Source organism: Sciurus carolinensis, chromosome X (assembly GCF_902686445.1).
Source record: "Sciurus carolinensis chromosome X, mSciCar1.2, whole genome shotgun sequence".
NCBI lineage: Eukaryota > Metazoa > Chordata > Mammalia > Rodentia > Sciuridae > Sciurus > Sciurus carolinensis.
This window is the reverse complement of record NC_062232.1, coordinates 46,207,130-46,279,218: the sequence shown is the minus strand read 5'-3', so window position 1 is coordinate 46,279,218 and position 72,089 is coordinate 46,207,130.

Below are 72,089 nucleotides of genomic sequence, written 5' to 3'. Positions count from 1 at the left end.
TCTTGCCCTTCTTACTTTCATTTCCTCCTTGCTTACAGTATGTTAATGATCTTCTTCTATGTAGTCCCTCTCTCAAAGACTCCCAAGAAGAAACTTACTGGCTGACAGAGAGGATAGGTTCACTCAAGGAAAGGTACAACTTTCCCAACCTCGGATTATTTACTTAGGAATTAGCCTCTCACCTGGATTTAAGGCCATCATTGTAGAGAGAAAAGCATTGTTGCAGAACATGCCCACTCCATCTACCAAGGAAGAAATCCTTTCCTTTCTAGGACTATCAGGATATTTACTATCACAGATCCCAAATTTTTCCATCCTTGCAGTCGCCTGTTACGAGACTTCAAAGGGTACTACCAGTGAACCTCTCCTCAACTTGGTGGAAATTCCTTTCCAGACCCTAAGGAAAGCCTTTCTTCAAGACCCAGCCCTATACCTCCCTGATGTCACCAGACCATTCTGTTTTTCTCTGAGGAATGTGGGTTCATCCTGGGGGTCTTTGGGCACATGTTTGGTCCCACCTTTGGCCCAGTATCATACCTATCAAAAAGGCTAGAGCTCACCATACGAGACTGGGCACTATGTCTTAGGGTATTGACTGAAGCATTTGTCTTAACCCAGTAATCAAAAATAACTTTCCTTGGAGCTTTCACTGAAGTGCTCTCACCTCATTATCTGTTCAAGCTTCTTACTTATAAGGGTCTTCAATCTCTACTCTCATCTCAGTTGCTCTTATTGAGGACTCTTCCATTTCCTTTAAGACATTCCCTCCTTTATATCCAGCCACCCTCTTACCCCTGCCTTCCAACATACATTCTTCAGCAATATATAGCTGCCTTAACACTCCAGAAGAGTTATTTCCTGCCCCTAAAATATTCAGGAGGGAACTTTATACAACCCTACTTTCATATAGTTAAAAGATGGGAGCTCTTTTCTCCAAGAAGAGAGCCAATTGACTGGATATGCCATTGTCTTCCTGGAAAGGTTGTAAGCTCAGGACCACTACCTAACAACACCACCAACCAACAGGCAAAACTAATCACCCTCACCCTTGCATTTATCCTCGCAAAGGGGGGAATCCCTGAAAATCTACACTGACTTCAAACATGTTTTTTCATGTTATCTTTTCCTGTTCTGCTATTTTTAGAGGAACCTTCTTACCACAAAAGGGAACTCCATCACCAAATCCAGCTATATCCTAAACCTCTTTGTGACTCTTCACTTCCCAGCAACCATAGGCCTTGTACATTACGGAGCTCATCAGAAAAACCAATCATTCATCTTTTCAGACAACAAGGCAGATGGGGAGGCTAGAAGAGTGGCCCTATCATCCACACCAGTCCCCCATTACTCTCCATGATTCCTTACTCCCCCACCCAACAGGAAGATACGTTCCTATCTCCACATCTATTCCACCCCATCTTTTCTTCAGTCTCACAATTCACTGAGGCTCATTTGCAACTATCCTCCTCTGACTTCTCATTTCTAAAAGAACTCTGCTCCACATTTGAAACTTGCCTATGAAGCCATCCTACAGTCATCTGACCCCCTAATTTTCTGACTCACCAGGCCCATGGTGCCATTCCAGAGATAGACTGGCAATATGATTTCACTCATATGCCCAAGGTAAGATAATCTAAATACATCTTGGTCATGGTAGACACCTTCTCAGAATGGTTTGAAGTCATCACCACTTCCAAAAATAGGGCAATAACCATCTATACCTTCATCCTTCATGAAATCATTCCTCACTTTGGAGTGCTTACCTGTTTGCAATCAGATAATGGGCCTGAATTTATCTCCTGAATTTCCCAACAACTTGCCAAGGCTCTTGCAGTCCCTTGGCAATTCCACATTCCCTTTCACCCAAGGTCATTGGCTAAAGTAAAACAAACAAACTGAACAGTGAAAAATGTCTTAAAAAAACTTTCTTTAGAACTTCACCTTGACTGAGTTAAACTCCTGCATCTTGCACTTCTGCATCTTTGTTCCCTCCCAATGAAACCTGCCAATATCTTCCCCATTGAGCTTATATACAGTCGTCCCATTCTTCCCCCTGAGATAATGTCCCTTCCTTCCTCTCTTTCTTCTCATATATTCATTCCTCTCCTAAACCACATTCAGACATTCCTATGGGGTTATGCTGACTCCTCCCTGCCTAGACCAATGTCTGGTCCCCTGACTCTACCTTTTCAAATTGGAGAACAAGTTCTTATCTCTCCTCCTCAGGAGGCTACAGCCCCTTTACCTCCCAAATGTCAGGGACCCTATATGGTGATCTTGGCTATGCCAATGGTTGTCAAGATGTGAAATTAACCAGGATGACTACACATTTCTTGGGTTAAGCTCTAATCTCAATCCACAAACTTCTCTCCAACTTCTAACCCTCATGGTCTCCTGACCAATACTTGTCCACCCCAGTGGGACCTTTCTGCCTCAGGTTGAAGGTCACCAAGCCCTCTACCCTTCTTTCTGTTCTGGAGTCTGTGGACCAGAACCCTGAAACACCAGACAACCATACCCAGCCATGAGGATTGGACTGCTACATAATTGTCTCCTCTGCCATTCACCTTTTCTGCCATTTTCCTAACTATTTGATTTTTCCCCAATAGATCTGTCCAGGTGTCAGTCATTTCCTCCCTCCTCGATTGCCCAAGGGACTGCTGGAAAACCAACTCCTACTGCCCCAGGGATGTTTTACCTATTTTACACATGTTCACAGCCAATGCTCAGAAGATCCCCTCTTAACACTGATAGTCACCACCACAAACCACACACTCAATTTAACTAACCCTCTCATGGCTCATGGATGTTGGATTTGCATGAGACCAGGGTTCTCTCATCTCTTGGCTAGCATCCTAGACTTTAACAGCTCTTTGACTCTCAACAGGACTCCCCTGGAGCAGGAGTTTTTCAACCCAAAATTATCAGGAGGGTTTCTCTTCTAATTTACTTCCAGGTGCATATCTTTCAAAGGAAGCCACCCTGTGGGTTCACTAGAACAAGAACGTTTTCTCAGGAAGAGTGTTGCTTCTATGTCGATCAATCAGGTATTGTTAATGACAAGATCAAAGAGCTGCAGTAGGGGTTGGAGAGGAGAGGAAATGATTCTTCCATTTATGTCCCCAACTCCTCATAATTTCCATCACATTGACCTTTGTCACCTATGCATTGAAATGTGAAAACAGATTTAAAATATTTTTTTCTAACCAGACTATCAATCAACTTGTATTACAGCACTTTCAAGACCTCATGAAGGAAGAATAAGAGCCTGGCTACAATTATACATTCCAGGGAAACTATCCAGTCCCCAGTCCTCAGCTACTGCAATGACATCTCCCTCCCCTGAATCATCTCAATGACAATGCCCAGCAGGAAGTAGTTACTGAAGATGGATCTTCACCCATATACCCCCTTCCAAGAAAGGGGATCTTCTTCTGAAAACAAAACAAAAAAGGGAATGAAATGACAATGGGTAACGAGGCTGCAGTCATTTCTCCCCTGCTATTTTGCTGCCAACTTTATTCTGACTCATCAGCATCATTTTCAACCTAGATTGCTAGTTCGTGAACTTCCTAGTTACTCATTGGTCCAGATTTTTAGTATCCCATGAAAATTCCACTTTCTGCTCAACTCAGATCACCCTCAATATATACCTTAATGGGCTGGGGAGATAGCTCAGCTGGTAGAGTGTTTGCCTCACACTCATAAAGCCCTGAGTTCGATCCCCAGTACCGCAAAAAAAAAAAAAAAAAAAATTTCTCAGAATATATACCTTAATGAACACTCACTACTCACTTCAGGTGACCCTCCCTGACATATTAAGGAGCATTCTGACACACCTCAGAGCCCAACTACCTACTCATAGAGTCCTCCCTACACAGCTCAGAGGCCCCTTGCTACAAACCATAGAGAGAGAGCCCTTTCTTCATACTTTGGAGTGCTCTCCATAGAGATCTCAGAATGCCTTCACTACTCGACTTCAAACCTATATAGAAAGACATACCTATACACTTCAATGTGTTCTTAGTATACTGATTTGCAAGCCTCACTAAACACCACAGAGAGCACTTCTACTCACTTCACAGATCTCTCCATATACACCTCAGACAATCCTTTCTACAAAACTAAAATACACCTCCCTACGCACCTCAACAAATCCTCCAAGTCAGGTGAAGTGGTGCAAACCTGTAATTCCACCAGCTCAGGAGGCTGAAGCAGGATGATTGTTCAGAGCCAGTCACAGCAAAAGCAAGGCACTAAGAAATTCAGTGAGATCCTGTCTAAATAAAATACAAAGTAGGACTGGGGATGTGGTTTAGTGGTTGAGTGTCCCTGTGTTCAATTTTCTGTACCAAAACAATAACATAAAATCCCTCCACACTCACATCAATCACTCTTCCTACACATTTCATGAGTCCTCACTATATTCCTTTGCAAGTCCTCACAAAACACCTCCGAGAGCCCTCAACACAGCTCATAAAGCCAACACTACACACTTGAGAGTCCTTTCTATTCACCACAAAAGTCATCCCTATATACTCAAGTAGCCCTCCTCACTTTCTACATGTTCAATTTCTTTCCACAGCACAAGCTCAAGCCCCGTGACCTGACAGTTGGTCTCTTGGCCCAAATGCACCTAGGGATGCTGATATTATGGAGTTCATACTTACAGATATTTTTATATCTCAAAATTTTGGGGGAACCTGCAATGAGGTTTATGCATGAGGCATTTATACTATACCCTGAGTAAGGAAATGGCACCACTTTTTACTATGGTCTGAAAGTTTGTCCTTCCAAAACCTTTATTTTGAAATCCTTACCCACTATCATGATAACAGGAAATGTGGCCTGGAGGTTATTAAGTAATGAGGGTGAAGCAACACAAATGAAATTATTGTCCTTTAAAAAAAGGACCTCTAGGAACGGAACTGGCCCGCTAGTGAGAGCCTGTCTGAACAGAGCAGGCTCCGAGTCCCGGAGCCCCTGCAGTGCAGTGTACTCCTGCAAAGAACCAGCGGAGAGCCTCAATCTGCAGTCAGCCTCAGGGATAAGGGCAGGGCAGCCGGAGACCTCTTCAGGCGGCTCTGCCCACTCCAGCTGCGGGCTCTCTTCACGGGGCGATCCAAGATGGCGGCCTAGAGGGAGACTGCACCTCCGGTCGCTCCACAACCCAGGAGTTAAGAAGGGGAGGCATTGAGAGACTCGGACTGAAGTGGAGCCACGGGTGAGTCTGCCCACTGGGTAAAGCTCGGCCCGGGTGGCAGGCCCAGATAGAGGTGGCTTAGCAGAGCCGGGCAGGGCAGCTTGAGTCTTCCCAAGGTAGTCTTCCACACTCCGGCAGTGGGCTCTTCCCACACGGCCAGCTGCACGGTGCAGGCCCACAGTGAGAGCATTCCGCACAGAGCCAGTTCCAAAACGTGGAACCAGTAGGGGGCTAGGGGCAGTATTCTTCGAATGAGCTGCTTTATCAGATTCCTCCAAGACATCAGGCTACTGAAGGCTGGGAGGTGATACACTGGAAATCTACTGGGACACTATAAGCCAATAGTGGAAAACTGCAATATCTCAGGGTCCCACTGACAACTGACCATTATGAGAAAACAAGGGAAGAAAATGTCCCAAACAAACCTAGATACTACATCAATAAAACCCAATGACAGCACAGCAGAAGAAATGTCAGAAAGGGAGTTCAGAATGTACGTAATTAAAACGATCAGGGAAGCTAATGAGGAGATGAAAGAGCAAATGCAGGCATTGAAGGAGGAGATGAAAGAGCAAATGCAGGCATTAAATGATCGCACCAATCAACAGTTAAAAGACCAAATACGGGAAGCAAGAGATCATTTCAATAAAGAGTTAGAGATACTGAAAAAAAACCAAACTGAAATCCTTGAAATGAAGGAAACAATAAACCAAGTTAAAAACTCCATAGAAAGCATAACCAATAGGATAGAACACCTGGAAGACAGAACCTCAGACATTGAAGACAAAATATTTAACCTTGAAAACAAAGTGGAACAAACAGAGAAGATGGTAAGAAATCATGAACAGAATCTCCAAGAACTATGGGATATCATGAAAAGGCCAAATTTGAGAATTATTGGGATTGAGGAAGGCTTAGAGAAACAAACCAAAGGAATGAACAATCTATTCAATGAAATAATAACAGAAAATTTCCCAAATCTGAAGAACGAAATGGAAAACCAAGTACAAGAGGCTTATAGAACTCCAAACATACAAAATTACAACAGACCCACACCAAGGCACATTATTATGAAAATAACTAACATACAAAATAAAGACAGAATTTTAAAGGCCGCGAGAGAAAAGAATCAAATTACATTCAGAGGGAAACCAATAAGAATATCAGCAGATTTTTCAATCCAGACCCTAAAAGCTAGAAGGGCCTGGAACAACATATACCAAGCCCTGAAAGAAAATGGATGCCAACCAAGAATCTTATACCCAGCAAAACTTACCTTCAAATTTGACGATGAAATAAGATCCTTCCATGATAAACAAAAGCTAAAGGAATTTACAAAAAGAAAGCCAGCATTACAGAACATTCTCAGCAAAATATTCCATGAGGAAGAGATGAAAAACAACGATGCAAATCAGCAACAGGAGGCGCTAGCCTAAAGGAATAGCCAAATAAAGGAGAAACCAAATCATGTCAAAAACAAATATGAGTCAATTGACTGGGAATACAAATCATATCACAATAATAACCCTGAATGTTAATGGCCTGAATTCATCAATCAAAAGACACAGACTGGCAGATTGGATTAAAAAGAAAAATCCAACAATATGCTGCCTGCAAGAGACTCATCTCATAGAAAGAGACACCCATAGACTAAAGGTGAAAGGATGGGGAAAAACATACCATGCACACGGACACAGCAAAAAAGCTGGAGTATCCATCCTCATCTCAGATAATGTGGACTTCAAACCAAAACTAGTCAGAAGGGATAAAGAAGGACATTACATGCTGCTTAAGGGAAGCATAAATCAGCAAGACATAACAATCATAAATATCTATGCCCCGAACATTGGCTCATCCACGTACGTCAAACAAATCCTTCTCAATTCCAGAAACCAAATAGACCACAACACAATAATACTAGGCGATTTTAACACACCTCTCTCACCACTGGATAGATCGTCCAAACAAAAATTGAATAAAGAAACTATAGATCTCAACAACACAATCAGCAATTTAGACTTAACGGACATATATAGAATATACCATCCAACACAGAATGAATACACTTTCTTCTCAGCAGCACATGGATCCTTCTCTAAAATAGACCATATTTTATGCCACAAAGCTACTGTTAGTAAATACAAGAAGATAGAGATACTACCTTGTACTCTATCAGATCATAATGGATTGAAATTAGAAATAAATGACAGAATAAAAAACAGAAACTTCTCCAATACCTGGAGACTAAATAATACACTATTATATGATGAATGGATAACAGAAGACATCAGGAGGGAAATAAAAAAATTCTTAGAAGTAAACGAGAACAAAGATACATCATATCAAAATCTCTGGGACACTATGAAAGCAGTACTTAGAGGAAGATTTATTTCATGGGGTGCATTCAAAAAAAGAAGTAGAAATCAACAAATAAACGAGTTAACACTACAGCTCAAAGCACTAGAAAAAGAAGAGCAGACCAATACCAAAAGTAGTAGAAGACAGGAAATAGTTAAAATCAGAGCCGAAATCAACGAAATCGAAACAAAAGAAACAATCGGAAAAATTAATAAAATAAATAGTTGGTTCTTTGAAAAAATAAATAAAATTGATAAACCCTTAGCCACACTAACAAAGAGAAAGAGGGAGAAAACTCAAATTACTAAAATTCGGAATGAACAAGGAAACATCACAACAGACACGAGTGAAATACAAAACATAATTAGAAGCTATTTTGAAAATCTATACTCCAACAAAACAGAAAACCTTGAAGACATCAACAAATTTCTAGAGACATATGAACTACCTAAACTGAACGAGGAGGACATACACAACTTAAATAAACCAATTTCAAGCAATGAAATAGAAGAGGTCATCAAAAGCCTACCAACAAAGAAAAGTCCAGGACCAGATGGGTTCTCAGCCGAGTTCTACAAAACCTTTAAAGAAGAGCTCATTCCAATACTCCTCAAACTATTCCATGAAATAGAAGAGGAGGGAACCCTACCAAACTCGTTCTATGAAGCCAATATCACCCTGATACCTAAACCAGACAGAGACACATCAAGGAAAGAAAATTTCAGACCAATATCCTTAATGAACATCGATGCAAAAATTCTCAACAAAATTTTAGCAAATCGCATACAAATATATATTAAAAAGATAGTGCACCACGATCAAGTGGGTTTTATCCCAGGGATGCAAGGTTGGTTCAACATTCGGAAATCAATAAATGTCATTCACCATATCAACAGACTTAAAGTTAAGAATCACATGATTATTTCAATAGATGCAGAAAAAGCATTTGATAAAATACAGCATCCCTTCATGCTCAAAACACTAGAAAAAATTGGGGTAATGGGAACATTCCTAAACATTATAAAGGCCATCTACACTAAGCCCATGGCTAATATCATTCTAAATGGTGAAAAACTGAAAGCGTTCCCCCTAAAAACTGGAACAAGGCAGGGATGCCCTCTTTCACCGCTTCTATTCAACATCGTCCTTGAGACTCTAGCCAGAGCAATCAGACAAACCAAAGAAATTAAAGGGATACGAATAGGAAAAGAAGAACTCAAACTATCCCTGTTCGCTGATGACATGATTATATATTTAGAGGAACCTGGAAATTCCACCAGAAAACTTTTAGAACTCATAAGTGAATTCAGTAAAGTAGCAGGTTACAAGATCAATGCTCATAAATCCAATGCATTTTTATACATAAGTGATGAATCTTCAGAAAGAGAAATTAGGAAAACTACCCCATTCACAATAGCATCGAAGAAAATAAAATACTTGGGAATCAATCTCACAAAAGAGGTGAAAGACCTCTACAATGAGAACTACAGAACACTAAAGAAAGAAATTCAAGAAAACCTTAGAAGATGGAAAGATCTCCCATGTTCCTGGATAGGCAGAATTAATATCGTCAAAATGGCTATACTACCTAAAGTTCTATACAGATTCAATGCAATTCCAATTAAAATCCCAATGATGTACCTCGCAGAAATAGAGCAAGCAATTATGAAATTCATCTGGAAGAATAAAAAACCTAGAATAGCTAAAGCAATCCTCAGTAGCAAGAGCGAAGCAGGGGGTATTGCAATACCAGATCTTCAACTCTACTACAAAGCAATAGTAACAAAAATGGCATGGTATTGGTACCAAAATAGACAGGTAGATCAATGGTACAGAATAGAGGACATGGACACAAACCCAAATAAATACAATTTTCTCATACTAGACAAAGGTTCCAACAATATGCAATGGAGAAAAGATAGCCTCTTCAACAAATGGTGCTGGGAAAACTGGAAAACTATATGCAATAGAATGAAACTAAACCCCTATCTCTCACCCTACACAAAACTCAACTCAAAATGGATCAAGGACCTCGGAATCAGACCAGAGACCCTGCATCTTATAGAAGAAAAAGTAGGTCCAAATCTTCAACTTGTTGGCTCAGGATCAGATTTCCTTAACAGGACTCCCATAGCACAAGAAATAAAAGCAAGAATAAACAACTGGGATAGATTCAAACTAAAAAGCTTTCTGTCAGCAAAGGAAACTATCAGAAATGTGAAGAGAGAGCCTACAGAGTGGGAGAATATCTTTGCCAACCATACCTCAGATAGAGCGCTAATTTCCAGAATCTATAAAGAACTCAAAAAACTCTACATGAAGAATACAAATAATCCAATCAACAAATGGGCTAAGGAAATGAACAGACACTTCACAGAAGAAGATGTACAAGTAATCACCAGATATATGAAAAAATGTTCAACATCCCTAGTAATAAGGGAAATGCAAATCAAAACTACCCTAAGATTTCATCTCACCCCAATTAGAATGGCGATTATCAAGAATACAAGCAACAATAGGTGTTGGCGAGGATGTGGTGAAAAAGGAACACTCATACATTGCTGGTGGGGTTGCAAATTAGTGCAACCACTCTGGAAAGCAGTGTGGAGATTCCTCAGAAAGCTTGGAATGGAAACACCATTTGACCCAGCTATCCCACTCCTTGGCCTATACCCAAAGGACTTAAAAGCAGCATACTACAGAGATACAGCCACATCAATGTTCATTGCTGCTCAATTCACCATAGCCAGATTGTGGAACCAACCTAGATGTCCTTCGGTTGATGAATGGATAAAGAAACTGTGGCATATTTATACAATGGAATATTACTCCGCAATGAAGAATGATAAAATTATGGCATTTGTAGGCAAATGGTCGAAATTGGAGAATATCATGCTAAGTGAGATAAGCCAATCTCAAAAAACTAAAGGACGAATGATCTCGCTGATAAGCGGATGAGGACATATAATGGGGGGTGGGACGGGCTAGCATTGGGTTTAGGGTTAGGTTTAGAGTTAGGCTAAGGAGAGCAGTAAGAATGAAGGAAAGAAGGACTGTGTAGAGGGAAAAGAGGGGTGGGAGGGGTGGGAGGGGTGGGAGGGGTGGGGGGGAGGGGGAAAATATAATAAACATCATTACCCTATGTAAATGTAAAAAAAATAAATAAATAAATAAAAAAAAATAAAAAAAATAAAAAATAAAAAAAAAGGACCTCTAATTTTAAACTGTGATAACCCAGTGAGACAGTGCACTGTTTTAATCTTATTAAGGTGCTGTAATTAATTATAGGGGACTGGTTGTTTATAAGTCACTCACACTTATTTTTCACAGTGTGAAGATCAAGGCACCAGGAGATTCAATGTCTGTTGAGGACATAGGACGTACACACTACTTCACAGCTGTACAAATTCTTCTCAACCATAAAAAAGAATTTATGTCATTTTTCAGAAATGAAAGAACCTTGGGAACATCATGCTAAGTGAAACCTGGAGAAAATCAAGGATCGAGTGTTTTTTCCTACATGTGAAAAGTAGAAAGTAAAATGAATGAGGAAATATTATTTCACACAAGAAGAAAAAAAGAAGAGCAGAGTAGAGACTCATGAGGAGAGATGAGGAAAGTGAGGCACTGAGAAAAGAGGCTATTAAAATTTTGTTAACTACATACATAAATATGTCAGAATGAACATACTATTAACAGTTATAATGTACATATATATATATATATATATATATATATATATATATATATATATGAGGGATTTACCCCAGGGGCAATTAACCACTAAACCACATCCCCAGTTCCTTGTTATATTTTATTTTTAGACAGAGTCTCACTAACTTGCTCAGAACTTGGATCATTGCTGACGCTGGCTTTGAACCTGCGATCCTCATTCCTCAGACTCCTGAGCAACTGGGAATTCAAACATGCACTCTTCCCAGTGAAAGACAGTTTTTGAAAAGCCATCTAAATGAGAAAAGCCCTGAATCAAATGTAACCTTAACTGAATATAACCACACACTTTAAAAACAATTAATGAGGACCGATGTTGTAACTCTGTTGTAGAGCACTTGCTTAGCACAAGTGAGGCACTGGGTTCAGTCCTCAGCACCAGAAAAAAAATAAAGAAAGAAAGAAAGAAGTAAAAATATTGTGTCTATCTACAACTTAAAAATATTAAAAAAATATTCAGCTTCTTCTCAAATTACTCCATGAAACAAAAGGGGAAAAGAAATGCTTCAAAATTTATTTAATGAAACTTGTATTGCATCAGTACCCAAAACAGGTAATAACACATCAACCAAAGAAAACTACAGAGCAACAACCCTCAGAATATAGTTGCGGAAATACTTGATAAATATTAGCAAATCATAATGAAAAGCTGATTTCATTCCTGAGTGCAAGGTTGGTTCAACATGTGCAAATAAATATATAAAATTCAACATATAAGTAGAATTAAAAAATTACTTGCTTATCTCAATAGATGCAGAACAAGTCTTTGAAACAATGTAGTGACATTTCTTAATAAAAACACTGAATACATTAGGCTCAATAAGAACTAATCTCAACATCATGAAGACTACATATGACAATCCCAAAGTCAAATCATAACAAGAAGGACAATGCTGAAATCACTTCCTCTAAATTAGTTACAAGAGAAGGATATCTATTCTTTCCACTCCTATTTGAAATTGCTTTTGAAACAGTTATGGAGGGAAAGAAAACTAGCTCACTGAGGAAGGAGGCCTCTTCAAAAATGTCTTGCCTATTTTCACAAATCTCATTAGAAATAAATTCCTTCCAGATTTGTGATCTTTTCATGCATGTTTCTTTTATCCTACTATTATTTACTCCCTGTCTTACATTCACCAGAGCAAATATTGTGCCTGAATTCACAGACCCTATGAGTCATCACCCTTTCCTTTACCTATTTATATTTACAGACAGGGTCTGGCTAAGTTGCTTAGGCATTCCTTAATTTAGCAAAAATGGTTTGCCCTTGATAAACAATGTCCTCAGCCTCCCCCATACCTGAGATAACAGGCAGAATTCAGCACCTCCACTCAGCTGTGTATTTTGCCCGGCTATCTGCTGGTTATAAAGTTTCAAAGGAAAAGGCCAGAGGGAATAGGAAGAGTGAGAAAGGAATGAGTAGATTGTGCTTGTATGTCTTGGGGTCCAGATGTGAATGATCAAAAAAAATTACATTTATATTATAGACCTAAGTATATAATGTTTCCCACATGGGCCTGCCTCTCTTTATGCCCCAGACCACCATGGATCACTGGCAAAATTGTCTGTTCAGTGTTAAGTTACAACCATTTTCCTTCTTAAATAGGGATAAATATTTCTCTCATATTTGCCCAGGGCTGTGGGTCATGACAGGCAACCAAGGTTTCTTGCAGGATTGTTTTCAAAAGTGAAATTAAAAATTTGTTAGAAATTGTTTGGCTTTGCCTTGGGATGGTTTTCCTGCAAATCATTTCAGAGTCAGACTGGAACAATCTTCAGTGGGTTCCTTGTACTGGATGGAGCTTGATTGATCAAAGGCCCACAGGGCTGTGCCCCCAAAACACCAAGACTCCTGTGCTCCTAGGGAATGATGTTAGGATCACATTTCTTGAAAACAGCAGAACCCTGGAATTCACTCCCTTCATCTTCCCTCTTACCATCACAGCTGAGCTGGTGCTTGTCTTGAAACTTGATCTGAAGTGCTCAGTGTAGGAAGCTTCTCTGGTTGCCATGGGTGACATGAGGTCATCGTGCTGTCATTCCACCTTTCTGTGATATCAGGCCATGACAGCTGTGCAGTCATGACATCAGGGAAGTCACTCATGGAAACCCATGTTGCCCAAAACCCAGAAATACCCCCCATGGGGAGAGAATCAAAGTACCTTCTCCTACCTGGAGCCTGGAACATCTGTACCCTTGAAACCCAAAATACCAGATGCTAATACCTTTCACTTTGTATATTGTGACTCTGGGATCTTTTGCTTTACTGTCAAAGTAGCAATAGTAACCAGGTTAGGTGTTTCCTTGAGAAGAATCACAACCAGGGTAGAAGGATTTGAAATGGAGGTGAATGATTGAGAGTTCAATGGATATGACTTCTGAAAATAATCATGTTGTAATGAATGTTGAGAGAAACTGCTGCAAATATAACTACTGGAAGTTTGAAAAAAAATTGGATGAGTTTTTTTTTTTTTTTTTTTGTCTCCCAAGAAGTAATTTGCCTGGGATAACAGACCCCGTGAGTCATTACCACTTCCATTTACCTATGAATATTTACAGGCAGGGTCTGGCTAAGATGCTAAAGCATTCCATAATTTGAGGAAACTGGCTTTGCCATTGAGAAAAACCTTTATCAGCCTCCACCATGCCTGAGAAAATAGGCAAGATCCGACACCTCCACTGGGCTGTGCATTTTGCTCACATATATCTGCTAGTCAGAATATTTCAAAGGAAAAGGCCATGGGAAATAGGAAGAGTAAGAAAGGAATGAGTAGATTGTGATTGTAATGACTTGGAGTTCAGGTGTTAATGATCTCAAAAATTCCTTTTATGTTAGCAACCTAAGTATATAATGTTTCCCACATGTTCCTGCATCTCCTCATGCCCCAGGCAACCATGATCCTTGGGGTATTTGTCTGATCAGTGTTCAGTTACAACTGTTTAGCTCCTTATTTAGGGTTAAATCTTTTGTTCATGATGCCCCCCGAACTGTGGGTCTTGATATGCAACCAAGGTTTTCTCAAAAGTGCAATTAAAAATTTGATAGAAATTGTTTGACTTTAACAGTAGGTATTGGCGAGGATGTGAGGAAAAAGGTGCACTCATGCATGGTTGGTAGGGATGCAAATTAGTGCAGCCACTCTGGAAAGCAGTGGGGAGATTCCTTAGAAAACTTGGAATGGAACCACCATTTGACCCAGCTATCCCACTCCATGGCCTATTCCCAAAGAACTTAAAATCAGCACATTACAGTGAGGCAGCCACATCAATATTTGTAGCAGCTCAATTCACAATAGCTAGATTGTGGAACCAACCTAGATGCTCTTTATTGTTGAATGGATAAAGAAACTGTGATACATACATATATACATACAATGGAATATTACTCAGTCATGAAGAAAAATAAAATTATGGCATTTGCAGGCAAATGGATGAAGTTGGAGAATATCATGCAAAGTGATTTAAGCCAATCCCCAAAAACCAAAGGCCAAATGATCTCTCTGATAAGCGGATAATAATACATAATGGGAGTGTGGGAGGGTGGCAATAATGGAAGAAGGAGGGATTGTATACAGGAAAAAGAGGGGTGGGAATGGTGGAGGGAAGGGAAAAATAACAGATTGAGACAAACATTATTACCCTATGTACATGTATGATTACAAAAATGGTATGATTCTACTTCATGTACAACCAGAGAAACAAGTTTTACCCCATTTGTTTAAAATGAATCAAAATTAATAAATTTAAAAAAATGAAATTGGCTTTGTCTGTGGATGATTTTTCTGCAAATCATTTCACAGAGTCAGAAAGGAACAGGTTCCAGTCACCTACTTTACAGAGGTTCTGCAGATAAGGCCAACTCTCCATTTTCTCAACGTATTTTCCTCTGTTAAATCAAGTGAATAGAACACGGTTGAAAATGTACTGCTTTGAAGTGGAAGCTCATTCTTAGAAGAGATTTTGGAATGGAGCTGCGGTATCAGTCAGGAGTGTTTCCCCAGTGACCTGGACTTCCTAGGTATTCCTGTAGATGAGACAACTCTCAGGAACTGATAGGTTATATTATTCTCATGAACATGCTGATGAGGTATGTAATGAAGAATTTCTTAAGGAAGAAATTTCTTACCATGTTTTAATGGCATGTAATTCACAATATTAACTGCAGTCTTTTTTTGAGGTAGAACCTACTTTGGCACACACACAATCTCCATGACAAATGAGGGAGACTTCTACAACTGGATGTTTTCCAGGTTGACCTCAATGTCAACTGGAAAATCATGAACTGAAGGCAACATAGAACTGGTCTTGCTCCTCCAATTTCTCAGTCTGTTGTTCTTTGCATTGTGATAGATATTATATTATTAAAGAATTCTAGGACTTGTGACTGAATACAAATCTTAGTTTCTGCTCATATCATTCAGGAGGCACAGGGGGTATATAAAACCTGGTTTCCCCATACCATTTGGGGTGCGTTCTTGACAATAATAAGCATTTTTATAGAAATTGTTAATTTTGATGAATGCCCTTACGATATTCTGTGTAGAACTAGGCAAAAGATATGGTGTTCGCATCTTTACCAAGGTTGTGGGAATTGTAAGCTTGGCGGGCTCGGTGGGCATGGTTAGCGGCCAAATAAAATTGGACAGAAAGTGGCCAGAGCAAGCGTTATTGGAATTTGGCTCTCGGGCGAAATTCCCAGACCCCCGGGATACAGCTCAATTAGGGATGTGGAGAAAATTGCACGTGGCTCTGGCTGCCCAGAGTTTTTATAGGCCAGGATGGGAGGGGCGTCCTACTGAGTGACAGGTGGATGTGAAGGGTCAGTGAAATTTTCTAGCCCACTTGGAGGTCACCTTTGGCTGGCTGGCTTTTGTCTCAGCTGCTCTGCTCTGCCCTCTATAGTCACCTAAATTCCGACCTAATATCCTGACCTTTTTGGTGATATAGGGTGCCAGAGTACATCTGGCTACTTCCTGCATGTTAGGGGGTGTTGTGAGAAGAAAAAGGTTTGGGTTTTAGGTTGGTGGGGAGTTGGCTGTAAGAGTGTAGGAGCATCTGGTTGTATGTCACCCTGGCAACCTCACTCATGGGTTCTGGGCAAACCTGAGAAGACAGGGAGCAATCATTCACAAAGAGGGGAGTAAGGGTAGGGATCAGTCAGGTGACAAGAGTGGAGTTTAGCCATCCTGGCCAGGGGTCATTTGATTCTTCTTGCTTCAGCCTTTTATTTAGATGTCTGAGAGTTTTGACATTGCTTTCATTAGACTGGTTTCATTGATGCAGCAACAGCATTCTTTTCTTATGAAGAGGCATGTTCCCCCTTTGTCTGCTGTCAGATTTAGTGCTCGATGGTTCTGCAAGGAAACTTGAGCAATAAATGTTATTTAACTTTGCAGGGATGTCAGGGAGGCAGCAGATGCCTCTACTGCCTTCTGGAATTGCTGTTCTAGCTTTTGGTTGGCAGTGACTGCATAACCAAGTCCTCTTGTTGGTATAACCTGGGTTTAGTAGAGATCTCTATATTTCTGTGACTCTGGGCTAGATAATCATACTAGGAAGCATAGATTAAGCCCACCTATGTAGTTTAGGGGAATCTGTAGGCCTTAAATTGACTAAAAACTCCTGATTCTGGCAGTTTTTCTTGATAGTTAGCAGGTACATCTGCCTAAGAATTTCTCTCTTATACCTTCCAGTCTTTATTTATTCTAGGGGACTTATACAAGTGTACATCTTAGGTTGCATTTAGCTATTGTTTCTTTTAAGTGCCCAAGAATGGCTATATTTCAGTTTTAACTATTTTATTAGTTGTCTAAGATCAGGCTGGTCAAATTGACCAGTTATTGGCTTTTCTTCACCTCTGTATTTAATCTCAATCTCTAAATTTGATCTTAACCATCCAGCAAGCTAGTCTCACCAGTCATAATGTAAAAGTACTGGGTTTTAACTTCAATGTCTATGACTTTAAAGTTATTCACTCCTTTTATCTAATTGGGGTTTACATTATCTGTCCTATAGGTGATGCCTTACTATTTCCAGTTAACTTACAGTGTTTGCTCTTGAAGCAGTACTTCTGCAAAAATTAATCAGGCAACAACTAGCGTTTACAAGGAAAATACAAAATGGAATCACCAACAGGAAAGCATTCAGTTTGTGCAAAAGGTATCCTGAATTCTGCCTGAGTTATTCATTATATCCCCTGTTTGAGATCACAGTAATCTTTACAACCAACATCAAACTTTTGAACACAACTTTAAATGAATTAAATTCTGGCTTACTTTGGAGCAATTCTAATACAGTCAGGTGAGGCAGAGCCTTATTTCAGGAATGTGGGGCTTTTCATAAAACACAGATTTTGAAGATCAAGCAGAGATCAGATGTAGCTCTGGTCTCTGATGGAAATGCAGTTCTAAAGAGTTACATCAGCAATCCTTATATATGTCTTATTATCAGGTTAAAGATTATGTAAGCATTATTCTTTGTTTTCAGGAAAGTTACAGAGACTAGGACATCTGTGCAACTTTTTCATAGCTTCAAAGTGCAATGTTAGGAGCTCTGTGTAGCTCTCAAGGAAGTCCACTGTCCAAAGTTACTGTAAAGCAGGCAGGAACCAGAGAAGGGAACTGAGGAAGTGCTGGTTATCTGGCAAAGGAATCCCTTCCTGCCCAAGAGCTCTGTGTCTAAGATCAATGTCGGAGCTGATAGGACTCCTGCACAGAGCCTCCTCAGTGAGGGTACTGCCACAGCAGCCAGGAATCTTGTGCTCCTGCACAGGAACACTTCCAGGTACCAGGCCACAGCCATGAGGTCATCAGAGACCAAAATCTCAGTCACTCTTGTCCCAATTTTTTGCTAATGCACATTACATTCTTTCTTAAATGTCATTTTAACATATAGATTATCAGTGCATTGGTATTTGACCTTAGGGAAGACCTTAAATAGCTTCAACTGATTGCCTCACATTCATATAACCAACTTAGTTATATGCAAACTTGTTGAAATTTGCCTTTTATTTACACAGACTTTCTTAGCACTTAGTTTGACCCTCATATATTCCATCACACAAGAACTTTCTGCCCTTTACTTACCAAAGATGTTCTTAGCACTGACTTTGACCCTCATATATTCCATTACACAAGAACTTTCTTACTTAGAAACATTCTTTTCCTTTCTGCTGAATACATTCCCATACTTAGAACCTTCTGTTTTTCTTTCCTATTTGGTGAGCACTTTGTGGTGAAAAATTCACACTCCTTCCATATAGCTCAATGTGAGTGAGCCATCAAGAAGGCATATTTGGAATCTGTATAGATGTTGACTTGTTTACCTATGGATAAAATTAGAGCCCTGCTCAGAGCAAAGAGTTCAGCCTTTTGGGAAGTGGTCCCTTCTGGAAGGCAATTGACTTCCAGAACTGAGGCAGTGGTGACAACTGCATAAAAGTGGCTCTACAGCATCCATTGGGACCCAGCACAGAACTGCCATCTACAAAAGTGGTTAGGTTAGGTGAGGGGAGTGGGTAATTGAAGAGGTCTTCATGAGGTGAATGTAGTGTCTTTAGCACCTGTGGGAGTGGGAGGGATTTATGGCTTAAGAGGTCCTGCAGTTGATGGGTGGAAAACACAGTTAGTGGTTGAAGTAGTGTGCGTCTTAGAGCTTCCTTAGTTAATTCAGTTGCTGTTGCCAGTGCTCGGAAACATGGTAGCCACCCATAAACCATGGAATCAAGCTGCTTGGAGAGATATGCCACCGGTCTGTGAAAAGATCTAGTTGGTTGCATGAGGAGGCCAGTGGTAACAACCTGTTCTTCATCCGTGAAGAGGTGGAAAGGATGGTTAGGTTTGGGGAGAGAGAACAGGGGAGGATGTAAGAGCATCCTTGAGTTTGTGAAAGGAATTAGCTATCACATTGGGGGAGGTAAGGGGCCCATGTGGAGTCTCCTTTGTTGCCTGATATAGGGGTTTGGCAAGAAGTGCAAAATTAGGGACCCAGTGTCTGAAAAAAATAGCCAAACCCAGGAAAGAGAGAATGTAATCTGCCATTTCTGGCAGCTGTAAGTCATGCAAGGCTTGGATTCTGTCTGTTGTGAGACTCTTAGAGGCAGGAGTGAGGAGTATGCCCAAATATGTGACTGAAGGGGTGGTGAGCTGGGCTTTGGCTGGAGATACTCGATAGTCTTGAGACCCCAGGAAGTTAAGGAGCTGGACAGTGTGAGTCTGGAGGCCTTGAGGGATGGGCTGCATAGGAGGAGGTCATTCACATATTGTAGGAGTGTACTACCTCCCAAGTCACACAAGTAGTCAAATCCTGAGATAAGCCTTGCCCCAAAAGGTGAGGACTGTCCAGGAAGCCTTGAGGTAAAACTGTCCATGTCAGCTGTTGAGATCAAAAAGATGTAGGATCCTCCCGTGTGAAGGCAAAGAGGTAATAGGAGTCAGGGTGGAAGGGAATTGTAAAGAGCACATCTTTGAGATACAGGACTGTGAAGTGGATGGTAGAAGGGGGGATGTGGGAACGAAGGGTGTAAGGGTTAGGAACAACAAGGTGGATGGGAATAACTGCCTCATTAATTAGACGGAGATCCTGGACCAAGCGATAGGTTCCTGAGGGTTTATGTACTGGCAGTATGGGGGTGTTACAAGGGGAATCAGTAGGGATAAGGAGTCCCTGAGTAAGCAACCAGTCTATGATGGGTTTAAGTCCTTCCCTGTGAGTACATGAAATTGGAAACTGGGGACGTGAAGGAAACTTAGCTTGAGGTCTCAGTTGGATAAGGACTGGCTTGTGGTGGGAGGCTATGACTGGCTTAGAAGTGTCCCAGACTTGAGGGTTGACCAGGTCTGGGAGCAATGGTAGGGTAGGTGGTGTGGGAGCATTAGGGAAAGTATGAAAGAGAGGTAGAAGAAGGTGAGCACTAGAAGTGTGCCTGGAAAGAAGTTGTAGCATGGATCCTAGGGGTTGGAGAGCATCTTTTCCTAGGAGGGGGGCTGGATATGAGGGAGTAATCAGGAGCAAGTGCGTACAAGGATGTCCCTCCAGGGCACAGGCTAATCTAGCTACTATTTTTGGGAAGGAGGGTTTTACCTCAATTCCCATAACTGAAATCTGGGAAGGAAATAAAGGCCCAGAGTGGGTCCTCGAGTCTGGGCTCCTTCAGTCTTCTGCAAATCCCAAAAGCTCATGGGAAGGAATTGCCTGGCTGGCCACACCTCTGCATAGAGATGCTGGGGAGGGATCGGCCAAAGAGGACACAGCCGTGGGTTTGGATATTGACAAGCCCAGTGACCTTTGTGTCCACACTTGAAGCAGGCCACTGGTGGAGAGGATTGTTGGCTCCCCTTTGGAGCTCTTGCTGGAGCCGCAGGCTGCAGGGCAGCTACCAAGTTTTGGGATTGGAGTGTCACTTTTTTTTGTAAATAAACTTACCTGGTCAATTCGACTAATTCCTCTCAGGCATTATAGACATTAAAAGCAATTTTCACCAGATCTCTGATAGGGGTTTGAGGGCCCTCCTTAGCTTGTTTGAGCTTTTTTCTTATATCAGGAGCTGATTGAGAAATGAAGTGGGTTGCTAGTACTGTAGCCCCAGAGGGAGATTCAGGGTCCAGTTTAGTATATCTAGTAAGGGCCTCTGTAAGGCAGTTTAGGAAACAGAACTGGATTCTCATCTGAATTCTGGGTAATTTCCCTCAGTTTATGCAAGAAAGAATAACATGAACATTATGCCAGGTGAAACTTGAAGTTTGGGAGAGATATTTAACTTCCTTAATATAAGTAGAAGAATCTGCAGAGAAAGACCCTAAACATTTCTCAATCTGGGAAAGGTTCTGGAGAGACAATGGAACATGAATTTGCACAATGGCTTTAGCACCAGTTACCTCCTGAAGAAGGCAAAGAAACTTTGGGTCAGACAGGGAAAGATTTTGATGAGATTGCAAGTGTGCGCTAACAGGGGAGGAGGGAACTAACTGGGCGGAGGGAGGTTCTGAAGGAGGGGAAGTGGGAGTGCTCTTAGGAGGAAGGGGGAGAGTTTCATCCATGGGAGGAGGGAGTGAGTTTTCGGCCAGAGGAGGATAGGAAGAGGAGGCGGAATTCCGGCAAGGGCATGGAGTGGGGGCAGGGTTTGGGATCACCCTAGGGAGGAGAACTTGGGTGGTAGAACAGGTAGAATAAGGAGTGGGGTGAGCGCCAAATTCCAAAAAAAAAGTTTGCGAATGACTGTGAGTGCCTTTGGTGGCCATCTTGAGATCTAAAACATACTGAGACTTGGCCAGTGTTGAATAAATAATTAGCTGCTTTTCTGCTTTAGGACAATGGTCACTCAAGTCAGTGAGAATTTGAAAATCAAGAGTGCCCTCTGATGGTCATCTTGAGCCATTATCTAGAATATACTCAGTCCAGGCCACGGTTGAATAAAAAACTAGCCGCTTATGGCTTGAGTCTTGGGGAAGTCCCAGTTTAGTAAAATTATGGCGGAGACAGTCCAAAGGAATTTTGGGGTCCAATGAACTTTCAGTATTTCCCATTAGCATCCAATTTCACCCGGACAGGTATGCCAAAATCAGAAGAGGCATCCCAGTTATAATTTCTGCACACCAGAAAACGGCAGATGGGCCAAAAGCCAAGACATCTCTCGAATTTCAGGGGTTCAAAAATGGAATAAATGGGGGGGCTAACTGGAGGCTGGAACATCTTCACAAAAACTAGAGCCCAAGCAGAACAGTGGCGGAGTCTGTGGGGTGCCCACAGACAGACCTCCTGTGGAATAGAGGGTATAAAATGGAACAGCGAATGGGGAAAAACCCTAGGGAACTTACTTCACTTTGATGCCAGGTAAAGAGAAGCAGGATGGAGCAGAATGGAGCAGAGCTGAGTGGGGTAGAACGGAATCTCCTGGTTCTTCTGAGAAGAGGGTGGGTCTCAACCCCAAGGTGGAGGAGTCTGAAAAAAAAAAACCCTCCTGGGTTTTGGCACCAAATGCAAACTCAGTGGACTTGGTGGTCACGGTTAGCAGCCAAATAAAATCAGACAGAAAGTGGTCAGAGCAAGCTTTATTGGAATTTGGCTCTCGGGCGAAATTCCCAGACCCCCGGGGTACAGCTCAATTAGGGACGTGGAGAAAATCCCACGTGTTCCTGGATCCCTAGGTTTTTTATGGGCTGGGATGGGAGGGGGATCCTGCTGAGTGACAGGTGGATGTGAAGGGTCAGTGGAATTTTCTAACCCACTTGATGGTCACCTTTGGCAGGCTGGCTTTTGTCTGCCCTCTACAGTCGCCTAAATTCTGACCTAACAGGAATAATTTGATTGTGCTTTGTAGGGTAACGAATGACACAAGAACCCCTATTTGGAAGAACTGACATTGAAAGAATGAAATCTGTCACTTTAGGTATGTGGCATGTTTGTGGTGGATATAAGCAATTACAAGAAAAAAAAGGTTTTGTGTTTTGGAAAAAACTTCTGCTTTTCCTGCTCAGTATGTCCTATCACAACTTTAGGTATTCTTTAAAATTTTCTGTCAATGAAATTCAGGTTATACTTATTTTGTGTCTTCATTTTTGGATTTTAGCTGACATGCTTTTGTTTAAATTTCTGATGATGTGGTGCACTCTATTTCGAGAGCCATAGCTCAGCTAGTGCTGCATTACCACATTTCTACTTGTTCAAATTCCTCATAGGTCATATGCCAGAAAAGCAAAATCTGCATATGTGTAATCAGTTGTCCCTTGCAAGTCACAGGAACAGACAGAAATTTTCAAGGGCATTGTTGTTCTTTGCAGGTTGAACTATTGTCACTAATTATTGTTGCTTACAAATGATCTCACCATCACTTCTTACTGTATTTGTAGGTAGGATGAAGCTGAAGAAGTGTCCTGAAATTTTTTGGGACATTTAACAATTTAACAAGACCAATTTCTCTTCACTGATGATGATTTTCATCTCCAACACCTTGATGCATTGAGTGACCCAAAAATGTCCTCAAGGGAAGCCTCTTTGAATTCTCAGCTTGGAACTTGTGTCCCATTTCTCTCTTCCAGTATGATGCACGTTCAAAAATGGAACTATGTCATTGTAAACTGTATTCTTCCCACCATCAGGCACTTTTTTCATCCATTAATTCCACTTATTTGGAGCATTGTTGTGCAAGGGATGGGAAAAGGAACCTTGGTATTGTGACAGAGGGCCTATAGCCAGACAGGCATTAATCAGATCAAAAGGATGAGCCCTTATGTGAAGACGGATTGGCCAGATATTTCTTCATCTAAAAGTGAGCTGAAGTGCCCCTGGGAAACTCATATTGTCACTACCATTTACTGGTGACAAGTTCTTCTCCCGCTAATGTTGAAGTCTGAGCACTAGAGAAGCATGCCAAGGCAAGCAATTAAGCAGGTTTTATTTAAAGGTAATAATACAGAATTCTCCTGGGAGGGAGAAGGGGGCCATGGCTGATGCTCTAGAATTCCAAGAAGTGAGTGCACCCTACAGCTTTTATCTGTTAAGTTCTCTTGTTCTCCAGTTCTCTCCCCCCTTATCTCTCCTTCCTCCCTATGTGACTAGACCTGGTTTTGCAGGTGAAATGCATAAAGTAAGAATCCAATGGTAAGGGGGAGTAACAAAGTGATTCAGTCAGGTAAAGGGCCTGAGGGCATCAATTAGCAACTCCTTGTCTGCAGTCCTTGATAAGAGCAGGTAAATTTGGTAATCAATGGATTCCTGAGATCCTTGACATTCCATTCTCCCAGGGCAGTCTCCAACTTCCAGAGGCAGATGGCTTTCATGGCCTTTGTTTCCTCCATTTGACCGGATCCCCTATTTCTACGCTAACTTCCTGTCCCCAATTCTGGCTACAATATCAAGAGAATTTCTGAGTTCACTCTAGTGGTAAGGCAGCAGCAAATGAGGTTGGGCTTGGCAAGTGGAGTGACCACATAACATCTCTCCTAGCTTGCTACCTCTTTCCTGGCCTCCATCCCACATATGAAGTGATTGACTCTTCCTCTCCTCATTAGAAATCACAGCATCCACCCACTTCCACTTAGAAATCAAATTCCCAGTTTCCAGCTCTCTTCTGTTTGGGGATACCAGGAAAGGTGGTGAACTCCACCAGAGTTGATGTGATGTTTCCCAGTTCAATTATTACCAAACCCACGGAGCTGTGCTGTCTGCTCTTGTGACCTGAACAGTCAAGAGCCAACATCCTGTTTGGCTGGTAGAGCCATAGGCTAGATTCCTGACTTTGCAAAATCTCAGATGAGGCTAGACCTGCAGGAGTGAGTTTGGAGGGCAATGTCACTGGGAAATGTGGCAAGCTGGGTCAACCATGTGCCCTCCCACACCCCTCTGTCCCTCCAAGGTTCACTAGAACTGTTGAGGAATAATTGCTTGCAGCAGGATCAGGGTGGCCAGGTGTCCAGGATGACTGGGTTTGGTCAAACAAAGACATTGTCAACTAGCGGTCCTGGAGAATACTGTGGGCTGTTGGTCTTCGGGGGGCGTCTCTTCTCTTCGATGGAGCTGGTTAATCAAAAGCCCTCGGAACTGTGCCCAGAACACACCCTGTGTTCTCTGCTCCTGGGTCAGGATGTTGATACCGCCGTTTACCGGTGACGAGTTCTGCTTCTTCTAATGTTGAAGATTAAGCACTAGAGAAGCAGCCAAGGCAAGCATATTAAGCAGGTTTATTTAAAGGGAATAATACAGACTTCTCCCGGCAGGGAGAAGGGGGCCATGGCTGATGTTCTAAAGTCCCAAGAAGTGAGGGCACCCTACATCTTTTATAGGTTAAAGTCTCTTTTGTTCTCCAGTTCTCTCCCCCCTTATCTCTCCTTCCTGCCTTCGTGACTAGGCCTGGTTTTGCATTAAGTGAGAAGCCATGGGCAGGGGGAGGGCCAAGGTGATTCAGGCAGATAAGGGCCAGGGGGCATTAATTAGCATCTCCTTGCTTGCAGTCCTTGATAAAGGCAGGTAAATTTGGTAATCAATGGGCTCCTCCGGAGATCCTTGATATTCCATTCTTCCAGGGGCAGTCTCCAACTTCCAAAGGCAGACGGCTTCATGGCTTCATTTCCTCGAATTGGCCCGATTCCCTATTTCTACACTAACTACCTGTCCTTAATTCTGGCTTCATTCCCCCCTTTAGCTATAGGAACTCCTAACTGCTTTAAGGAAAAGGGGGCGTCGGTCATTCTGGCTGCTTCGAAGCTGAAAGGGGGCAGCGAGGGGCAAAGCAGTTTGGAGTTCCTTTTTTAAAAATCGGGTCAATCGAGGGGTCCAAGGTAGAAGTCTGGTTGGGGAAGAGCAGGTTGTAAAATCATCTGGGGGTGGGTGCTTCTATGATAGAAGAACAAAAAGACATGAGTACTGAAATGAGATTAGTACAAAGTAAATGTTGCAGCATCTGGAACATGCCACTGAGTATCATGAAAATGACAGAAGTCAATCTCTCACCAGGAGGTGGAAGAACTGAGAAATTGTTCCCATAACTAGGCCTAGCAAAGGCTGGAAAGGACAAGGCCTTTATTTGGGAACTTTAACATTGTCCAGGTTATCAGGAATGTAAACACAACATTTAACTCTTAATGTCATAAATGTCCCAAAAAATATAGTTAAGCTACTTAATGTCATCTGATTTTTGTAAAATATCCCTTTATTGGTATAACCTGTGTTTAGTAGAGAGCTCTATACTTCTGTTACTTAGGGCTAGATAATCATACGAGCAAACATAGATTAAATCTACCTGTGTAGCTTAGGAAGGTCTGCAGGCCTTAAACTGACTAAAAACTTCTGACTCTGACAGTTTCTCTTGAGAGTTTTCAGGCACATTTGCTGAAGGATCTTTTATTTGTAGCTTCCAGTCTCTATTCTAGTGGGCTAATACAAGTGTACATCTTAAGTTACATTTAACTATTATTTCTTTTAAATGCCCAAGAATGGCTATATTTTGGTTTTAACTGTTTTGCTGGGTGTCTAAGATCAAGCTGGTCAAATTGACCTGGTTCCTGTCTTGTTAAAGAGTCAGCTGAGTTCCCACAGGGGCCACTTGTAGAGAACTTAAGAGCAGCTTCTTAGCTCCACCAGTGCTATTGGTTAGGTAGGGTCTCCTTGATGAGGTGACTTCCTTTGGAAGCATAAAGGGATGTCTCCCTTTTTCCATGACCCTCCTTTGCAGCAGATGCACTGAGTGATTTTTCATCCTCTAGTCTCAACAATCTCCTTGATCAGGAGGTTGTGTGACCCAGAGTTGCAGCACTCCTTAGAGAAGTCCTCTTATTCCCTGGGTTCAGGCTGACTGAGAGCAAAAGATCCAAATACTGGTCTATCTTGCCTTCTGTATTTAATTCCAATCTCTAAGTTTGATCTTAATCATCCAGCAAGCCAGTCTCACCAGTCATAAAGTAAGAGTACTGGGCCTTAACTTCAATGTCCATAACTTTACAGTTATTTACCCTTTTATCTAACTGGAGTCTGCATTAGTTCTGGAAGTTATCACTATCTGTTAGGTGAATGCTTATTATCACAAGTTACCTAGGTTGCGTGTTCTTGAAGCACCTACTTCTGCAAAACATTAACAGGTAACAATTTTACAAAATGAAATTAGCAAGAGTAAAAATATATTCAGCTTGTATAATAGCTATCTTGAATTTTGACTGAGAACCACATTATATTCCCTATTTGAGATCATAGTAATTTTACAACAAAAACCAATCTTTTGACTATAACTTTAAATAAGCTGAAGTCTGACTAACAAATAAATAAGCTGGAGTCACTCTAACATGCAGTAAGGTTGGAGGCAGAGCCTTATCTCAGGTAAGGCGTGGCTCTTTACAGATCTTAAGTGTTCTAATTCTGATGTTGATCTTTGCTTCCTCCTTAAATATCATGAAGTAGTCTACATATACTGTTTCCTCAGTCTATATAAACTTTATAATTAACACAATTTAACATTGTATGTAAAACATGAATCAAAGAAAGGCTGAGAGAGCTTTCAACTTTCCTTTCATATGTCAAAGTGGCAAAATGTTTTCATGTTTCAGAATATTAACCTTTAAACAAGTCAGGCTCTAACTTTTATAAATACATTTACATTTGAAATTCTTTTTCTCAGTGTAAAAAGTAACCAATTTTACATATACCCTATTGATAACAGGTCCTATAATAGAACATTAAATGATAGAAATTAATCCCCAATAAAATTTACTCTTTATAAGCTTAAAATTACCATTACAGACAAGTTTAACCTGGAGAATAGCAGCTTGATAAATTCCCTGCTTTAAAACTTGTATACCTGAAAAATATGAACACATTTAATATACAACTAGAAACCATTTCACAATTACCTTGACACTTTTATCTTACCAAATTTAGTTTTTAAAGAAAAATGTAGACTCTGTAACATAGTACAATACTCTAACAGTTGTTTAACCATAATTGTATACACCAAAATTTTTAAGACTAATTGTTCTAAAGAATAAAACTTAATAGACACAAAGTTAAGAGTAAATTAGTGTTTCTAAGAAATCCTTGTTATTTTACCATATAGATTAAACTTTGGTTTATATCAGAACATTAGTATTTCACCTTAGGAAAAACCTTAAATAGCTTTAGCTGTCTCACATACATACAACCAACTTAGTTACACGCAAACTTGTTGAAACTTGCCCTTTACATACACAGACTTTCTTAGCACTTACTTAGACCCTCATGTATTTCATCACACAATCACTTTCTTACACAGAAACATTTCCTTTTCCCTTTTACTAAATATATTTCCATACCCAGAACCTTTTATTTTCTCTTTCCTATTTGTTGACCCCTTTTTGTTCACATTCTGAAACAACTCTTATGAAATTTCTGAATTTAGATAAATTGCTCTATTTTAATAAGATTAAATATTTTGTTGTTTATAGTACTCTAATTGAAACACAGTTGAAACTTTTGGGACCCTTTGTATATAGAATTGCACTTGTTAGGACATAACTCTTAGTAACCTTGTTTTTAGTTTAGTGATGACACAAAGCAAGTTTAAACCCTTTTATTTACCAACCTATGAAAACACCAATAATGTTTAAGTATGATACCCCATGGAATTTAAGGAGTTAAGAGTACTTGATGTTATTTAACAATTAGCATTTTAACTTTGCAAATTAATCAGATGTCTCTACAAACACATTTGAGTAAACCCATACATGTTAACTCTAATTCACTTATTCTGTAAAAACCAAGAAAGCAGGCAAGTGTCCTGAACAGTATTTGCTGTCTCTTTCCTGTTGAAGAAAAGTCCTAGAAACAATTGATATTAGACATTTTATTAACATCAATATTTTATTAGCTTGACCACCTAGAGACTTGTGAGTTATTTTCAAAGACATTTTACTTTCATTAGTTTACCCAATTTGAATTGAATCTTTAAATCATGTGAATTAAAAGTATTTGGATCCATTTTTAAATTTTAATTTTAGGAGTGCTCAGTTTTGATACAGACAACACCAGACAGCACGACATACAAATAACACAAAATCAAAGGCCTTGTAACTTTATAGGTGAATCTCCATTGCAATGTAACAGATGTTCAAAAGCTGTAGTTGAATAAAAAAATAGAACTTATCAAAAAAATCATGAGCTCAAAAAATATATAGAATTAAAAATAAACAAGAGTCCTGGAAAAATGATACGGCCGTTAATTACTTTAGTAAGGCACCATAAAATTTACTTTTGCTGGAGTTTAAGTAAGGCTCTTTTTTACCTTTTTTTTCTTGGGCTTGAGACCGGTCTCCTACTGAGCCTTTAGGCTTCCTATTTACATTTCAATGTAAACCTTGACTGAGATCTGGAAGGACCTAACAGGTTTTAACAGAAACTTTGTGCCTAGGGTATTTTAGTCATTTCATTAGGACAGGTTGGATGTCAAAGAAAATTATGAGACCTTATTTTCCATTTCTTTTGAGAATGAAGCTACTTTGCTAAGTTCCTCACTGAGATATGCCATTGGTTATTGAGTTGCCTATGGCTGCCTATCCAGGATTTATTTTCCCCTTTTGTGACAAAGAGGTTAAATTTTGCTTCATAGGTAAGCTGAGGACAGGAGCTTGAAGTAAGGCCCCTTCCTGGGGCAGAATATTGTCCTATGGTGGCTATTTCCTGTAGTTGAACCTGTTGATGACATAATTAAGCTTTATTTTTTTGAGATCTTATAATTCCTATTAGCTAAGAAGTTTAGGAGTTCTGCAATGGCCTTTTGATATTCCTCCTGGGTGGAGGCACATAAAGTATGTACTTTACTTACTGGAGAACAATCACAGAATGTTTTATCTCTGAATTTTGTTAAGTCCTTAGCTAAGGTTTGTCCGGAACAGATGAGGGCCATCTAAATCCTGAGGCAATACTGTCTAGGTTAGTTGAGATACAGTATTTGGTTCCTCAAAGGCAAACAAATTGTTATTCAGAGTCTAGCATAAACAGGAAAAACCATCTTTTAAATCTAACTTAGTAAACCAAGCCGCAGTTGGAATCCAAGATAAAAGTGTGTGAATTAAGAACTACACTGTGGGGGAAATTACTGCTTCATTATTCTAAGGTCTTGGACTAGGCAGTTTTCTTTTTAACTCCTAAATGGGCAAATTGCATGGGCTATTGCAAGGCATTAAAAGTTTCTATCAGTTTGAATGATCTTTAATAAGTCCTTTTTCTTGCCTATATGTTCCCTTTTCTTTCCTTTGATGTCTATTAAAAATGGAAGATGCAAGTTGGAGAAGATCATCTGAGGATTGATCAGGGCCACGTGCCAATTTTGAAATTTCCTCTAAATATTTGGGGCTGACTAAATGATAAATTTATACTTTAAAAGTAGGTGGCCCTTTATGGATTCAGGATTCAGAGTGGTGTGCTTTCTTATTGCTTTCCTAAGTCTCTCCATGAAAATAGCAGGACTTTCCTGAAGGCTGCATAATAGTTTTTTTACGCATCCTACTCATTATTGGATGGTTTCTGGGAAGTGCTTGTGCTCTAGATGGTTAATAGCATAATTTTCCAGGTGAGGTCAAATACCTGGCATAAGTTTTGAAACATCTCAATATTTATTAGGATCCTCCAAAAGCCTCCTTAAATTTTTGTCTATCTTAAGTTGGGAGGGTTCCCTCAATTTTCCTCCCTTAGTGGGCGATTCCTCAAGACTTTTTCCTCTCATGGTAGAGATTATTGCTGTCAAGCATGGTAACATATGAAAGGCACTTTTCTTGATCATTTGCAATTTAGCAGTATGCAGGCTAGTGGTGAACCTGGCAATACTGTTGAGAGAGAAGCTCCCTTCTGAGTTAGAAGTATTAGGGACGTCTCCCTAACTGAGCTTCCTCACGGTCCAGAAAAACCCGTCTCTCACCACCTGGCTTTGCCAAAGTTATTTCTGGCCTTCTTCGGCAAAGTGCTAGGGTCCCTGTTTGCCCTGTGCTAGAGACCCTGGGAGGATTCAGACTTAAGGGCATTACTGCTTTCCTCCCTGCCACTATAAATTCCTAATTATGAAAAGCGATGACAAAAGTAAAAAGTGTGCCTTTTACCTATCTTCTTGCCCTGTAGACGAAAGGAATCTCCGGAGGGTGAGGGGACATCTATTGGTTGTTAGGCGTATAACGCCCTTTGCTTGGAGGGTCTCATGGGAGGGGTTTTTAAATGCCTCCCTCTTGCAGCTTAAAGAGAACACCATGAGCACATTTAAGCATGGGAACAGTAATGGGGAGACTCTAGATGTCTAGACTAGTGAAGGCTAACTATGCGAACAAAGGGAACCTGGGCCTTTCCATACTAATCATCCCAGGCCTTAATTCTACAGTCTGAATTCCTAATGTCTGACCAGCAAGGGAAGGGGAGCATCCAGGAGGGAGTGGATGTGTGGGAGTGTTGTGCACTGTATGGCCCATACGGAGGCAAAGGTAATTGGCGCTTTCCCTCAGTGCCATTGTCTACTGATCACCCTGGATACCCCTCAGGGCTGTCGGGAGGGGGAGTCTGGAGAAGGAACCTTTGGGGTCCACCCAAGAGTAGCCCGGGCCGAGAACCCCGCAGTTGCTCCAACCCTTCCTCCACCTCCACGCATCCTGGGCAGATCAGGACTAGGGACACTGTGTACTGGCGGCAATTGCGCTCCGGGCCTGGACAGAAAAGTAGGAAACGGCTTCAGCAGAGCCCCAACATGCCTGCAGAGCAGGGGATTGGAAACTTGCCTGGGCCGGGAAACCTCTCACCCGAGTCTTAAGGATGGCGGCTGCACTAACTGCATTTAAGTAGCCGACGGGTGCCCATTTTGCCCTCCAAAAATAAAGAGACAGAAAGAAAGATGCACCTCAAACAGATGTGGGGTGTGTGGAGAGAGAAGCTTACTTACCTTGGCGTAAATCTCGGTGGGACCTCCAAATCTGATACCGCCATTTACTGGTGACGAGTTCTGCTTCTTCTAATGTTGAAGATTAAGCACTAGAGAAGCAGCCAAGGCAAGCATATTAAGCAGGTTTATTTAAAGGGAATAATACAGACTTCTCCCGGCAGGGAGAAGGGGGCCATGGCTGATGTTCTAAAGTCCCAAGAAGTGAGGGCACCCTACATCTTTTATAGGTTAAAGTCTCTTTTGTTCTCCAGTTCTCTCCCCCCTTATCTCTCCTTCCTGCCTTCGTGACTAGGCCTGGTTTTGCATTAAGTGAGAAGCCATGGGCAGGGGGAGGGCCAAGGTGATTCAGGCAGATAAGGGCCAGGGGGCATTAATTAGCATCTCCTTGCTTGCAGTCCTTGATAAAGGCAGGTAAATTTGGTAATCAATGGGCTCCTCCGGAGATCCTTGATATTCCATTCTTCCAGGGGCAGTCTCCAACATCCAAAGGCAGATGGCTTCATGGCTTCATTTCCTCGAATTGACCCGATTCCCTATTTCTACACTAACTACCTGTCCTTAATTCTGGCTTCAATGTTAGGATCAAATGTCTTGAAAAGAGTTGTCCCCTGGGGCTAGCTCCCTTCCTGTTCCCTCTTACAATCACAGCTCAATGGTGCTTGCTTAGAATCTTGATCTTAGGCAGCCAGGACTAGGATCATTTTTGCCATGGTAACCGTCATGTCATTGCGCTCTCATGTCACTTTTCTGTGACATCAGGAGGTACCTGCAGGACATCAAGGATCTCATGGAAGACACTTATGGAAAACCATGTTGTGCTCAGACCAGACACAAATCCTGGGGAGAGAAACCAAGTGCATTCCAGTGCAGGATCCTTGAACCTGTGAGCCCTTCAAACCCAATATGCCAGATGCCAACCCCTTCCATTTTGAATATTACAGCTCTTGTGTCTTTTGCTCTACCTATCCAAGAGCACTGATAACCAAGTTAGGCCCTTCTTTGAGAAGGATCATAGCAGAGTAGAAGGAATTTGAATGGAAATAAGTGAATGAGAGTTCAGTGGGTATGATTTTATGCAACTCATCACACTGTAATGATTCTTGAGAGGAATGGCTGCAAACATAAATACTGGATGGTTGAAAATTGGATGAGGTTTATCTTAGTTTTTCTTTTTTTTTTCTGCCAGTAAATATTGTGTCTGGGATCACTGATGCTGTGATCCATCACCTCTTCCCTTTTTCTGTTTAGATTTGCAGACAGTGTCTGGCTAAGTTGCTTAGGCATTCCCTAATTTGGGGAAAGTGGCTTTGCCCTTGAGAAACCCCTTACTCTGCCTCCCCTATACCAACAAGATCCTGCACTTCCACTGGGTTGTACATTTTACCAGATATCTAGTGGTTAGAATGTCTCAAAGAAAAAGTCTGGGAGAAATAGAAAAAGTCAGAAAGGAATGAATACACGGGTGATTGTAAAGGCTTGGGTTCAGGTGTAAATGATTCCAAAAATCCCTTTTATAATAATGACATGAGCACATACTGTTTCCCACATGTGCCTGCCTCGCCTCATATTCTAGGACATGATGGATTACAGGGATAATTATCTGCTCAGTGTTCACCTACAATCGTTTTCCTCCTTATATAGGGTTAAATCTTTCTCTGATAATACCCCAGGGATTGTGAGTCTTGATATGCAACTAAGATTTTGTGCAACATTGTTCTGAAAATTGCAATTAAAATTTGTTAGAAATTGTTTGACTTTGCCTTGGGACAGTTTCCTGCAAATCATTTCACAGAGTTATACCAGAACAGGATCCAGTCACCTACCTTACAAAGACTCTGCAGTAAATGCCAACCCTCCAATTTCTAAAGATTTTCTCCTGTGTTAAAACAAGGGTATAGAACAGGGTTTGAAAAGTCCAAGTTTTAAGTGGAAGCTCATTCCTAAGAGAGATTCTGGGATGGGGCTGTGGTGGTAGTCAGCAGTGTTTCCCCAGCGACCTGGATTTTCTAAGAGTAGGTATTACTATAGATGAGAAAACTGTGGGTATATTATTCTCATGAACACTTTCTGCAGTATTTAATCAACAAGTTCTTGAAGAATAAATTCCTCACCACATTTTAATGGCATGAAATTCAACATGTGAACTGCAGTAGTCTTTTTGAGATAGTAGACTACATTTTTACATAGACATTCTCCATGCAAATGAGGGAGACTTCTACAGCTGGGCATTTTCCAAGTTAATCTCAATGTCAACTGGAAAACCAAGAGGTGAAGACAACATAGATCTGCTCTTGTTGCTCCATTTTCTCAGTGTGTTGTGCTTTGCATTGGCATAATTATTCTATCATCAAAAATTGTATGCTTTGGGACTGAATATATATCTTATATTCTGCTGATATTTAGCAGACACAGTGTGTATATAAAACCTGGTTTCCTCAAATAATTTGAGGTAGAGTCTCAATACTAATGAAGCATTTTTTAGAAATTGTTAATTTTGATGGATGTTTTTAAGATAGTAGAACTGGGTGAAAGTTGTGGTGTCCTCATCTTTAGAATGGTTGTGGAAATAATTTGATTGTTCTTTGTAAGGTAAAAAAATGACATAAGGATCTCCAGTTGAAAGAACTAACATTGAAAGAATGAAATCAGTGATATGCATGCGGCATATTTGTTGTGGATGTAAGCAATTACAAGCAAAAGAAAAGAATTTTGAATTTTGGAAATGTTTTACTATGTGCTTTTCCTGCTTAGTATGTCCTTTCACAACTTTAGGTATTCTTTAAAATTTTCTATTGATGAAATTCAGATTTCCCCCATATTTTGTCTTCATTTTTGTATTTTAGCAGAGATGCTTTTGTGTCAATTTCTGATGATGTGGTGCACTCTATTTTGAGAGCCATATTTCAACCCTGCATTTCCAAAAGTGTACTTATTTAAATTTAAGGGCTTTGGTGCAGATGCTCTGGTGTAAGGAAACCTGTCCTCATAGGTCTTATGCCAGATAAGCAAAACCTGCATATGTGTAATCAATTGTCCCTTGCAAGAAACAGGAAAGAGCCAGGAATTTGCAAGAACATTGAGGTCCTTCACAAGATGAACAATTGTCAGTAATTATCATTACTTACAAATGATCTCACAATTCTTTTTACTGTTTTTTTAGATATTATGAAGCAGAGGAACAGTCCTGGAGTTTTTTTTTTTTTTGGGGGGGGGAGATTATTACAATGACAATTTCTTTTAGTGTCCCTTCACTGATGATGATTTTCATCTCCAGCACCTTTCTGCATTGAGTGACCCAAAATGTCCTTTCCTCTTCACTTTTTGAATATTCAGCTTTGAATCTGTGTCCCATTCCTCTGTTCCATGGTGATGCATGTTCAAAAATGGTAATATGCTACTGAAAATGTGCTCTTTTGCCATCATTAGGCATTTTTTTCAACCATCAATTTCACTTATTTGACTATTTTGTAGCCAGTGTCTGTGACACTGTCCTGTAGTCTGTATCCTATGGGAACTAGTAAAAGGAACCTTGGAATCATCACAAGGGCCTATAGTAAGACATGCATTAGTTTGTGAAACATTATCAGAAAATTCATCTAAATTGCTTGTTATCTCCACTTGCACTTAAAGAGCTCCATTCAGGAATATGGAAAACTATTGTGCTAGCAAGAGAACTATTCAAGGTTGGATCACCAAATAGTGGGAGAAAAGTGCGTATGATGAGCAGAGAAAATAACCAAAGACTCTTTGTAATATGTTCTTGAAACATTCTCGGAAAATGTACCTAAATTTCAGCTATTTTCAATATGACTTATGGTTCTGCAACAACAACAAAAAAGTATAGTGTGCTTCCACAGCACAAGTGGAGGCAGAATCAACAAACTTTGGGAGCAGAGTGGGAAAGATGAGAAGAGAAAATACCCAAAGTTTCATTGAAATCCATTTGTGAAACTTTCTCAGAAAAGATACTTAAATTGCAGCTATTTTAAACATACATATTACAGTTCTGCAACAGGTAAATATAGTGTTCTTGCACACCAAACTTGGGGTTAGAATCAACAAATATTGGGAGCAGAGTGGGAATGATGAGAAGGAAAAATATCAGAAGTTTCATAGAAATCCGTATTTGGAATTATTTCATGACAAACACTGTTCAGCTGTTCTGCACCTGCTGAGGAAAGCAGAGTTCAGGAATTTATTAACTTACTGTGCTAGCAAGTGAAACCTACAAGATAGGAACACCAAACTTTGAAATAAATGTGGGTGTGACAAGTAAAGAAAATGTGCAAAGATTCTTCAAATTTTATTTATGAAACTTTTTTAAAAACATTCAATTAAGTGCAGCTATTCTTCACCTCCATATATAAAGCACCGTTGTGGAATTCATGAATTTACTGTCCTAGCCAGTGTGAACCCTGCAAGATAGTAACACCAAAGTTTGAGAGAAAAGTAGGAATGATGGGTACAGAAAATATCCAGTGTCACTGAAATCCATTTGTGACACCATTTGAAAACATTTACTTTCATTGCAGCTATACTTCCCCTCCATATAGAAAGCACAGTTGAGTAATTGTGAATTTACTCTGCTAGCCAGTGGACCCAGAAAGATAGGAAAACCAAATTTTGGGAGAAGAGTAGGAATTATGGGAAGAGGAAATACTCATGGTGTCATTGAAATCCATCCGTGAAACTGTTTAAAAACATTCACATTGAGTGCAGCATTCTCTGCCAGCTAATAGAAATCACAGGTGGGTGGATTTCTAAATATACTGTGGTTGCCGGTGAACCTTGCAAGAGGAGAACACCAAATTTTGTGAGAAAAGAATGAATGATGCTCAGAGCAAATACCCAGGGTGTCATTGAAATCCTGGGTGAAACTGCTTAAAAAGGTTCACATTGTGTGCAGCTTTTCTCCGTTTGCTTATAGAAAAAACAGTTGAATATTTTGTGAATTTAGTGTGCAGGGAAACCCTGCAACATAGGAACACCAAACTTGGAAGAAAACTAGAAATGATGCCTACAGAAAATACCCAAGGATTCATTGAAATTCATTAATGAAACCATTTAAAAACGTTCATCTTGAGTGCAGCTCTTCTCCGACTGAATATAGAAAGCACAGTCAGTTAATTTGTGAATTCATTGTGGTAACCAATGAACTCTGAAAGATAGGAACACCAAATTTATGAGAAAAGTAGGAATGATGGCTAGAGCAAATACCAATGGTGTGATTGAAATACATTCATGAAATTGTTTAAAAATGATCACTTTGAAAGCAGTTCTTGTCCATTGGCTTTCAGAAAGCACAGAGGGGAATTTGTGGATTTATTTTGCTAGCCACTGCACTCTGCAAAAAAGGAAAAACAAATTTTGTGAGAAAAGTCGTCTTGAATAACAGAGCAAGTTCCCAGGGTTTCAATGAAATCCATTCGTGAAAAATAAAATGTTCACATTGAATGCATCTTTTCTTTGATCACTTATAAAAAAAAAGTTGAGGAATATGTGAATTTATTATGCTGGCAGTGAACACTGCAAGAAGGGAACACTAACCTAAGGGAGAAAAGTGTGAGTGACAGGAAGAGAAAACTGCAGGGTGGCATTGAAATCCACTCGTGAAACTTTTGCAAAAAAGGAAATTCAATTTGAGCTCTATCCAACCTACAAATGGCAGTGCTGCAGCAAGAAAACATTAGGGGCTTGCCTGGAAATCTTGGAAGTAGAATGCTTCGATATTGGGGGAAGAGTGGGAATGATGAAAAGGGAAAACACCCAAAGTTTAGTGGAAATCCATTCGTGCAACTTTCTCAGAAAATTGTATTAGGTTGCAGTTTTACACTGCATGTATGAGGAAACCTCAATTCAGGGAATTAGAAACATATTGTTATAGCAGAAGCACCATGAATGTTGGCAGCACCAAATCTTAGGAGCAAAGTGGGAATGAGGAGGAGAGATAATACCCAAAGTTTCACTGTGAAAGTTACATTCGTGAAACTTTCTCAGAAAAGGAACTTCAGGGGGGTTTTCAAGATGGCAGATTAGAGGGTGGCTGTATTCCATGTTGCTCCAGGACTCAGGATTCAAGAAGAGGAGATATTGAGAGACTTGGGACCAACTCAAAGCTGCCGGGTGAGTCTCTCCCATTCGGGAGGCATCCCGGAGGGGGCGGTAGTCCCAGAACACAGGGAACTTTATGAAGTAGAGCTGCCCAGCGAGACGCCCCTCCCCCCAATGGAGCAGTGAACTCGGACAACTGAGAGCATTGGAGAGGAGGCCGGTCAGCTCGATGCTGGGACTTGGAGCAACCCACTGGGGCTCCGGGTCGCTGCCCAGAGGAGGAGCTGTGTGGCAAGTTGTTTGGACTCAGAGCAACCACTCCTGAATACTGGGGGATTCCCGGAGGAGGAGGAAGGTGCGGCGGGTCACTTGGACTTGGAGTGACTGCATCAGGGCTACGGGAGGCTGCCCAGAGGAGGAGCTGCCCGGCGAGCTGTTTGGACTCAGCAACTGCTCCTGAACACCAGGGGGCTGCCCGGAGGAGGAGGAGGAGCATGGCGGGTTGCTTGGTCTTGGAGCGGCCGCACTAGAGATCTGGGCGGCTGTCCAGAAGAGGAGGCATGCAGTGGGTCGCTTGGACTCAGAGCAACCGCTCCTGAACAACTGGGGGGCTGCCCAGAGGAGGAGGAGAATCACGGCAGGTCACTTGGACTCGGAGTGACTGCACCAGGGCTATGGGCAGCTGTCGGGAGGAGGAGGTGCACAGTGAGTTGCTTGGACTCCTAGCGACCACACCGGAACACTGGGTGGCTGCCTGGAGGAAGAGGTATGCGGCAGGTTGCTGGGATTCGGAGCCTGTACAGGGCTCCAGGTGGCGGCTCAGAGGAGGGGCTGCATAGCCAGGTGATTAGGTGCAGAGCACGGTCCCAGGACCTATGCGACTTCTTGGTGGAAGAGCCACACAGAGACAAGCTGAGGGAAGGAGCAAAGGTTTCAGGACTGCGGGCAGCTTCTCTGAGGAGGGGCAGTCTAAGGAGACTCGACTGTGAAGGGCGAGACTTCCAGGCCCAGGAAGTAGATCCAGGCCCGTGGGAATGTTGCAGAGGAAGGCTGCCCAGCCAAGGTCGTAGTTGTGGTATGATGGGAACCTCTAGAAGGGGAACTGACCAGGGAGACCTCCCCACTGGGTGAGTCTTCCCCGATGAGTGAGGTTCTACCACAAGGACTGTAAAAAGAGAGACACAGGCCCAAACAGGCCTTGCCTCAGCCCGCAGCCTAGTTCCCCTTTGGATGATCATTGGTCAACAAGTGGAGGCACTTCTGCCCACTAGCAGGGAATATACCCCACCTGAAGGCCACCACCCCTAGAGAAGCAGCTTCTTCGTGGAGCTCTGCATTATCAACCTCCTCCAAGACTTCAGGCTACTGAAGGATAAGAGGGGATATACTAGCAATCTTCAGGGACATTATAAGTTGATAGAGGAAATCTGCAATATCTTAATGACCCACTGATTCCTGAACAATATGAGAAAACAAGGGAAGAAAATGCCCCAAACAAATCTAGATGTTACATCAATAAAATCCAACGACAGCATGGCAGAAGAAATGACAGAAAGGGAATTCAGAATGTACATAATTAAAATGATCAGGGAAGCAAATGATGAGATGAAAGAGCAAATGCAGGCATTGAATGATGAGATGAAAGAGCAAATGCAGGCATTGAATGAGATGAAAGAGCAAATGCAGGCATTGAATGATTGCACCAATCGACAGTTAAAAGAGCAATTAGGAAGCAAAAGATCATTTAAATAAAGAGTTAGAGATATTGAAAAAAACCAAACAGAAATCCTTGAAATGAAGGAAACAATAAACCAAATTAAGAACTTCATAGAAAGCACAACCAATAGGATAGAACACCTGGAAGACAGAACCTCAGATATTGAAGACAAAATATTTAACCTTGAAAACAAAGCTGAACAAACAGAGAATATGGTAAGAAATCATGAACAGAATCTCCAAGAACTATGGGATATCACGAAAAGGTCAAATTTGAGAATTATTGGGATTGAGGAAGGCTTAGAGAAACAAACCAAAGGAATGAACAATCTATTCAATGAAATAATATCAGAAAAATTCCCAAATCTGAAGAATGAAATGGAAAATCAAGTTCAAGAGGCTTAGAGGACTCCAAATACACAAAATTATAACAGACCCACACCAAGGCATATTATTATGAAAATACCTAACATACAAAATAAAGATAGAATTTTAAAGGCTGTGAGAGAAAAGTACCAAATTACATTCGGGGGAAACCAATATGGATATCAGCAGATTTTTCAATCCAGACCCTAAAAGCTAAAAGGGCCTGGAATGACATTTTTCAAGCCCTGAAAGAAAATGGATGCCAACCAAGAATCTTATACCCAGCAAAACTTACCTTCAAATTTGACAATGAAATAAAATCCTTCCATGATAAACAAAAGCTAAAAGAATTTACAAAAAGAAAGCTAGCATTACAGAACATTCTCAGCAAAATATTCCATGAGGAAGAGATGAAAAACAAATAAGCAAATCTGCAAAGGGAGGAATTATCCTAAAGGAATTGTTAAATAAAGGAGGAACCAAGTCATGTCAAAAAATAAATAAATAAATAAACAACAAAAAAAATAGGTGAACCAAGTAACCGGGAATAAAAATCATATCTCAATAATAACCCTGAATGTTAATGGCCTGAACTCATCAATCAAAAGACATAGATTGGCAGATTGGATTAAAAAGAAAGATCCAAAAATATGTTGTCTTCAAGAGACTCACCTCATAGAAAGTGATACCCATAGACTAAAGGTGAAAGGATGGGAAAAAAACATACCATGCACATGGACTCAGCACAAAAGCTGGGGTATCCATCCTCATTTCAGATAATGTGTTCTTCAAGCCAAATTTAGTCAGAAGGGATAAAGAATGACATTTGATAATGCTTAAGGGAAGCATATATCAGCAAGATAGAACAATCATAAAAAAACTATGCCCCAAACAGTGGCTCATCCATGTATGTGAAGCAAATCCTTCTCAATTTCAGAAACCAAATAGACCATAACACAATAATACTAGGTGATTTTAACACACCTCTCTCACCACTGGACAGATCTTCCAAACAAAAATTGAACAAAGAATCAATAGATCTCAATAACACAATCAATAATTTAGACTTAATGGATGTTTACAGAATATACCATCCAACCAAGAGCGAATACTCTTTCTTCTCAGCAGCACATGGATCCTTCTCTAAATTAGACCATATTTTATGCCACAAAGCTAATGTTAGCAAATACAAGAAGATAGAGACACTAACTTGTATTCTATCAGACCATAATGGATTGAAATTAGAAATAAAAGAAAGAGTAAAAAACAGAAAATTCTCAAACACCTGGAGATTAAACAATATGCTATTATATGATGAATGGATAACAGAAGATATTAGGAAGGAAATTAAAAAATTCTTAGAGGTAAATGAGAATAAGGAAACATCATATCAAAATTTCTGGGACACTATGAAAGCAGTACTTAGAAGAAAATTTAATTCATGGAGTGCATTCAATAAAAGAAGTAAAACTCAACAAATAAATGACCTAACACTACAGCTCAAAGCCGTAGAAAAAGAACAGACCAACACCAAAAGTAGTACAACACAGGAAATTGTTAAACTCAGAGCTGAAATCAACGAAATTGAAACAAAAGAAACAATACAAAAAATTGACAAAATAAATAGTTGGTTCTTCAAAAAAATAAACAAAATTCATAAAACTTTAGCCACACTTACAAAGAGAAGATGAGAGAAAACCTAAATCACTAAAATTCGGAATGAACAAGGAAATATCATAATAGACATGATTGAAATACAGAACATAATTAGTAGCTATTTTAAAAATCTACACTCCAACAAAATAGAAAATTTCGAAGACATCAACAGGTTTCTAGAGACATATGAATTGCCTAAACTGAACGGGGAGGACATACATAATTTAAATAGACCAATTTCAAGTAATGAAATAGAAGAAGTCATCAAAAGCCTACCAACAAAGAAAAGTCCAGGACCAGATGGCTTCTCAGCTGAGTACTACAAAACCTTTAAAGAAGAGCTCATTCCAATACATCTCAAAGTATTCCAAGAAATAGAAGAGGAGGGAACCCTCCCAAACTCATTCTATGAAGCCAATATCACCCTGATACCTAAACCAGACAGAGACACATCGAGGAAAGAAAATTTCAGACCAATATCCTTAATTAACATTGACACAAATTTTCTCAACAAAATTTTAGCAAATCGCATACAAAAGCATATTAAAAAGAGTGCACCATGATCAAGTGCGTTTCATCCCATGGGTGCAAAGTTGGTTCAACATCAGGAAATCAATAATGTAATTCACCATATCAATAGACTTAAAGTCAAGAATCACATGATTATTACAATAGATGCAGAAAAAGCATTTGATAAAATATAGCACCCCTTCATGTTCAAAACACTAGAAAAAATTGGGGTAGTGGGAACATTCCTTAACATTGTAAAGGTCATCTATGCTAAGCCCATGGCCAATATCATTGTAAATGGAGAAAAACTGAAAGCATTCACCCTAAAACCTGGAACAAGGCAGGGATACCCTCTTTCACCACTTCTATTCAATATCATCCTTGAAACTCTAGCCAGAACAATTAGACAGACCAAAGAAATTAAAGGGATAAGAATAGGAAAAGAAGAACTCAAACTATCCCTATTTGCAGATGATATGATTATATACTTAGAGTAACCAGGAAATTCCACCAGAAAACTTTTAGAACTCATAAGTGAATTCAGTAAAGTTGTGGGTTATAAGATCAATGCACATAAATCTAATGCATTTTTATACATAAGTGATGAATATTTGGAAAGAATAATTAGGAAAACTACCCCATTCACAATAGCTTGAAAAAAGTAAAATATTTGGGAATCAATCTCACAAAAGAGATGAATGACTTCTACAATGAGAACTACAGAACACTAAAGAAAGAAATTAAAGAAAACCTTAGAAGATGGAAAGATCTCCCATGTTCTTGGATAGGTATAATTAATGTTGTCAAAATGGCCATACTACCAAAAGTGCTATACAGATTCAATGTCATTCCAATTAAAATCCCAATGACGTACCTTACAGAATTAGAGCAAGAAATTATGAAATTCATCTGGAAGAATAAGTATCCCAGAATAGCTAAAGCAATCCTTAGCAGAAAGTGCAAAGCAGAGGGTATCGCAATACCAGATCTTCAACTCTACTACAAAACAATAGTAACAAAAACAGCATGGTATTGGTACCAACATGGAAAGGTAGATCAATGGTACAGAATAGAGCACACGTACACAAACCCAAATAAATACAATTTTTTCATAGTAGACAAAAGGGCCAAAAATATGCAATGGAGAAAAGATAGCCTCTTCAACAAATGGTGCTGGGAGAATTGGAAATCCATATGCAACAGAGTGAAACTAAACCCATATCTCTCACCATGCACAAAACTAAACTCAAAATGGATTAAGGACCTCAGAATCAGACCAGAGACTCTGAAGATTATAGAAGAAAAAGTAGGCCCAGATCTTCAACACGTCGGCTTAGGACCAGACTTCCTCAACAGGACTCACATAGCACAAGAAATAAAAGCAAGAATCAATAACTGGGATAGACTCAAACTAAAAAGCTTTCTCTCAGCAAAGGAAACTATCAGTAATGCAAAAAAAGTGCCTACAGAGTGGGAGAAAATCTTTCCCAATCATGCTTCAGATAGAGCACTAATCTCCAGAATCTATAAAGAAGTCAAAAAACTACACCAGGAATGCAAATAACCCAATCGACAAATGGGCTAAGGAAATGAGCAGACACTTCACAGAAGAAGGTCTACAAGCAATCAACAAACATATGAAAAAATGTTCAATATCTCTAGTAATAAGAGAAATGCAAATCAAAACCACCCTAAGATTCCATCTCACCCCAATTAGAATGGTGATTATCAAGAATACAAGCAACGACAGGTGTTGGCGAGGATGTGGGGAGAAAGGTGCACTCATACATTGCTGGTGGGGCTGCAAATTAGTGCAGCCCCTCTGGAAAGCACTATGGAGATTACTTAGAAAACTTGGAATGGAACCACCATTTGACCTAGCTATCCCACTCCTTGGCCTATACTCAAAGGACTTAAAATCAGCATGCTACAGAGATACAGCCACATCAAGGTTCATAGCTTCTCAATTCACAATAGCCAGATTGTGGACCTACCTAAATGTCCTTCAACTGATGAATGGATAAAGAAACTGTGGTATATATATATATATATATATATATATATATATATATATATATACAATGGAATATTACTCAGCCATAAAGAATGATAAAATTATGGCATTTGCAGGCAAATGAATGAAATTGGAGAATGTCATGCTAAGTGAGATAAGGATTCAAGGATGAATGATCTTGCTGATAAGTGGATGATGACACATAATGGGGGATGTGAGGGGTTAGTGTTAGGTTTAGAGATAGGTTAGGGAGGGGGGCAAGAATGGGAAAAGAAGGACTGTATAGAGGGAAAAGTGGGGTGGGAGGAGTGGGGGGAAGGGAAAAAATAACAGAATGTATCAAAAGACATTGCTCTATGTAAATTTATGATTACACAAATGGTATGCCTTTACTCCATGTACATACAGAGAAACAACATGTATCCCATTTGTGTACAATAAAAAAAAAAGAAAAGAACTTCAATTTCAACTCTGTTTAACCTGCACGTTACAGTACTGCAACAGGAAAACATAAGGGGTTTGCCTAGAAAACTTGGAGATAGAATGGTCAGAATTTAGGGGCAGAGTGTGAATGATGAAAAGAGAACATATCCAAAGTTTCATAGAAATCCATTCGTGCAACTATCTCAGAACACTCTATTAGGTTGCTGCATTACTCTGCGTGCATAGTGAAAGCTCAATTCAGGGAAATTGAAGCATATTGTTTTAGCAGAAGAATCGTGCATGCAGACACAACCAAATCCTGGTAGCATAGTGGGTTACAGGAGGAGAGATAATACCCAAAGTTTCATTGAAATACATTGGTGAAATTTTATCAGAAAAGGAACTTCAATTTCAGCTCTATTCAACCTGAAGGTTACAGAGCTGAAAAAGGAATTCATCTGGGGCTTGTCAAAATACTTGTAGGTAGAATGTTCAGATGTTGGGGGCAGAGTGAGAATGATGAAAAGAGAAAATACCCAAAATTTCATGGAAATCCCTTTGGGCAATTTTCTCAGAAAAATTTATTAAGGTGCAACTTTAATTTGCGTGCATAGGGAAAGCTCAATTCAGGGAATTAAAAACATATTGTTAAAGCACAAACATGCATGTTGGCACTACCAAATCTTGAAAGCAAAGTGGGTATGAAGAGGAGAGATAATACTCCTAGTTTCATTGAAATCAATTCGAGAAATTTTCTCAGAAAGGAACTTCAATTTCACCTCTACTCAACCTGCACATTACACTCTTGCAACAGGAAAACTTAGTGGGTTTTTCTAGAAAACTTGAACGTAGAATACTCAGATTTTGGGGACAGTGGGTGATGAAAAGGAAACAATACCTAAAGTTTCAAGAAAATCCATTTGTGAAACTTTCTCAGTAAAGGAACTTCAATTTTATCTCTATTCAATCTGCAAGTTACAGTTCTACAACAGTAAAACATAAGGGACTTACCTAAAAACTTGCAGGTAGAATGTTCTGATATTGAGGGCAGAAGGGGAGTGATGGAAAGAGAAAACATCCAAAGTTTCATGGAAATTCATTCTTGCATTTTCTCAGAAAAATCTATTAGGGTGAAGCTTTACTCTGCATGCATAAGGAAAGCACAATTCAGGGAATTAGAATCATATTTTTATAGCAGAAGCACCGTGCATGTTGGCAAAACCAAGTTTTGGGAGCAAAGTGGGTATGAAGAGGAGAGATAATACCCAAACATTCATTGCATCCTTTCATGAAACTTTCTCGGAAATGGAAATTCAATTACAGTTCTACACAATCTGCAACTTGCAGTTCTGTTGCAGGAAAACATAAGGTGCTTGCCTAGAAATTTGGATGTAGAATGCTCACTTCCTGGGAGCAGAATGGGAATGATGACAAGAGAAATCACCCAAAGTTTCATAGGAATCCATTCGTATATTTACTAAAAAAACTATATTAGGATGCAGTTTTACCTGTGTTTGTAGGGAAAACTCAAACCAGGGAATTAGAAATGTATTGTTATAGCAGAATCACAGTGCATGTTGGTATCATCAAATATTGAGATCAAAGTGGGTATGCAAAGCACAGATAATACCCAAAGTTTCATTGAAATCCACTATTGAAACTTTCTCAGAAAATTAACTTCAATTTCAACTGAACAAAACCTACACATTATATTACTGCAACAGGCTATCATAAGGGGCTTGCCTACAAAACTTGGAGGTAGAATGCTGAGAGGGTAGGGGCAGAGTTGGAATGATGAAAAGAGAAAAAACCCAAAGTTTCATGGAAATTCATTCTTGCATTTTTTCAGAAAACTGTATTATTGGAAGCTTTACTCTGGGTACATAGGGAAAGCTCAACTCAGGGAATTAGATAAATAATGTTATAATAGAAACACCTTGCATGTCATCACCACCAAATATGCGGAGCAAACTGGGTATGAGAGGTAGAGATAATACCCTAAATTTCCTGAAATCCATTCGTGAACCTTTCTCAGGAGGAACTTCAATTTCAGCAGGTTAGAGATCTGCAAGAGAAATATATAAGGGACTTGCCTAGAAAATCTGGAAGTAGAATGCTCAGATGATGGGGGAGAAATGGAGTGATGCAAAGAGTAAATACCTACAGTTTCATGGAAAATCATTCGTGCATTTTCTCAGAAAACTGAATTAGGTTGCAGCTTAATCTGCAGGCACAGGGAAAGCTCTACTCAGGGAATTAGAAAAATATAGTTATAGCATAAATGCCATGCATCTTGGCACAAACAAATCATGGTAGCAAAGTGGGTATGAGGAGTAGAGTTAATAACAAAAATTTCATTGAATTCCATTTGGAATCTTTCTCAGAAAAAGACGTTCAATTTCAACTCTATTCAACCTGCTCATCAGAGTTCTGCAACAGGAAAATATAAGGGGTGTGCCTAGATACTTGGAGGCTGAATGCTCAGAAACTGGGAGGCAGTGTGAGAATGATGAAAATAGCAAATACCAAAATTCTTATGTAAATCCATTCTTGCATTTTCTCAGGAAACTGTATTAGGTTGAAGATTTACTCTGGGTGCATAAGGAAATCTCAACTCAGGGAATTAGAAATATATTGTTATAGCAGAAGCACAGTACATATTGGCACCACCAAATCTTGGGATCCCAGTGTGCATGAGGAAAAGATATAATACCCAAAGTTTTATTGAAATTCAATTTTGCAACTTTCTCAGAAAGGGAACTACAATTTCAGCTCTACTCAACCTGCACATTATACTCCTGCCATAAGAAAACTTTAGGGGCTTGCCTAGAAAACTTGTAGGTAGAATGCTGAGATGTTGGGGACAGAGAAGAAATGATGAATAGTGAAAACACCAAAATTTTCATGGAAATCCACTCGTGTGTTTGTCAAAAAAAATTTACTAGGATGCACATTTAATCTGTGTCCATAATAAATATTCAAATCAGGAAAGAAGAAACATATATTTATAGCAGAAGCACCGTGCATTTTTCCATCACCAAATCTTGGAATCAAATTGGGTATATAAAGGAGAGATAATATGCAATGTTTTATTGAAATCCATTCATGAAACTTTCTCAGGAGAGAAACTTGGATTTCATCTGTACACAACCTGCAATGTACAGAAAAACAACAGGAAAACATACGGGGCTTCCCTAGAAAACATGTAGGTAAAAGGTTGAGATGATGGGGTCCGACTGGGAATGATCAAAAGAGAAAAAAATCTAAAGTTTCCAGGAAATAGGTTCGTACAATTTTCTCAGAAAATTCTATTAGGATGCAGCTTTTCTCTGTGTGCATAGGGATAGCTCAATTCAGGAAATTAGAAACATATAGCTATAGCGAAAACACTGTGAATGATGTCACCACAAATTCTTGGGAGCAAAGTGGGTATGAGCTGGAAAGATGATATCCAAACACTCATGCAATCCACTCGTGAAACTTTCTCAGAAAAGGAACGTAAGTTTCATCAGTACACAACCTGCAATTTAAAGATCTGCAGCAGGAAAATATAAGGAGATTTCCTACATAACTTGGAGGTAGAATGGTCAGAGGCTGGGGGCAGAGTGGGAATGATGAAAAGAGAAAATGCCCAGAGTTTCATGAAATAACATTCATGCATTTTCTCAGAAACTGTATTGGATTGCAGCCTAACTCTGCGTGCATAGGAAAAACTCAATTGATGGAAATTGAAACAGATTGTTATAACAGAAGCATATTCCGTGGTGGAACCACCACATCTTCAGAACAAAGTGGGTATGAGGAGAGATGATAGGCAAAGTTTAATTGAAATCCATTCTTGAAACTTTCTCAGATAAGCAACTTCAATTTCAGCCCTATTAAACCTGCATGTTAGAGTACAGCAACAGCAGCAATACATAAGATGCTTGCCTATAAAACCTGGAGGTAGAGTGCTCAGATGTTGGGGGCAGAGTGGGAATGAGGAAAAGAGAAAATACCCTGAGTTTCATGGAAATCCATTCGTGCATTTGCTCAGAAATCTCTCTTAGGTTGCAGCCTAACTCTGCATGCATAGGGAAAGCTCAATTCATGGAAATTGAAACACATTGTTAAAACAGAAGCACAGTGAATGTTGGAACCACTGCATCTTCGGAGCAAAGTGGGTATGAGGTGGAGAGATGATAGGGAAACTTTCATTGCAATCCATTCGTGAAACTTCCTCAGAAAAACAACTTCAATATCAGCCCTATTCAACCTGCACATTAGAGTACTGCAACAGCAATCTATAAGGGGTTTGCCTAGAATACCTGGAGGTAGAATGCTCAGATGTTGGGGGAAAGTGGGAAGGATGAAAAGAGAAAACAACCAGAGATTGATGGAAATCCATTCGTGCATTTTCTCAGAAAATTACAGCCTTAATCTGCATGCACAGGGAAAGCTCAATTCAGGGAATAGAAACATATTGTTAGAGCAGAAGCACCTTGCATATTGGCACCACCAAATCTTAGAAGCAATGTTGACATGAGGAGGAGAGATAATACTCGAAGTTTCATGGAAATCCACTACTGCAACTTCCTCAGTAAAGGAACTTCATTTTCAGCTCTATTCAACTTGCATGTTACAGTTCTACAACAGGGAAAGATAAGAGCATGCCTAGAACTAGGAGGTAGAAAGCTAAGATATCAGGGTCTGTGTTTGAATGATGAAAAGAGAAAATATCCATAGTTTCATGGAAATCCATTCGTGTATTTCCTCAGAAAACTGTATTAGGATGCAACTTTACTCTGCTTGATAGAGAAAGTTCAAATCAGGAATTAGAAACATATTGTTATACCACAAGCATCGTGCATGTTGGCACCATCAAATCTTGGGAGCAAAGATTGTTATGAGGAGGAGATAAAATACCCAAAGTATCAATGAAATCCATTTTTGAAACTTTCTCAGAAAAAAACATCAATTTTAATTCCATTCTACCTGCTTTTACAGTTCTGCAACAGGAAAACATAAGGAGTTTGCCTAGAAAACCTGGATGTAGAAGGCTCAGATTTTGGGGAAAGAGTGGAGATGATGCATAGAGAAATTATCCATAGTTTCATGGAAATACATTCACACATTTTCTCAGAAAACTGTTTTAGGTTGCAGCTTTATTCTGCATACATAGGAAAAACTCAATTCAGGGAATTAGAGACAGATTTTTATGTCACAAGAATCATGCATGGTGGTACCACCAATTATTGGGAACCAAGAGGTTATGAGGAGGAGAGATGAGACACAAAGTTTCATTGAAATCAATTGCCAAAAATTTCTCAGAAAAGGAACTTGAATTTCAGTTGTATTCAACCTGCATGTTACAGACTGCAACAAGAAATCTTGAAAGGCTTGTATAAAAAACCTGGAGGAAGAATGCTCAGATGTTGGGCACAAAGTGGAAATGATCAAAATAGAAAATAACAACAGTTTCATGGAAATAAAGTCGAGTATTTTCTCAGAGAACTGTATTAGTTTTCAGCTTTACTCTGCATGTATAGGAAAACTCAATTCAAGAATTTAGAAACATATTGTTATAGCAGAAGAACAGTGCATTTTGGCATGTCCAAATCTTGAGAGCAAAGTGGGTATGATAAGGAGAGATAATACCCAAAATTTCATTGAAATACTTTCTTGAAACTTTTCCATAAAAAGAACTTCAATTTCATCCCTATACATCCTGCAAGTTAGAGTTCTGCAAAAGGAATACATAAGGGACTTGCCTAAAAAACCTGGAAGTAGAATTCTCAGATGATAGGGCAGAGTGGAAATGATTAAAAGAGAAAATACCGAGTTCAATAGAAATCCATTCGTGGATTTTCTTAGAAAACTCTATTAGGGCACAGCTTTAGTCTGGGTGCATAGGGAAAGCTCAATTCACAAAATTAGAAACATATTGTTATAGCAGAAGCACCATGCATGTTGGCACCACCAAATCATGGGAGCAAAGTGGGCATGAGGAGGAGAGATAATATCCAAATATTCACGGCAATGCATTAGTGAAACTTTCTCAGAAAAGAAATTTAAATTTCATCTCTATTCAATCTGCATGTTACAGATCTGCAAGAAAAATATGAAATGTATGCCTAAAAACCTGTAATTAGAATGCTCACAACTTGCATGTCAGAGTACTGCAACAGGAATACATAAGGGGCTTGCTTAGAAAACATGGAGGTAGAATTCTCAGATGTTGGAATCAGTGTGAGAATGATGAAAAGTGAAAATACCCACAGTTTCATGGAAATAATTTAGTGCATTTACTTCAGAAAACTGTATTAGGTTGCATCTTTACTCTGTGTTCATGGGGAAAGGTCAATTCAAGGAATTAGAATCAGATAATTATAGTAGAACCACAGCATATGTTGGCACCACCAGATCATTGAAACAAAGTAGGTATGAGGAGGTGAGAAATACTCAAAGGCTCATTGAAATCCATAGTGAAACTTTCTCAGAAAATTGACTTCTATTTCAGCTCTGTTGAAACTGCACATTATAGAACCAGAGATGGGATACATAAGGGGCTTGACTAGAAAACCTGGAAGTAGAATTCTCAAGATTGGGGGAGGGTTGGATAGATCAAAAGAGAAAAATCATACAATATCATGAAAATCCATTTGTGCATTTTCTCATAAAACTGGATTAGGTTGCAGTTTTTTTCTTTGTGCATAGGGAAAGCTCAATTCAGTAAATAAGAAATTTATTATTACAGCAGAAGCACTGTGCATGTTGGCACCACCAAATCTTGGAAGTCAAGTGGGTATGAGGAGCAGAAATAATACTCAATGTATCATTGAAATCCATTCTTGAAACTTTACAGTAAAGGAACTTCAATTGCAGCTCTGTTCAACCTGCATGTTACATTTCTGCAAGAGGAATACATTAGGGGTTGGCCTAGAAAAACTGGAGGTAGAATCCTCAGATGTTGGGGGCAGAGTGGGAATGATGAAAAGAGAAAAAACCCAGAGTTTCATGGAAATCCATTCGTGCATTTTATCAGAAAAATCTTTTAGGTTGCAGCTTTAATCTGCCTGCATAGGGAAAGCTCAATTCATGGAATTAGAAACATATTGTAATAGCAGAATTACCTTGCTTGTTGGCACCACTAAATATTGGGAGCAAAGTGAGTATGAAGAAGTGCAATAATACCAAATTTTCATTAATGTCCATTCATGAATCTTTCTCAGAAAATGATCTTCAATTTCAGATCTTTTTGTCCTGCAGGTTACCGTTCTGCAACAGGAAAACTAAGGGGCTTGCATAGAAAACGTGGCTGTACTATGCTCAGATATTGGGAACAGAGTGCAAATGATGAAAACAAAATACCTAGAGATTCATGGAAATCCATTCGTGCCTTTTCTCATAATACTTATAGGTTTTAGCTCTGTTCTGCATGCATAGTGAAATCTCAATTCAGGTTATTAGAAACAAATTGTTATAGCAGAAGTTCTGTGCATGTTGGCACCACCAAATCTTGAGACAAAGTGGGTATGAGGAGGAGAGATAATACTCAAAGTTTCATTGAAATCCATTCGTGAAATTTTCTCAGAAAAGTATCTTCAATTTCAGCTCTATACAACATGCAAGTTACAGTTCTGCAACAGGAAGTCATAAGAGTCTTTACCAGAAAACCTAGATGCAGAATACTCAGATGTTGGGGGCAGAGAGGGAATTATGAAAATAAAAATTATCAAGAGTTTCATGGAAATCCATTTGTGCATTTTCTCAGAAAACTGTATTAGGTTGCAGCTTTACTCTGCTTGCATATGGAAATCTCCATTTAGGTCATTATAAGCATATTTTTATAGCAGAAGCACCGTGCTTTTCAACACCACCAAATCTTGGGAGCAAAGTGGCTATTAGGAGGAGAGATAATACCAAAGTTTCATTGAAATCTGTTTGTGAAATTTTCTCAGAAAAGGAACTTCATATTCAGATCTATTCATCCTGCATGTTACAGTTCTGCATCAGGAGAACTAAGGGGCTTGCCTTAAAAATGTGGAGGTAGTTTGCTCAGATGTTGGGAAGAGAGTGGGAATGATGAAAGAGTAAATACCCAGAGTATCATGGAAATCCATTCGTGCATTTTCTCAAGAAATTGTGTTAGGGCTGAGCTAGCCGACCTGCCTGAACCCAAAACCGGTTGTACGCCATTGTTGAGCTAGCCAGCCCGCCGACCCCTACACCAAATTTGAATGCAATCAAGGTGAGTCAGCTAGCCCACCTGATCCCCACACCAAGGTCAAACACCATCACTGAACCTGCCTGCCTGCCCCACTACTGCTGATGGATACTGCACTTGCCTTTATGCTGACTTAGTGCACCCTCACTGGGATGCCCCAGCTTCTTTGGAGACTGGTGCAGGCATTTTGAATTATTCTTAGGGCGTGGCCATCATCATCAGAAGGGTGGCTCCCATTCTGACACATTTAGAGGGTGTCCTGAGAGGACTCAGGATTCAAGAAGAGGAGTTATTGAGAGACTTGGGACTAACTCAGAGCAGCCAAATGTGTCTCTCCCACAGGGTGAGGCTCCCTGAATGGGTCAATAGTCCCGGAATGCAGGAAACTTTGTGGAGTAGAGTTGCCCAATGATACTCCCTGTTGGAGCTGCTGTGAACCCAGACAACTGGGAGCATTGTAGAGGAGAAACACCCAGCAAGAGGCTTTGGCTCAGAGTGATGGTTTCATGCCTGTGCTGTAGGTAGAGTTCCCAGGGAACATTGTAGAGGAGGACCGCTCAGAGAGAGAGTCCTTCACAGGGCCAGGTTCCCCAGAACAGGTTGTAGTTCCAGGCCCCAGGGAACATCACAGAGGAGGGCTGCCCAGTGAGAGTCTCAATCACAGGTCGAGCCTCCCTGGCCCAGGAGGTTGGTCCAGATCCCTGGGAATATCACAGAGGAGGGCTGCCTAGCCAAGGTGGTAGTTCTGGACCAAAAGGAACTTCTTGGAGGAGAACTGCCAAGCAATATGTCCCCACTGGATGAGTCTTCCCTGCCAGGTGTGGCTTTTCCACCAGAGTGGTAGAACCAGAGACACAGGCCCAGACCAGCCATGCACCAGCCCTCAGTCTAGTCCCCCTTTTGACTGACCATCAGTGAACAAGTGGAGGCTCCTCTTCCCACCAGCAGGAAATATACCCCACCTGAAGGCCACCACCCCTAGGGGGGGCAGCTTCCTTTTGTATCACTATTTATCAATTTCCTCCAAGACTTCGGGTCACTGAAGGCTAGGAGGCGAGTTATTGGAAATCTACAGGGACAGTGTTAGTCAATAGAGTTTCATTAGTAGAGGGGTTGATAACTGACCAATTGAGAAAACAAGGGAAGAAAATGTCCCAAACAAACCTAGATGCTGCATCAATAAAATCCAATGACAGCATGGCAGAAGAAATGTCAGAAAGGGAGTTTAGAATGTACATAATTAAAATGATCAGAGAAGTAAATGATGAGATAAAAGAACAAATGCAGGCTTTGAATGATCACACCACTGAACAGTTTAAAGAGCAAATGCAGGAAGCAAAAGATCATTTCAATAAAGAGTTAGAGATACTGCAAAAAAAAAAAAAAACAAACAGAAATCCTTGAAATGAAGGAAACAATAAACCAAATTAAAAACTCCATAGAAAGCTTAACCAATAGGATAGAACACCTGGAAGACAGAACCTCAGACACTGAAGACAAAATATTTAATCTTGAAAACAAAGTTGACCAAACAGAGAAAATGTTAAGAAATCATGAACAGAATCTACAAGAAATTTGGGATATCATAAAAAGGCCAAATTTAATAATTATTGGGATTGAGAAAGGCTTAGAGAAACAAAACAAAGGAATGAACAAGCTATTCAATAAAACAATATCAGAAAATTTCCCACATCTGAAGAATGACATAGAAAATCAAGTACAAGAGACTTATAGGACTCCAAATACACAAAATTAAAATAGTCCCATACCAAGGCACATTATATGAAAATGCCTAACATAAAAAATAAAGAAAGAATGTTAAAAGCTGCAAGAGAAAAGAATCAAATTACATTCAGGGAGAAACGAGTGAAATACAAAACATAATTAGAAGCTATTTTGAAAATTTATACTCCAACAAAATAGAAAATCTTGAATACATCAACAGGTTTCTAGAGACATATGAATTACCTAAACTGAACCAGGAGGACATACACAAATTATATAGATCAATTTCAAGTAATGAAATAGAAGTCATCAAAAGCCTACCAACAAAGAAAAGACTTGGACCAGATGGGTTCTCAGACGAGTTCTACAAAACCTTTAAAAAGAGCTCATCCCAATACTTCTCAAAGTTCTCCATGAAAAAGAGGAGTAGGGAATCCTCCCAAACTCATTCAATGAAGCCAATATCACCTTGATACCAAAATCAGACAGAGACACATTGAGGAAAGAAAAATTCAGACCAATATCCATAATGAACATTGATGCAAAAATTCTCAACAAAATTTTAGCAAATTGCATACAAAAATGTATTTAAAAGATAGTGCACGATGATCAAGTGGGTTTTATCCCAGGGATGCAAAGTTAATTCACCATCTGGAAATCAATAAATGTAATTCACCATATCATCAGACTTAAGGTCAAGAAACACATGATTATTTCAATAGATGCAGAAAAAGCATTTGATAAAATACAGCATCCATTCATGCTCAAAACCCTAGAAAAAATAAGGATAGAGGTAACATTCCTTAACACTGTAAAAGCCATCTATGCAAAGCCCATGGCCAATATCATTCTAAATGATGAAAAACTGAATGCATTCTGCCTAAAAATTGGAAAAAGGAAGGGATGCCCTCTTTCACCACTTCTATTCAACATTGTCCTTGGAACTCTAGCCAGAGCAATTAGACAGGCCAAGGAAATCAAAGGGATATGAATAGGAAAAGAAGAACTGAAAGTATCCCTATTTGCTGATGACATGATTATATATTTAGAGGAACCAGAAATATATACCAGAAAACTTTTATAACTCATACGTGAATTCAGTAAAGTAGCAGGATATAAGATCAATGCTCATACATCTAAGGTGTTTTTATACTTCAGAAAGAGAGATTAGGAAAATTACCCCATTCACAGTAGCCTCAAAAAAAATATGCTTGGGAATCAGTCTAACGAAAGTGGTGAAAGACCTCTACAATGAGAATTACAGAACACTAAAGAAAAAAATTAAAGAAAACCTTAGAAGACGGAAAGATCTCCCGTGTTCTTGGATAGACAAAATTAATATTGTCAAAATGATCATACTACCAAACGTGCTATACAGATTCAATGCAATTCCAATTAAAATTTCAAAGACGTACCTTCAGAAAATAGGGCAGGCAATCATGAAATTCATCTGGAAGAATAAGAAACCCAGAATAGCTAAAGAAATCCTTAGCAGGAAGTGTGAAGTAGGGGGTATCACAATACCAGACCTTCAACTATACTACAAAGCAATAGTAACAAAATGGCATGGTATTGGTACCAAAATAGGAAGATCAATGATACAGAATAGAAGACATGGAGACAAACTCAAATAAATACAATTTTCTCATACTAGACAAAGGGGCCAAAAATATGCAATGGAGAAAAGATAGCCTCTTGAACAAATGGTGCTGGGAAAACTGGAAATCCATATGGAGCAGAATGAAACTAAACCCCTATCTCTCACCCTGCACAAAACTCAACTCAAAGTGGATCAAGGACCTTGGAGTCAGATCAGAGATGCTTCATCTTATGGAAGAAAAAGTATGTCCAAATATTCAACATGTTGGCTTAGGATCAGACTTCCTTAACAGGATTCTGATAGCACAAAAAAATAAAAGCAAGAATCATTAAATTGGATAGATTCAAACTAAAAAGCTTTCTCTCAGCAAAGGAAACTATCAGCAATGTGAACAGAGAGCCTACAAAGTGGTAGAAAATCTTTGCCACACATACTTCAGATAGAGCACTAATTTCCAGAATATATAAAGAACTCAAAAAAGTCTACACCAAGAATACAAATAGCCCAATCAACAAATGGGCTAAGGAAATGAACAGACACTTCACAGAAGAAGATGTACAAGCAATCAACAGATATATGAAAAAATGTCCAACATCTTTAGTAATAAGAGAAATGCAAATCAAAACTACCCTAAGATTCCATCTCACCCCAATTAGATTGGCAATCATCAAGAATACTAGCAATAATAGGTGCTGGCGAGGATATGGGGAAAAATGTACACTCATACATTGCTGGTGGGGCTGCAAATTAGTGCAGCCACTCTGGAAAGCAGTGTGGAGATTCCTTAGAAAACTTGGAATGTAACCACCATCCCACTCCTTGACCTATACCCAAAGGATTAAAATGAACCTACTACAGAAATACAGCCACATCAATGTTCATAGTTGCTCAATTCACAATAGCCAGATTGTGGAGCCATCCTAGATGCCCTTCAATTAATGAATGGATAAGGATACAGTGGTATCTATATATACACAGTGGAATATTACTCACCCATAAAGAAGAATTAAATTTTGGCATTTGCAGGCAAATGGATGAAATTGGAGAATATCATGCTATGTGAGGTAAGCCAATCTCAAAAAACCAAAGGAAGAATGATCTCGCTGATAAGTGGATGATGACATATATTGGGGGTAGGGTTGAGGCAAGAATGGAGGAAGGAGGGACTGTATAAAGGGAAAAGAGGTGTGGGAGTGGTGGGGGGAGGGAAAAATAAGAGAATTAATAAAAAATATTACACTCTGTAAATGTATGATTACATAAATGGTATTCCTCTACTTCATGTACATAGAAAAAAGAAGTTTCATATTTGTTTATGATAAAAATAAATTTAAGGAAAACTCTATTAGGTTGTAACTTTACTCTGCATGCATAGTGAAAACTCAATTCAGGGAATTAAAACATATTGTTACAGCAGAAGCAAGGAGCATGTTGGCACCACTAAATCTTGGGGGCAAATTGTGTATGAGGAGAAGAGATAATACCCAAAGTTTCATTGAAATCCATTTGTGAACTTTCTCAGAAAGGAACTTAATTTCAGCTCTATTAAACCTGCACATTACAGATCTGCAACAGGAATAAATAAGGGACTTGCCTAGAAAAACTGGAGGTTTAATGGTCTGATGTTGGGGGTAGAGTGGGAATTATGAGAAGAGAAAACCCAGAGTTTCATGGAAATTCATCTGTGCATTTTCTCAGAAAACTCTATTAGGTTGCAGCTTTATTCTGCGAGCTTATGGAAAGCCAAACTCAGGGAATTAGAAACAAATTGTTACAGCACAAGCACCGTGCATGTTGGCAACACCAAATCTTGAGAGCAAAATGGGTAAGAGGAGGAGAGAGAGTAACCAAAATTTCATTGGAATCCATTCGAGAAGCTTTCTGAGAAAAGAAATGCTAAATTCATTTCTATTCAACCTGCACATTAGAGTTCTGCAACAGGAAAATATAAAAGGCTTGCCTAGAAAACCAGGAGGTAAAAAGCTCAGATGTTGCGGGCAGAGCAGGATTGATGAAAAGAGAGAATACGCAGATTTTCGTGGAAATCCATTAGTGCATTAAAATGCTCTCATGTTGGTGGTAGAGTGGGAATGATGATAAGAGAAAATACCCAGAGTTTTATGGAAATCCATCTATCCATTTTCTCAGAAAACTGTATTAGGTTGCAGCTTTACTCTGTGAGCTCATGGAATGCTCAATTCAGGGAATTAGAAACATATTGTTAGTGCAGAAGCACTGTGCATGTTGGCATCACCAAATCTTGGGGAAAAAAAGTGGGCATGAGTTGGAGAGATAATACCCAAAGTTTCATAGAAATCCATTTGAGAAACTTTTTCAGAAAAGGAACCTCAATTTCAGCTCTATTCAACCTGTACATTAGAGTTCTGCAACAGGAAAACATAAGGGGCTTGCCTAGAAAACCAGGAGGTAGTGCCGGTGTCCAGCCCTAACAAGTTCGGAGGTCCTATATGGATGGGAGGCATTGGCATGGTGGAGAAACAGCACACAGAGACACCGGATGTTCTGGAGTTGAATATGTCTTTATTTTTTCTTCCAGCCTTTTTATAGATATTTTTCTTTACTTATGGTCATATCATTTTATGGTTAGTTTAAAATAAGAAAAACCTTTAAAAGGACAATCTATGCTTCTTCTCAAAGTACACATTCTCTCTGTATGACAGCCTAGACCAAAACAACCTTATTTCCCAGCTAGATTAATATAACCTCGTCTCCCAGCTAAACTGAGGGCACAATGATCTTCCAGCCTTCAACATTCAGAACGAACACATCATTAGATTTTCTGAGAAACTACTGCCACCATGAACTCCAGTGTTTAACAGTGAGAAACTTTTACTAGTATTAAAGGACAAAGAAATCAACTTATAGTTAATATTTAGTCTATTCTAATTTCATATAATAGCAGACTACAATCTTATTCTGATTTTTAAAGAATTAGACTAAACATAGGAAAAGCACAAATTATATTTATGACTAACCAAAATGTTTCTATTATGTAAAGTATCTCTAGAATCAACTATTGAAACTAAGAAAGCAATGAAGGCTAAATATCACATCCATTTTCAGGGGAATGCCTGTTTATCCATCTATTATTATCCTAAAGCAATTGCAGGCTCCTTTTAACTTGAACACAGCTACAATTGTTTACTGTCATATATTTTTTCTATGTACTAGGGCCAAATTTTTATTGTGCACTATTTTGTGTCCCAATACAGTAAAACCTTCCCAATGTTTTTCCAATAAGTTTCTAAATGATATATTGATTATTAATATTAAAAAGCAACTAACATGGAGACATGCCATGCCTATGGTCCCCAAGAGGGAGAACGATCAACAGAACCATGTCAAGTGTTGAGTCCTTTATTCCAACAGACCATGTCAAGAGTCGGATCCTCTATTCCAACAGACCATATCAAGTATCAGAGTGGCAGGAAATAGATGCTTCATTTCCCCCTTTTTATTTTTTATTTTTATTTTTAATTTTATGGTTTCAATTTGAGTATGTATATTATGAATACTTTTCCAAATTAGATGGAAGATGACTGGAAAGATAAGTAACAATATCAGAACACAATATATACGTATTCCAAATTGAATAATAAATATCAAAATGGTACTCTTTCCAATTATACACCTTATGTTATTATAAATTTCTAGTGACAAATTACTAGTAGAGGACATTTGAAAATCAGCCTGAGATAAATCTTTAATTTTATTTTGTGAAGTATCAATATCATGGGCTCTATTGGAATTACTCCAAACTCCCTTTAAATGAGTTTGTACTTGCTTCCATGAGGTTTCTTCCTCATCATGTTTTGAAAGGGTGACACTAATCCACTTATTATTAGCATGACATCTAGAAGTCACTTGAGTCTTTATATTTTGAACTTGATTGCCAATATAAAGAATAGCTTCCTCTAGGGCATTGATGCATTTTTCTAATTTTTTGTCTATCTGTTCCTAAATTGCTAAATCTAGAGATATATTATGAGATAAATCATTTACATGAGAGACTGAATGTATTTCTTGAGCTAAGGTAGTAGTAGATATGGGCAAAGAAGTGATTATACTTATTTATGCAGTTATTCCCAAAATTAAGGCAGCTACAAAACATTTAGGTCTCATAAGTTCATTAAGTTGCTGAAGCACTTCGGTTCCTGGATCATCAAACCAATCTTCTTTTAGCACCACAGGTAACATCAAAAATGATGGCTGATGTACTATCAAGAGAACAGTATAGTTTTTCAGAAATGATGAATTAATACAATTAGTTAAAATGCAATGATCACATTGTATAGAATAAGTTTCCTTAGTTTTAGAAATATTTAAATTTTCAGCTTGAGCAAGTAGAATCGCGTGAGGAGCATTAACACAAGCTCTAACGTTATATGACTTAGGAGGAACAGGAGTTGTCAAATTAGGACATTTGAAAATGACCATATTGGTAGCTGCAAGAAGACAATATAAATCAAGAAAATAAAAATATTTGCCATTTTTAAAAATACTTTTATATGTAGGAGTTACCCATCCAGGAGTGAACCATCTACGAAGAAGTTCAGAGTAAAGAGGTATGTCTTTTAATCCATCAAATTTCTCTTTATTCTTTATGAAATAAGCTAAATAATTATAATTTGGAGAGGAAACTGACCAGTCCAAAATCTTAGTCTTGGACATAAATGGGATATGAACCTGAGCAGCATGAGAAAAGCCACATTTAAACCACTTTCGAAAATCTACAATTGATCAACTTGATTCCAATATATAACTGTATGTTTTGCTTTATTTTCACAAGGTTCATCAGAGAAGGGTATAGTTATATTTTCATAAAGTTCATAATAATTAGCATATCCAATTGAGATTATATCTAAAGAGCAGATATATCTTTTTGCAGTATCAAATTGAGGTGAATTAGTAAGAAATATTTTATAATTAATGGGGAGACATCCCAAGGGAACTTTTTCATTATGGGTAGAAAATCACAAGGCAATCTCATCTACTAAACCATGAAAAGATAATTCTTATGAAATTTTATGTGGTATCAAAATATCAGAAATGCCTCCCAACAATTGTGGATGACAAGTAAAAACCTTCTAATTAACTCTACTCCAAGATGAAGGATGTAACAGTGGAGGATCAGGAAAATAAACCCATTAAGACTGATTGGCTGCAATTACTGATACCTGACAAGAAAGAGGAGATAATATAGCCACAAACAATGTTTCAGGAATGAGGGCATTTCCCTGAGCCAACACCATTTGTTCTGCTGTGGATGTTAAATGTTTTATTTGTCCCCAGGTAGGAAGTGTAGCATTTTGAGTAGAGGCAGCCTGTTGGGAATGAAGATTAACTTTAGCAAGTTGTTCAGCAAGCTCATCATCCTGGGTAAAATGGGTCCGTGGGTGCAGTTGGAAAGGAATCCTCCTTCTGCTCGGAATGTGGAATCAGTCGATCAGGAAACCACAAAGGAGAATCAGCATCCTGTGGAAACACAGAAGCATATCCTTTGCCCGATGTTAAGAGAACATCAGGTCCTTTCCACTGTCCTGTTAGTAAGTCTTTCCATTTTACAAGAGGTTTTCTTGTGGGAGTATTTTCCCAATGTCTCATCATAGGAGATTTACCTTGAGAATCAGCATTTAAATGGTTAATCACAAATAAGGCATGTTGTAATATCTGATGAGAGGATTTATAAGCAAACTCCCCGTTTCTTAGTTTAGTAATCTGAGTTTTTAATGTTTGATGAGCTCGTTTCACAATAGCTTGTCCTTGAGGATTATAAGAAATTCCTGTTGAATGAGTTATGTGGAACATATCACACAAATGTTTAAAAGCCTTAGAAGTATAGGCTGAACCATTGTCAGTTTTTAATTTAAAGGCATGCCAATTTGTGAGAAACATAAAAACAAATGTTGAGAAACATGTTTAAAAACTTCCTCAGATCTAGCAGAAGCTATAATTACATGAGAATAAGTATCAACAGTCACATGTACAAAAGACAATTTTCCAAACTCAGGTACATGAGTAATATCCATTTGCCATAGCCTGTTGGGTAACAGCCCCCTGGGGTTTACTCCCATCTGGGGGAGAGGAAAAAATGATGGATAACTATGGTAAGATCTAACAATAACTCTTGCTTGCTCTTGAGTAATATGAAACTGATGTTGTAAAGAGGAAGCATTGTGATGATGTAACTTATAGGCTGCTATAGCTTCCTCTACAGCAGAGAAAATTGTTGTTTTAGTCAGAGTATCAGCTTTTTTATTTCCTTCAGACAAGGGGCCAGGAAGGCCAGAATGGCCTTGAATGTGTCCGATGTAAAAAGGAGAAGTTCTATATTTAATAATATTTTTAAATATTATAATTTTTGAGCTATTAATGAATTATAAGAAATAGTAGCTGTCTCTAATGCAGGAAATAGATTAACAATATATTGAAAATCTGTATAAAGATCGAAAGGCTGAGAAACCTTTTGAAAGGCTACTATAACAGCAATTAATTCAGTCCCTTGAGCAGAATTTTTCTTAGTCATATTAACAATAGGAGACTGTTGATCAATAATTGTAATTGTTGTTCCAGTAGAGAGAACATCTGTAAATACAAGGGAGGCAGGGGGTTCCAATGGCACCAGAGAACATTTGGTAGGGAAAATAATTTCTGTATGAGAAACAAAATGTAATAATGGATGATTTGGCAAATGATATAAAATTTGTCCTGTAAAACCATGAAACAAGTTAGCCCATTGGTCTTCTAATTGGAGTAATTGTAAAAATTGTTCTTTAGTATACAGAAGAACAATTGTTTGCATTTCCTTCCCAAATAATTCTCTGCTTTTTAGTCTTTCTTTGATTACCAAGAAGGCCACTTGTGAGGGATAAGAGACAACAATCTTTTTTAAGGTGGTTGGCAAATGTATCCATTCCAAGGCAGCATCTTGCCACAAACATCCAGTTGTAGTAAAACTAGTCTTTATTATTATTAAAGACCAATGTTTGGTATAGTCTAATTGTAACTAGTGTTTTTGAATGGCCTTTTCAACAGCTTTAAGAGTTTGCTTCCCTTCCTCTGTTGGATATCTAGGAGATATAGGTGTTGAATCACCTTTAAGAATATCAAAAGAGATTTTAAATCAGCTGTGGTTAATTTTAAATATGGTCTAATCCAGTTAATATCACTCAATAATTTTTGAAAATCATTTAAATTAGTTAACTTGTCAGTTCATATTTGTATCCCTTGCGTGTTAACAGTACAAGTATTAATTATTCTTCCTAGATAATTATAGGGCAGATTAGTTTGAATTTTTTCTGGTGCCACAATGATTCCCCACCTCTGTAGTTGCTCTATTAACTATTTTAGTATAATTTGTAACACATCACTTGAGTCATAAGTAAGTAAAATATCATCCATGTAGTGAATCATATATAAATCTGGTAATTGCTGTCTAATAGGCTCAATAACTTGATCAACAAACTTTTGACATAACGTTGGACTATTTTTCATACCTTGAGGCAAAACTTTCCATTGATATTGTTGGCAAGGTCTCTGTAGGTTTAGAGATGGTAAACTAAAAGCGAATCTTTTACAATCTTGAGCTTGCAAACATATAGTAAAAAAAAAAATTCTTGTAAATAAATAACAATAATATGGCTATTTTTTGGAATTGCCACTGGAGAAGGGAGTCCAGGTTGTAACACTACCATAGTTTCCATAGTTTCATTTATAGCTCTCAAATCTTGAAGTAGTCTCCAATTACCTGATTTCTTTTTTATAACAAAGATTGGAGTATTCCAAGGACTATTTGAAGGCTCAATATGTCCTTTATGTAGTCGATCTTTGACTAGTAAAGAGGCCGCATTCAATTTTTCAGATGTAAGTGGCCACTGTTCTACCCATACTGGGGAATCAGATTTACAAGTAATTGGATCAGCCTGCTTAAGAACAGTGGCCCCTAGAAAAAAGGATTATCAGGTTCACTAGTAAGTGTCACATTCATTTGCCCCATAAGATCTCTTCCCCATAATGAAAAGGGGAGAGATGGAATAACATAAGACTGAAAAGTTCCTGAATGTTTGTCATCAGTCCAATGTAAAATTTGAGAACTTTTTGCTACTTTAGAAGCAAGTCCCAAACCCACCAATGTAGATGACATTTTTTGGTGGGCCAGTTTGGAGGCCAGTCTTTAGTAGCTATACACATTATATCTTCCCTGGTATCAAGAATTCTTTTAATTGTTTTTCCTTCTACCTTTATAGTTTTCATAGATCTCTGAGAATTAATCTTTTGTGTCCAAGCAACCACATTACTAGATCCAAACCCATTATCATTTCTACAGTTTTGTAATATTTGATTTGGCAAATGCAAATAGGGAAGCAATAACAATTGAGCCTCATACTGCTGAAGAAATAATTGAATGGTCCTTAAGGGAAGATGAATCACAGCTTTAATTTCTCCTTGGTAATCAGAATCTATAACTCCAGGAATAAGTTGTACTCTAGCCTTAGACATAAAGCTTCTGCCAATAACAAGGCCCATATATCCTTCTGGCAAGTGACCATATATGCCAGTAGGAACAAGGGTGACATCAGATTCTAGAGTTATTATTAAATGTTGTGAAGAAGGTAAATCTAATCCAGCACTTCCTGGTGTTGCCCTTGCCGAGTCATTGATGGTTTTCTTATGAATGAGTTCTGGAGGTGCGTAAAGCTCCTGTTGTTTGTAGGGGTCTGGGGCTAGCCCCAAGCCCTGTTTTTGGACTCCATTTCGGGAGACTCAAAAGGAGCCAAGGGTTCCTTATGAATATCACTTAAAAGATGTCTATCTTTACAAAATTAAGAATGACATTATTTTGCCCAATGAAATCCCTTTTGACATTTAGGACACACTGTAGTGGGAGGTCTCTGAGAAACCACCCCAGGAGCAATACTTCCTCTATTACTGTTAGGACAGCTCCTGCTAAAGTGGCCACTTTGTCCACAAGAGAAACAATTCCCTACAACAGATATAAATGATTTGACCTTATTAGAAGAACCAGCATTTTGACCCACATTTTTGATGAACTGAGAATAAGTCTTTCCTTGCAAAGCTGCAGCCACGACCATTCCTTGAATATGGACAGGATTACAATCCATACAAGTTTTAATAAAATCAGACAAAGTTCCTGTTCGCCTTATAGATCTAAGCAAGGCTTGACAGGTTGGATTTGCATTTTCAAAAGCCAACTGTTTTAATAGAATATCAGCTACTTCAGGATTAGTTAGAATTTTTGAAATATTTTCTTCTAATTTTGCCACAAATTCCTCATATGGTTCCATGACTGTCTGTTTAGTATTACTGATAAAAGTAGTTTTAGTCTCAGAAGGTGGTAATTTTTTCCAAACTGTAATTGCAAGTTTAGAAACTTCCCCTAATACAGTGTTAGGTAGAGAAAGTTGTACCTGAGGAGAAAAATAATCCTCAGTTCCCTGTAACATAGACATAATTATTTGATCTAGAGTTTTCTTTACAATCTGTTTTCATATTACAGCCTTAGCTAATTCCTCATATTCAGTTTTTCATAATAAATATTGTTCAGGTAATAAACAAGAATGAGTAGTCTGTTGCCAATCAAAGGTGTCATCCATTCACTTGCAATTGTATCTAATAATTGTATTGTGTATGGAGACGAAGGACTAAAGTCCTTAACTTCTCTTTTTAATACTTTTACTAATTTAAATGGAAGAGGTTCCCATATGGGAGCTATAACTTGTTCTCCAAAAGATACCACAGGGAAATAAAAAGAAGTATCACCTTGGGCAGGAGCCTCAGTAATAGATCCTGAAAACCCAAGCTTAGTTGGAGTTTGAAGTATTTTTCTTGGCTTTGGTATAGGCGGCACAGTGGTTACCACTTTAACAGCCAGTGGCCAGTGCTCATTATAATATTTAGCAGTCACCTCCTCTAAATCTAGTTTATCTTGTGGAGAAAGTGACATACCATCTTCCTTCTCTGAATCAGATGAACTCCCAGAGAAGCAGGTAGCCTGGTAATATTTTATCTTAGAGGAGGATTTTAACAAAGGTGTTTCCTCCAGAGAAACCTCTTTCAGAGAAGAGGCACATTTACTAAAATGCACAATTTCATGATTTGGGTCTAGTGCATCTGTAAAAGGATTCCAAAGAGCAAAAACATCAGCAGGGACACTTTCAGCTTCATTATGTTGCTAATATAATATCATTTCATCCCTTAGTTTTTTTCCATATAGTCAAATTTAAAGTACCTTCCTCAGGAAACCACAGAGGACGTTCTTGCACCAAATGAAAAAAAAAAAAAACATCTCAATTGAGAAGATGAGAAAGAAATTCCTCTTTTAGTAAGCATATTTTAGCAATGTCTATGAATAAGCTTCTTTCCTTAGATTCTGAGTTACCCATTCTTCTCACTAACTTTTTAATGTTCTCTGATTACATATTTTTTTTCACTCAGTCTTTTCTCTACTGGGGGTCCTACTAACTTTTCAAATTCTGTGATTACCTCTTCATCCTCACTCAGCCTTTTCTCTACTGAGGGGTCTGCAGCACCCTAGACAGGATTCTAGCCTCCCCATAAAGTAACTTTACTTAACACTATTCAGGACCCACATTGGGCGCCATTCTGCTGGGTCCAGCCCTAGCACAGTCGAGGGTCCTAGATGGATGGGAGGCATCAGCGCGGTGGAAAAACAGCATACAGAGACACCAGACATTCTGCTATTGAAACTGTCTTTACTTTTTCTGCCAAACTTTTTATAGATATTTTTCTTTACTAATGATCATATCATTTTATGGTTAGTTTAAAATAAGAAAAACTTTTAAAAGGACAATCTATGCTTTTCCTCAAAGTACACATTCTCTCTGTATGACAGCCTAGACCAAAACAACCTTATTTCCCAGCTAGATTAAAACAATCTCTTCTCCCAGCTAAACTGAGGGCCAGACTTCAACATTCAGAACAAACACATCATTAGATTTTCTGAGAAACTACTGCCACCATGAACTCCAGTGTTTAACAGTGAGAAACTTTTACTAGTATTAAAGGACAAAGAAATCAACTTATAGTTAATATTTAGTCTATTCTAATTTTAAATAATAGCAGCCTACAGTCTTATTCTGATTCTTAAAGAATTAGACTAAACATAGGAAAAGCACAAATTATATTTATGACTAACCAAAATGTTTCGATTATGTAAAGTATCTCTAGAATCAACTATTGAAACTAAGAAAGTAAGAAAGGCTGAACATGATTCTTTTTCCATCTATTATTATACTAAAGCAATCACAGGCTGCTTTAAACTTGAACACAGCTACAATTGTTTATTTTCATATATTTTATTTATGTACTAGGGCCAAAATTTATTGTGTACTATTTTGTGTCCCAATACAGTAAAACCTTCCCAATGCTTTTCCAATAAGTTTCTAAATGATATATTGATTATTAATATTAAAAAGCAACTGAACATGGAGACATGCCAATCCCATGGCCCACAAGAGGGAGGACAATCAACAGAACTGTGTCAAGTGTTGAGTACTTTATTTTAACAGATCATGTGAAATTTCAGACACTCTATTCAAACAGAGCATGTCAAGTGTGAGAGTGCGAGGAAATAGATGCAACAAGGGAGAATGCTCAGATGTTGGGGGCAGAGTGCTAATGGTGAAAAGAGAAAATATCCAGAATTTCATGGAAATCCATTCATGCATTTTCTCAGAAAACTGTATTACATTGGAGTTTTACTCAATGCTTTTATAGCAGAAACACCATGAAATATGGCACAAACAAACCTTGAGAGCAAAGTGGGAATGAGGAGAAGAGATAATACATAAAGTTTCATTGAAATCCATTTGCGAAACTTTCTCAGAAAAGAAACTTCAATTTCAGCTGTATTCAACCTGCAAGTTACAGTTCTGCAACAGGAAAACAAAAGGGGCTTGCCTAGAAAACCAGTAGGAAGAATACTCAGATGTAGTGGGTAGAGTGGGAATGATGAAACTCTGGATATCTCCTCTTTTCATCATTTCCACTCTGAGCATTGTACCACTGGGGATTGCAGGTAAGCCCCTTATGTTTTCCTGTGGCAGATCTCTAAAATGCAGGTTGAATAGTGATGAAATTGAAGATCTTTACATTTCTCAGAAATCTCTGTTAGGTTGCAACTTTTCTGTCAGGGCATATGGAAATCTCAATTCGGAGAATTAGAAACATATTGTAATAGCAGAGGCATCAGGCATATTGAAACCACCATATCTTGGGAGTAAAGTGGGTATGAGGAGGAGAGATAATACAAAAGTTCATTGAAATCCATTCATGAAATTTCTCAGGAAAGGATCTTCAATTTCATCTCTATTCAACTTGCACATTTGAGTTCTGCAACAGGAAAAATAAACGGCTTGCCTAGAATATGAGGAGGTAGAATGCTCAGATGGTGGGGGCAGAGTGGGAATGAAGAGAAGAGAAAATACCCAGAGTTTCATGGTAATCCCTTCGTGAATTTTATCAGAAAACAGTATTAGGTTGCAGCTTTAATCTGCGTGCATAGAGAAAACTCAACAAAGGGAATAAGAACCACATAAACTACAGCAGAATTACCAGGCATGTTGGCACAACCAAATATTGAGAGCAAAGTGGGTATGAAGAGGTGGGATAAAACCAAAGTTTCATGGAAATCCATTCATGAATCTTTCTCACAAAAGGAACCTCAATTTCAGATCTATTCATCCTGCAAGTTACAATTCTGCAAAAGGAATACAAAGGGACTTGACTAGAAAACGTGGAGGTAGTATTTTCAGATGTTGGGAACAGAGTAGGAATGATGAACAGAGAAAATACACGGAGATTCATGGAAATCCAATCGTGCATTTTCTCAGAAAACTGTATTGAGTTGTAGCTTAATTCTACGGGAATAGGCAAAGTCCAATTTTTGGAATTAGAAACATAATGTTATTGCAGAAGCTCCGTACATGTTGGCAATACCAAATATTGGGAGCAAAGTGGGTATGAGGAGGTGAGATAATACCCAAAGTTTTATTGAAATCCATTAGTGAAACTTTCTCAGAAAAGGAACTTCACTTTCAGCTCTATTCACACTCCACGTTTCAGATCAGCAACAGGAAAACATAAGGGTCTTCACTAGAAAACCTGGAGGTAGATGCTCAGATATTAGAGGCAGAATGGCAATGATGAAAAGAGAAAACACCTAGGGTTTTATGAAAATTCGTTCATGCATTTTCTCAAAAAATGTAATTAGGTTGCAGCTTTATTCTGTGTGCATAGGGAAAGGTCAATTCAGTGAATTAGAAACATATTGCTAAGCAGAAGCACCATGCATGTTAGCACCACCAAATTTTGGGAGCAAAGTGGGTATGAGGAGCAGAGATAAATACCCAATATTTCATTAAAATCCATTTGAAAAATTCTCAAAAATGAACTTCAATTTCAGATCTATTCGACATGCCCGTTACAATTCTGCAAAAGGGAAACTTATGTGCTTGCCAAAAGAATTTGGAGGTATTATGCTCAGATGGTAGCTGCAGAGTGGGAATGAGGAAAAGAGAAAAAACCCAGAATTTCATTGTAATCCATTTGCGCATTTTCTCAGAAAAATGTATTAAGCTGCAGCTTTACTCTGCCTGCATAGGGAAAGCTCAATTGCAGGAGTTAGAAACAGATTGTTATAGCAGAAACACGGTGCTTGTTGGCACTACTATATCTTCGGAGCAAAGTGGGTATGAGGAGGAGAGATAATATCCAAAGTTTCATTGAAATGCATTCGTGAAACATTCTCAGAAAAGGAACGTCAATTTCAGCCCTATTCAACCTTCACTTTAGAATTCTGCAAGAGGCATACATAAGGGAATTGCCTATAAACCTGGAGTTAGAGCTCATTTGTTGAGGGCAGAGAGGGATTGATGAAAAGAGAAAATACGAGGAGTTTTATGGAAATACATTAGTGCATTTTCTCAGAAAACTCTATTAGGTTGCAGCTTTCCTCTGTGTGCATAGGGAAAGTTCATTTCAGGGAATTAGAAACAGATGGTTATAGCACAAGTACGGTGAATGATGGCACTGCCAGATCTTGGGAGCCAAGTGTGCATGAGGAGGAGAGATAATACACAAACTTTCATTTAAATCCATTCTAGAAACTTTCTCAGAATAGGTACTTCAATTACAGCCCTATTCAACCTGCACATTAGAGTCTGCAACAGGAATACATTAGGGGCTTGGGTAGAATACCTCGAGGAAGAATGCTCAGATGTTGGCAGCAGAGTGGGAATGATTAAAAGGGAAAATTCCCATAGTTTCATGGAAATCCATTCGTGCATTTTCTCAGAAAATTCTATTAGGTTGCAGCTTTCCTCTGCATGCCTAGGGAAAGCTCAATTAAGGAAATTAGAAATAGGTTGTTATAGCAGAAGTATGGTGTATGTTTGCACATCCACATCTTCAGTGTAAAGTGGGTATTAGGTGGAGTGATAAAAACCCAAGGATCATTGACATCCATTAGTGATAATTTGTCAGAAAAAGAATTTCAATTTCAGCCCTACTCAACCTCCACATTAGAAATTTGCAAGAGGAATACGAAAGGGGCCTGCATAGAAAACCTGGAGCTCAGATGTTGGGGGCAGAGTGGAAATGATGAAAAGGGAAAAGGCCCAGAGTTTCATTGAAATAATTAGTGCATTTACCCATAAAAATATATTAGGTTTCAGCTTCACTCTGCATGCATAGGAAAAGCTCAAATCTGGGAATTAGTAAGAGATTTTTATAGCAGAAACACGGTGCATGTGGGCACCAACAGATCCTTGGAGCCAAGTGAGAATGTGAAAGAGAGATAATACCCAAATTTTCTTTGAAATCCGTTTGTTAAGCTTTCTCAGAAAAGAAACTTCAATTCCAGCTCTATTCAACCTTCACATTAAAGTACTGCAACAGGAATACTTAAGGGGCTTGCCTAGAAATCCTGGAGGTAGAATGCTCAGATGTTGGGGGCAGAGATGGAATGATGAAAAGAGAAAAACCCATAGTTTCATGGAAATCCATTCGTGCATTTTCTCAGAAAAATATATTGGGTTGCAGCTTTCCTCTGCGTACATAGGGAAAGCTCAGTTAAGTGTATTAGAAATAGATTGTTAGAGCAGAAGCACGGTGCATGTTGGCACCACCAGATTTTTGTAGCACAGTGGGAATGAGGAGGAGAAATAAAACGTATACTATCATTGAAATACATTTGTGAAACTTTCTCAGTAAAAGAACTTCAGTTTTAGTACCATTCAACCTACAAGTTAGAGATCTTCAACAGGAATTCATAAGGGCCTTGGCTAGAAACCCTGGAGGTAGAATGATCAGATGTTGGGGGCAGATGGGAATGATGAAAAGAAAAAAATAGCCAGAATTTCATGAATATCCATTTTTGCATTTTTTCAGAAAATTTTATTAAGTTGCAGCTTTACTGTGTGTTCTTAGAAAAAGCTTAATTCATGGAAATAGAAACAGATTGTTATAGCAGAAGAATGGTGTATGTTGACACCTCCACATCTTCATGGTAAAGTGGGTATGAAGAGGACAGATAATACACAAATTTGTTTGAAATCCATTCATGAAATTTCTCTGAAAAACAAATTCAACTTCAGCCCTATTCAACCTGCATGTTAGAGTTCTGCAACAGAAATTCACAAGGGCTTTGCCTAGAAAACCTGGAGGTGGAAATTTCAGATGTTCAGAAGAGAGTAGGAATGATGAAAAGATAAAAGATCCAGAGTTTCATGGAAATCCATTTGTGCATTTTCACAGAAAAGTGTATTTGGTTGCAGCTTTACTCTGCATGCCTAGGGAAAACTCAATTCAGGGAATTAGTATGAGATTTTTACAGCGGAATCACAGTGTATGTTGGCACCACAATTTTTTCGTGGAATACTGGGTATGAGGAGGATTGATAATACCCAAATTCTAATTGATACACATAAGTGAATCTTTCTCAGAAAGGGAAATTCAGTTTCAGCCCTATTCAACATGCACTTTAGAGTTATGAAACAAGAATTCATTAATGGATTGGCTAAAAATCCTGGAGATAGAATGCTCAGATAGTGGGTGCAGAAAGTGAATGATAAAAATAGAACAAACCCAGTGTTT